Source organism: Amblyomma maculatum, chromosome 10 (assembly GCF_055883805.1).
Source record: "Amblyomma maculatum isolate TAMU_Amacu chromosome 10, ASM5588380v1, whole genome shotgun sequence".
Classification (NCBI taxonomy): Eukaryota; Metazoa; Arthropoda; class Arachnida; order Ixodida; family Ixodidae; genus Amblyomma; species Amblyomma maculatum.
Window position 1 is genome coordinate 117,947,194 of NC_139353.1, and position 72,089 is coordinate 118,019,282.

General features: G+C 46.6%; 1 pseudogene; it reads right to left on the bottom strand.

The window, feature by feature from the left end:
• Positions 1 to 27,005: 27,005 nt before the first annotated feature.
• LOC146177317 (uncharacterized) lies at positions 27,006 to 34,175 on the bottom strand (annotated as a pseudogene).
• Positions 34,176 to 72,089: the final 37,914 nt, after the last annotated feature.

Below are 72,089 nucleotides of genomic sequence, written 5' to 3' on the forward strand. Positions count from 1 at the left end.
GGGAGCGCTTTTATTGATCTTGGATTATGTTTCCAGCAAATATGCACGGGAACGAATAGTAACCGTATGTCCAAGAACTGCGACTCGTCGTTGGATGGTAGGCCTGAACCGCAAAGTCTAAAGACCTTCAAAATGTCATCCATGCGCGTTGCCAAACCACTACGGTCTGTAAACCTCATGGTCGTATGGTGTAGTCCCAACAGTTTCTTCTCGAGATCCTTATCCGCGTACATAGGAAATATTTCACTGACGACCTGGGCAACACTGGATCCGATACAAACTCCTGCTTTCTGCGAATACATTTGCCCTGCCAACCCGCGATAGTCGAACATAGGTAAAACCGGAGCAGTTCTAAGAAACTTTCAACTGTCAGAGCACACATCACGACAAAAGCCTGCTCGTCGTTGTCTTCTGTAATTTTCACACGTTCCAACACTGTCATGCGGTAGGCTGTAATACAAATCATTGACGTCTACGCTGAAGGCTACATGGCTTCCAGGTTTGCGATCCCTCAGGAAAGACGCAAGCGCAGCTGAATTTTGAATCCTAATCTCACTCTGTTTCTGACAACGCCTGTCATCCCTGAACTTTAACGACCGTTTAAGGATTCTTAATTCGTATGGTCTATAGCATTACCTGTGGTTCTGGAGGCTCCGGACGCTGCGCTGCTTGTGCCATCGAGAAGTAATCATACTTTATTCGGTGAACACGACCTCTCTCCAGTCGTCCACTGTCCTATCTGTACTGCGCGAAAGCAAGCTGATCCTGCTTCTGCGTCGCGATCAGTTGCGGTTTTTGGGCCGCAGTCGATGCAGCTGTGAAGCCCTGCTGCATTCATACGTCAATCATTTTTCTGTAACGCAGCTGCAAATCAAGGGCTTCCTTGATCTGGGCGCATTTAAAAGGGAGTGAACCACGCGGCGGCGATTATAAGCTGGTGGACCGCCTCTGGCATCGACCTTGGGTGGCCAGGAATTTGGGAGTCTGCGTTTCGCCCATGGGCATCCCAGTACAAATGAAAAATGTGACGAATACCCGTCATTGACGCCCTTGTCAACCTGCGGATCTCCCTTATTTACATTCCCTGTACGGAGAGATAAGTAATCTGCCTCCTGCCTTCCGGGGTCCAAGGTGGCATCTGGAAAACTCGCGCAAAACCAGTCTTTCTGATGTACACGTCTTGATCAAAACGTTTATACACTGTTTGGAAAGACAGTTCACATGGGCGTACATTTGACGACCATTTGTGCCGTTGTGGATTATCACAATCGGATCAGATGAATGCCAGCCAAATGCGCATTGCGACAGCCTTGTTTCTGGAAAAGCACCGTCCGAAACATGCAAGTTTTCAGACTGGAATGACGTTGTTGTCCACAGTTCGTAAGTCTGGCATACTCTTCGAAAAGCAGTAAATCATTTACTAGGAGCCGTATTCCATAGCTTCCATTTTTTGGCTGAGCGTAAGCATGACTGCAGCATATGACGAATGGCGCGAGCTGCCTGTGACAGAAATTGCAAGATAGCGGGCCCGACCGCGGAAGATAATCACCGGCAGTTGCCACGCGGACCGTATATGCCAGTAGCTGCTTCATGCGAGCAATGCTCGGATGTGATCGGTCGTGTATGCGCGGTCGGCTCGCTTCCCGCAGACGTTTAAAATCCGCGGCCGCGTCAGTGATCGGTGAGAAATCATCAAATGGTTACGAAATCAAATTTGTGAAATCGAACATTATGGGATGCGTGACGTGATTTCAAGACAAATGCTTATCTTGGCCCTTTGCGAAAGCACTTTCCGAAGTCGTGGAAGCAAAAAGCAGAAGCAAAATAGAGACCAACACCGTGTTTACAAAAAAATGGGGTATTCACGGCCCCGCAGCCGACTGGGGGTGAAAAGTAGGGTTAGCGTCCATAGGAATACATGGAACCGAAAGATTTCAAAGCAGTTTTCTCACTTCACAGTGCACCTGTGATGTCGCTATTCGGTGCAGAGCAAACTTGAACATCCCAGAACAGAACGTAAATCTATGAAATCTCATTACCGAGATGAAATATTTTTAAAATACCGCGAAGCGTATGGGAGTGCGAGTTGAGAGGGCGACCCATATAAACACACTTAAACAGAACTTACAGCAATGTTCTTTTCGTTTCGCAGAGCACCAGAGGTGGTGGCCAGCCGTAAAATGTTGGCCAGCGCTTCGAAGGCAGTCTATCTTTAAAACTCCCCAAATAATCTGTGTTGTGAATCCGCACACCCCCAAAAGGCTCACTGCAAGCTGGGCGACGATAGTGAATCGGGCAGCTTTTTTTTTTTGGTTACAATCTGATATGTTGCAGCATGGGGTAAATTAGCTTAACTGTAGCTGAACTGATAAATCCTAACTGAATTACATGTAAAGAGTAGTTGTCAAACTCCGTGCGAGAATATGGACAGAACAAGAATTGCGCATTGCAGCAGACGACTGCGCAGCCGGCAATACTCACCGCGGCCGCCTCCAGCTCCGGAGCGTCTGCTAGCGCCGACGCCGGTGGTGAATATTCGTCTGCAAATGCGCACAGTCAATTTATCGTACGGTGAAGAGTCCCGTAGATCGTCAGACTTACGCTACTTGCAAGTGAATGTAGTGTGCGCGGTAGCAGTGTAAGACTATGTGACAAGCTGGTTGGAATCGGTTGAACAGCGCTACAATTGGAAGCTGTACTGGGAACGAATTACAAAGGGTTCACAGTGACACTCACAATCTTCCTATTCGCAAGCGACAAAACGGCGGGACTGGCCTTTCTACACGTCATCGACGTCTACTTTTTACGCCCTGAACACACTTGACGTGTTGGCGTCGACTACGGGTTAATTGTGAGCGGGGGTTGGGCGCGGTGCGAGCCGCTCACAATTCGTTTGTGAGCGCTCACAAAGTTGCAATGGATGCCATCCTTTATGAAGCGGCCGGCGTGGTTGTGAGGCGGTCGAGGTAGACGCGGCGGCGTCGACGCGAACAACGCCGGAGGGTGTACGAAGACTACCTTGACTTAGCCGACGAGGTGTTCCTACGAATGTTCCGTCTCAAAAAGGAGAAAGTGCCGTGGCTGTGCGACGAACTCGCTGATGAACTGAGAAGTGTGCGGCCTGGTGCGCTGTCAGTGCGGCGGCGAGTAGTGTGTGCACTGCGGTTTTTCGCCACGGGAGGCTACCAAGCCGCCGTTGGCAATGAGCCGTACATCGGCCTCACGCAGCCGACGGTGAGCAAGTGTGTGTGACGGGTGGCGGAGGCTGTGTGTAAGGTTGGTGCACAAAGGAATTGGGTGCGGTTCCCTGTATGCAAGGTGGAGAAGGCGGCGGCGAAGGAAGCCTTCCTTCGCCACAGCAGCATCCCCGGCGTCGTCGGCTGTGTCGACGGCACGCTCATTGCCATCAGAGCGCCCATGGGCAATGCTGCACACAAAGCCGCTTTCTGTAGCCACAAGGGGCACTACGCCCTTAACACCATGACAGTGAGCACACTTTTCTTGACCGCACTTCTCGGGTAGTGTGCACCCCGATAGTAGAAGTTAACGAGGAGTACGATTCTGTTGTACCTGTTTGAAATCTGTGACGCCAACATGAGGATCACCGCAGTAGACCCCGCTGCCCGGTATCGTGCCACGACGCCTTATCGTGGCGCGACTCCTCGTTTCATGAAGAGGTCGAAGCAGGCCTGCTGCGTGACGGCGAGTTTCTCTTGCGTAAGCAGTAAAGCAATATGTCGGTCGTCGGGCGATGCATTGGGCAATGTGAAAAGTAGCTCACTTCTGGTAAGCTATAATAAGCAAATACATGTTAAATTAAGAGCAGCGTGTCTCACGTGCATCGACGTCTTTGGATTGCTTCTATTGCAGTTGAAACACAGGACATACTACATTGTAGAAATGCATGGTATGTCTAGTTTAAGAGAAAACTGTAGAAAACGTTTGTGTGGTACTTGGTTTCAGTAGGAAAGTGCCGCATCGCTTACAACAAATTAAAGTTGCAAGGTTGGCCTTGATGCGGTGTTTGCCTAAATATGGCATTCGTGAATTGTCTGCATAACTATGGATGTCATGTTTGGCAATTCCTCAGAGTGGGGTACTTCGTGTGAATCTTGAGTTGTATAGTGCAGCGTAGTACGGGACTGTTGTGGGCGAAGGGTGTACTTAACTGCATGCCATATTTCAATATGCAGGAGACAGCGGCTACCCGTTGTAGCCATGGTTGCTCATTCGAGTTCCAGGGCATCCGAGTCCGAGCTTTTGCGAGGGGCTATACAACGCGGCACACGGCTCCATGCGGTCGGTGTTAGAGCGTTGCATAGGCGTGCTTAAAAGCCGCTTCCGGTGCCGGCAAAGATACCGGGCGCTCCATTAGAGAGATTTAGCTTACCGGAGACGTATGACTTCTCCCGGAGAGGTACAGACGTAGACGTATCGGACGCCTACTGCGCATGCGTGAAAATTGATGTAGACGTATTCGGCTGACAGCGGGCAAAACACGTTTTAGCTGTACGTATCGCCCATACGTAAAACGTATCGCTAGACGTACATGCAGATGATGATGATGGCTATCCAATAAAAAAAAAGATAGAAGCTATTTGTAATAAATAATTCAAATAATGTCACATGCAGATCTCCCGAAGTCATCATGTTGACGTGTTAGCTGTGTTTCGAATAATTATTAATTTGAGCTCCCTTTTAACCACTTTGCCACCTGCAGCAAGCCTGAACAATTCAAGCCTAGTTGCATTAAATCCGTTTCTTTTGGTGCTCGGATGGAGGAAGGAAACAACTGCTCGTGTTTGCTGGTGTTCGGTCGTGTGCTAGAATTTGCTCCTGTTATCGGTGCAACCTGCCCACGTTACGTTACATCATGCCGACAGCATTCTTCACCCTTCACGTCAGGCAGCTGTTAAGCACCCTATCATGGGATGAAATTGAAGACATGCATAGATTTCAACGGGAGCGCGATATTCCGAAGCCTCGAAGGAACTTACGTGAGCGTGGTACCCTTCAACATCGGCGCCAACAACAACACAGTGTTCAACAGGAATTCTAGAAAGATAATTTCGGAGAGCTGCAGTTAGCCCTCCTAATTCCAAATGAGGTCATCAGTGCGCAGCGTGTCAGGGTCTCCGACTCCAAGGCACCTTGGCACAGCTCGATTTTTACTTCGGTCATCTACTCTACGATATGACAAGTGGCTTGATCTGCAAGCTCTTCAGCGATTCTCCGAGGTAAGTAGCGCATGGTGTGGTGGCTGTGGTGGCTTGACGGTTACAAGCCAAATCATTGATAGCAGTGCTTTCTGTGTCAAATAAATATGCTCGCCGAAACATGTAAAGCAAAGCTGACTGGCTGTGGCGTTTCAGTAGTCATCTTTGAATGCGAATTAGCGCTAATCCTGAGGTTCAGAGCTTGTCAAAACAGTCTAACACTTGTGCGACCGCTTATAGCGCTTTCAAATTAAAAAAAAAAGGGCAGGAGCGAATTTAAAGCCATCAATTCCTTGTGAGAAGCGGGGCGGGATGTCGTATCATCCCGCGTGCACACTGCTACGCACTCTCGCGCTACTCATTGCACATCATCGCCATTAGCTTCCATGTGTGCACCAACGCTACCAAGCCTTCTACTCGATATAATTACGTCAAAACCCTACCATTTTGTCGTCGAAAGGCACCAGCGCTCATGCTCCTAGGGATGATGGCATGGGGCCAATGCTCTCTGGCGCGTAACGGCGTTGTTTCGTTTCTAGCAGGCGAGCAGTTTTGGCTACTGTAAAACATAATATACATTAACGATTGCAGTTGACTCGTGCCCAGTCACCGAACGTCTGCTGTAATCATTCAGTTTTTTTTTTACGTCAATTAACTTAGGCACACTTGTGCAAAGGCATATTATATATATATATATATATATATATATATATATATATATACCCCTGTTCTCGAACTCGGTTGTAGAGCTTTGGGAAGGTGCTCTCTTGTCGACATCGGATTTAGTGAAACTGCTTAACGTCCCGAATGCAACCAGTGCTATGCTGTTTTTCGATCTTGCCTACTAGCACAGCATAAGGTCATCAACATTAGCACTAGCACACCTACAAGTCAATATTTTTTTAAATTAAATTAGGGAAGTCCACGGAAAAGCAAACTGAGAAATACGCAAAAGGTTGTTATCAACACAAGTTATTTTTTAATTTACTTCATGCGTTAGAAATACTCAACACAGAAATTCCATAAAATTTTATGCAACAATTTAAACAATGTAAGCAATTTTGGATTTGGCCCTCATCGATATGAAAATCTATATTTGACCCTACTTTGACTGAATGAAATTTTTTTCAGAGTCATTTCTAGTCTCTTTGTGAAAATAATTACTGTAAATGATCATACTGTGAATACAGCTGATGAAGAGTTGTAATATTCATTGTCACACAATCAGCAGCACTGATTTGCTCTAAAGTGAGCAAATAAATGCTAAGTGGGCTTCTGATTCAAGCAAAATGTGAGGCTATTTTCTATTGATAGAAATTAGTTGGAATGTGTGTAATGAAGAGCTATATTAATTCAGTGCACCATTGTATTGCCGGGGAATGGTAGATGCACATAGGATGCAAAGCGACAAGACAGCGGCAAATATTGTTGTTTCTTGCCAGTTTCGGCTATTTGCTTATGTTGCTAAATGCAGAAAGCCGCTGCCAACAGGCTAAACTGAATGCAGTCTTTTATAAGTTATTTTGCTAGCTTTATGCACGAACTGCTTCGTCTGCTGCAGGCCTATGTTCCCAGTGTTTTTATCTTCTGACTTCAGATTTTCCTGTGATCTCTTCGTATCCTAGACAGTGATAAGGAAGTAGCTATGGAGAAGCAATAATTGAATTTACACTCGCAGTAGTCCACCCTATCATGCTAAAGCTGAGAAAGAAGGCTGTAAAAAATAAAATAGATTTGGCTCTTTTCCGTCTGCACATCAGCAGAATCTGGGTCATTTTTGATTTGGCACATGATTTCTGTGCAATTCCTGGTCTTTATTTACATCCTTACTGTCTCAAACCGTTCGCCAAAGTGGGAATTATATATGATCTTTCAATTACAAAAAAAAGAAAGAAAATAACCTAGTGTAGGTTTCTGAATTTCGCTTGCTCTGTAAAAAAAAAAAAAACCAAGTGTCGATGATAGTGTTGAAAAAATCCGGGAGCACTGCGGAATCTACACTGCAGAAATGTGAAAATCTAAGCGTTACTGGTGCACACGGTGCATCACGTTTGCTCTCATCATTATGAATTAAACGCACCGTCATTATCATTGCTAATGTCATCACTGCTAATTCCAACTTCATTGTCATCGCTACTATCATCCTTACAGTAGACAAGGAGAATTTTGATGTGTGTTTCATGATCCCGAGCGTTGCACAGTTGGCTAAAGCGCTCGGATGGGGATGCGAGGGATAGAGGTTCTGCTCCCAGCGGAAACAGGATTTTAATTTTTTCTGATGGCATCATCATGACGTCATTTGATTGACAGCTATAGTGTGACCAAACAAACGAATGCCGACAGTATGAGCCATTAAAGATTTTCACCTTAAAATTGATGGGCCTTTACGAGGTAACGCTAAGGAACTTTTCCAAAAGCAATGCAATAAGTATTATGCTACGGCACAGTAAAGAAGGTGCACACTGAAAGATTATTTTCTCATGACCACTTTATAGAGACTCTATAAGCGATCGTTGCTTGCAGCCGCTTCAATTTTTCCTCCTCAGGCGGTGCATGCAAAGAAAGACCCCCGTGCTCAACTGCTGGGGTTTCATCATGGCACAGCAGGGCAAACTTGTCGACCGTCTGTGGCTCAGAAGGTGGACTTCTTTGGGCACAAGTGGAGCCTGTGCAGAAATATCAGGCACTAATGTGTACCAATGCCATAGTCTGAGTGGGCCATTTAAAGGCAAGCGTCACGATGCAGGTTAGCCTGTTCAGTCATGTCTTCATTTCAGTAACTAGCTGTAATATGTTTTTCATATTGCCGCGTGCCTCTCTGAAAAGAGGACAAAGAACAGAGGACAAAGAGGACGAAACTGAGTGTAGCGCGTGGAACTGTTCCGATCAGTGATCGCTGCCTTGTACTCGTTACATTTTCTGGTGGAGCAGCCGGGTATGATTTCCCTTTTTGCTGAGTGCAACCCCTCAAGGGCAACCGAGAGCCACCACGGATTTGACACCGGTCCATCGCAGTTGCAGCCACCGCCTTCGAGGTCAGTCGCCAGAGTTCGGGCCTCTTTCCTGCACGCCTGTGGTCAACATGCATAGATCTAACACGAACATTGCTGCTAACGGAGAGTCTTCACCCCAGTTCGTCGGCCTCCAGTCTCGAACGCCACCGTCCTTCCATGGCGAGCTTTATGAGGACGCTGAAGACTGGCTGGACCAATTCGAACGGGTCGCCAATTACAACGGCTGGGATGAGCAAAGGAAGCTCTATAATGTCAACTTTGCTCTCGAAGATTCAGCGCGGACGTGGTTCGTGAACCACGAAACGACACTATCAAGATGGGACCTCTTTCGTCGCCAGCTGTTGGCGACCTACACCGCCAACGACCGAAGAGAGCGTGCGGAGACGGCGCTGAAATCTCGTATCCAAGCCCAAACGAGAGCATTTGAATGTTCTACGAGGACATGATCCGCCTTTTTAGGCGTTCTGATCCAAATATGTCAGAGGAGAAGTGCGCCACCTAATGCGCGGGGTGAAGCAAGAACTATTTGCTGGGCTTGTGCGCAATCCACCTGGCACGGCATCAGAGTTTCCAGCGGAGGCGACCACGATAGAACAAACACTTCGACACAGGGCTCAGCACTATAACCGTAACGTGTCCGCCATGTCACCGGTCGTCTACGGTTCCGGCTTCAACGGTTCTGATGATGCCTTAAGGGAGCTTATTCGATCTGTGGCCAGAAAAGAGCTGAGACATATTCAGCTACAGGGTCTAACGTCGTCGTCGAGGACTCTCCGAGAAACTACTTCGCCGTTACTTTGGGCCGTACGAGGTCATTCGGCGTCTTAGTAACGTGACGTACGAAGTTGTTGCTCGGAGCCAACGACCTTCAACACAGCGGCGCTCAAGTGCTGAAACTGTTCATGTAGTGCGGATGAAACCGTATTATGAGAGGCAGTGATCTTTTGCGCGTGTGTAGCTTTGTGTTCCCTGCTTCTCCTGTGTGCATAATCTGAGGACATTCCCAGCGTCGAGTCGCCGCTTTCGAAGAGGGGGGGGTAATGCCGCGTGCCTCTCTGAAAAGAGGACAAAGAAGAACAGAGGACAAAGAGGACGAAACTGAGTGTAGCGCGTGGAACTGTTCCGATCAGTGATCGCTGCCTTGTACTCGTTACAATATTCTGGGGAGTGCATTTCCAAATTAAAGCCTAACATCTCTGCTGCGAAAATTCCACAAGTACTTTTATATTTTTTGAGTTGGTTTTTGGGAAAGGGTGCTCAATGACCCACCTCATGAAAAAAGCATTTCATCTGTAAAGAAACGTGGCACTTAAGTATGTGATGCAATATTGTGTTAGCATGTGGCATTTTATGAATTTGTAGGAAAAAATTGTATCTAAAAACTTGCAACTGTAATTACATCTCATTATACAAAAAGAATAGAGGCACCTGTGTAGACCCGCATTGGTTATACTTTTAATTCTTGCTATCTTTTAGGGATCCTCAAGGAGACGGTGCACTTTGAGAACCTGCAGAAGATCCCCATGGGTCATAAATATGGGATCTATAGTGATGCAGCCTACCCCCGATGGCCCCTACTCTACAAGCTGTTTGGAGGTGCCGTACTGCAGCCTCATCATGTTGCCTTCAACAAGGAAATGAGCAGTGTTAGGAAAGCTGTAGAGGGGGGGTTTGGCAGCGTAGCACGGGATTTTGCTTTTATTGACTACTTCAAGAACCAAACTTTGAGATGGTAACAGGTAGGGCGCATGTATAAAGTTGCGCAATGAACTGCCGAACATCTTTGTACAGCTGTCATGTGTCTATCTACTTTGTCTTGCGTCTGCATCAGTGGTCAGTACCTTGTGCCTTTTCAGACATAAATGTCGGCCTACGCCCTGCGGTAAAAAATTTGGAACATTTTTTTAGGCTGCCTTTCTCAGTAAAATATGGACAAGCATGGCAAGCAGTGACCTTCATAGTTGAGGCATTTGTCAACAGTCACAGAATTCATCTCTGTATTCCCTACAGCAATAATTGCAGCATGCAGTGGTGCATATCTTGTAAATAGGGTAAGTGCACTAGGAAACTTGGACATCAGAAACAAGTGGACAGGAGGCTTGTAGACTCACAACTGGATTTTACTAAGCAAAGATGACCCATATAAAGTGCACAAAACCGCATGCTCAATGCTATACTTTTGTTTGCTGTATATAGGTCCTCTTTCGGTTAGTAAAATACAGTTGTTAGCCTGTGTACGTCCATGTCCACTTCTGTTTCTGTTGTCCGTGTTTTCTAGAACAGTTACTCCATTTCCAAGATGAGCTTCACTGCATGCAACAATGCTACCCAAAGATTTATGCTGTTCATTTGTTGACGCTGTTATGCCGAGATGCAGCTTTATGAATTTTTTTTTAAATGCAAAATGCAGCAATATTTATCTCAATTGATTGCAGCAGTGCATGACTACTTTCTCGTTGTTCTCGTCTCACAGTGTTCAACATGACATGGTGTGTACGTGGTGGCGTTTAGGGTGGCGTGTGATAGTGTTCGTGTTCAGATGCAGAGGTTTTTGCCTTAGTGTTGTGTACAGCGATATGACAGCTTCGGTTTGCCATCTCGCTACTTGGCAAACTGAAAGGACGCGATGACTGTTTCGGCGTTGTCTCCCATGCTCCTTTGATTGCGTGACCGTCTACCGGTAGACACCTGACAGCTGTGCTCCGGTCCAACAGCTTCACTTGTTCCCAACGCTGACTTCGAACTGTTAGTGGCACAAGATGCTTGTGACCGCAAATATGCACTAGACTTCCAGCCTGAACGCTGTACTTGAGTTGTGCCGCGTGGGCCGTCTCTAGTGTTTCGCCCGAACGATTCTGTGTGCATTTGTGTATTGTCTAGATTAAGGAAAGGTGGCATCTGAGTTATAAAAGTGTCTGTATGTGTGAAGTGCCATCTGCTTTGGCGAACGAGGCGGCGAACCACCACAGCTTGTCTTCGTCAGGCCGTCTGACGGCTTCAGTGAGAACCTGTGCTACCAGATGCAAAACGTTATGATGACATTTTATGGTTTTTCACTTCATGCCACTAATTCACAGCTCATGTATTCATTGATCGAATTTACTGCTAGAGTCATTATTCAGAGTTTTCTGTACACTACTGAATTAATTGTACTCTCATTGAGTTGTCATGTTGACATCATGCCCGAGACGCTTTGCATTGTAGCCCCATCCAGTAATGCAGCCAGAGCTCGAGTTTTGCCAACGTTGGCATCAACGAATGCCACACATGCCCTCTCCCTCTGTTTCCGCACTCTTTTTTTTTTCATAAACTAAAGTCGCCTTTGAATTTCCTAGATTTTAACCCTGCAAAACTGTGTCTAGTCAGGCCAAAGCTATCACGCATATCTTTCTTTTCTTTTTTTTTGCAGCTGTGGGTTTCATGGACCCTGAAAATCACTTCGTGAGCCCTTATTTGAGAAACACTGACCTATGATATGCTTTTAGCAATTACCACTATGTGACGGGACATTTTGAATTTCTTTTGGTGAAGTGATGACCACAGGCCACTAACAGTGTTTTCAATGTTGTAGCTGAGGCTCACTTTTTTTTCGAGTCATTGCATCTGTTTACAATTCTAACAATGCAAATATTTGTTAAAACAGGAAATTAGGATTAGTGTAATGCCCTTCGCAGATAATTTTGGACCTGTATTTGCGAAAATGTCTTAGCTACTTATGCACCATAATATGCAAGAACAGAAACACACCGACAGCATTTGTGTTGCAAAAATGTATTTGTGATTTATTCGGCAAAGTGAACATGGTCGAGAGAGTTTTGGAGAAAATAAACTGGTGCTATCTGCAATGTGATATAGTGCCAACATATATAACTTTCATTCTTTCATCAGCACAATTAGCATCTTACTGATTGCCAAGATTTCACCAGCTGATCTTCACATGTCCATTTTCACACGGTGCAGTGTTCGTCACCATGTGCTGCATAAAACATCCGTATTGTATTCTTCTACCTTCCTGGAATGAAAAGGTGCAGTGTTCAAAGAAATTACTGTAAAATTAAAGCTGTTATGAGAAAGCTGGAGGTTGTTTAATATTGCTCTCCAACTGGCATTGCAGTGAATAACTACGCACATGATTATTCATGAAATGTCTGGGCATATGGCATACCGCTATACCATGGCACAGAAGTGCAAAAGTCTTCTCTTGTGAATGCACCTATCGGGGGTGGAATTGCCGCTCCATTTGCTCCATTCTGCTCCCAAACTGCTTTTCCTGCTCTATCCTGCTCCAAAATGCAATATTGCGCCAAAACTGCTCCAAACTGGCTGTTTTAATGTTCTACCATCAAATTTAGTGCAACACGCAAACAACGTCTTTGCACCAGTGGCAAAGATATAACGCATCTAGCACTGGGCTTAATACAAACGAAATTTTTGTAAGGGAAGGAATTATGTGGCATAATAAATATTTGTTTGCAAGTAAATTGAATATGAGTCACTGGCAATTGGAGATAATTGCAAAAAAAATGCACTGTGCATGTGACGTAGCACCTCCTCTCAGCCTTTTGAATCGTCTGTGGAGAGAGAAGCAAGAGCAGCAAGCGAAGCAGATAGGCGCAAACTACCGTGAGTCGTTCGGAAGGAAACTTGTCCGACTGGAAAAACTACATGAGTTATTCTAATGGCTGTGGTGTAAGAACAAGCAGGCACTTATCGAGCCTCTTTTTCAGTAACAAGCTTGTCGAGCCTACGGTAGACAAAATCATACATGAATCGTTATGGGTTGGTACTCCAAAGATGTCACTCACGAGGAAGCGTCTCAATAGTTAGAAAGCCGTACAGGGCCTATGGCCAAGGTTTAAAAAATGAGCCCCAGCATTGCTCAAGCAAAGAATGATAGAACTATTGGAAGGAGGTAGTGAAGTAAAAATGCTGAAGGATGAAAAGGCTACCCTTCAGTGCAATCTAAATTTCCTGAAGGCACTACTGACCACTGCTCAGGAATTTATCAGCACAGACACAGGATCAAAAAGGGATATGCACAAGATAGAGAGCAGAAATGTCATGCCCATTAATCTGAGCTCCAAATTAGTGGCATTGCTTGTGTGCATTGAAGTGGTAAACTCGACATTTGAATCTGTCAAGTCAGAATAGGCAAATGCGTTAGGTCACAAGGTCACACTAGGTGTTCAGTTATAAAGCACACCAGCAAGCATTTTGTTTGCTGCTAGTCTGTTCCAAGTTGTTGGCCGTTGTCGTGTCAGAAATGAGTGCGAAGTTGGAGAGGTATTGAACTTGCACAAAAAGGAAGAGCTCATCGTTTTCTGTCAGAAAGAGAAAAACAGTTACTACAATTATCAGAGGCATTTGACCTTAGGAACCTCCTCCAAAACATAATTCAAATGCTCCAAAACTCTTCTCTCATTGCTTCAAAGCTGCTCCAAAACTCTTGTCTCGCTGCTCCCAAAGCTGCTCCAAAATGCTTGAGCCTGCTTCCACCGCTGACCTATGTATCAGACCCATTGATGACTGTCTTTAGTGGTAATGGCACATACCCACGGCGGGGATGGTATATAGCAAGTACAAAAGGTTCATGGACAAGCAATTGGGTATTTTGATAATCACCAATCTTAAACTAGAATTTCATGAAAAAAAAAGAAAGGAAAAGAAAAGGCAGTGAATTCTCAATGTAGCAATCTACCTTGTGTGATTATATAGTTGTGAACAGAATTGCACACAGGTTGTAGGGTGTATCCCTTGGCACTTTCGCTGAAGGAGAGGAGAATAAACACAAATAGCATGCCTGAGCAATCACCATTTGAACGATCTAACAGTCACTAACAGTGTTTCACAAGGAAGCCTGCTTTGGCCACTGTTGTTTAAAGTGTTCATCAAAGACATTGACCACATCGACATGTCCATTACATTTGTCGTACATATATAGGGTGGATCTGGTACATATGATATGGGCGTGTCCAGAAATCTAAAATATAAATCGAGAGACAAAAAATAATTTTGGGAAACTACTGTCGAGCTCACGCCCTGAAACTCTGCTAGGTCTAAACTGACTAGCTGACGTCGCCCATGTCCAAGGACTCCAGGCCGTCATCTCTGCATATAAGTTGACACCTATCTTGCGCCTGTTAGATATTTATTAGTTTTGCCGCCACCACATGCAGATGACTGTTCTATTATGACCGGCACAGATGCAGACACGTTGACAAAGCAAAGCAAAGCCTTCCTGTTAACATTATTGTTGTGGTTTCAATCAAACAAACTGAATATAAATTGTTCAAAGACAACGCTAATTATTTTCTCAGGAAAAAAAATTTTTTAATCGTGCTGTCAGCAATGAGAGCCGGAACATTACATTTGTAAGCTAAGTGTCACGTTCAACAGCAATCTATACTGGGACTTGCCTGTTGCTGGCATATGCAAAAGATTTTCTATGGTATTTGATGTTATTTTATGTCAGTGAACGCTCCTTCTGATGCACATTGAAAACAAATTGAATCATTTTTTCACATCAACCAATGCATTAAGACCACAGTAGAGGGTGGAGTAAACAAAATTATAATTTTGCCATCTTTTTCTTGAGGATAAATAAAATTCACCAAATGGGTAATTGCGGTAGAAATGTCTCTATAAAATATTACTTCTGAGCTTTTGCGTTGATTATGCACATGCACAGCAGCATGCTGCAATGACCTAAGAGCTGGAAATGCATCACGCGTCCAGGCAAACATCACACAAAAGTGTGAAGCCGCAAAAAGAAAAAGCACGTGGGAACTTCCTACGCTTTGCCCGATGATGAATACATTCTGGAGAGGGGTGCCTGAGGTCACACCGCACAGTAAGATACGGTGGCTGTTTGGAAGAAGGGACATGGCCATAAAACCATTAAAGTGATCCATTAGGAGTTGAGTTCTACAGATGCTGTTTTGATCCGCTGTATGTGACATCAGACATGCCCTGTGTTTTTTCTGGCAGACAGACTCCTTGTTCGACATTGCAACGCTATCGAAGTGAAAAAGGAAGTTTCTATGTCTCCTCGCCTGCTACCAAGGTATGACTGCAGGAAAATTGCTTACCAATACTGTTTGATTAACTGGCTGATTGACCCGGAGAGATGTGCCGTGTTTTATAGGCCAAAGTTCTGTGAGAGGGCTGGATTGATTGTTTAAAGGGTTCTTGGGGAGTAAAAAAAAAAAACGACACTGGCCCTGGGCAAGAGGCTCAATAGTCTATCATTGCAATGAACTTGCTTTTGACCTATTGCTGTTAAGACCTTTGAAATATGCACATAAGTCTGCAGAAGTGCAATCAAATTTCATTGTTTTTGTTCTCCCATCTTCGAAACGTCATTCTTCTCTCAAACCGAAGACTCAGTCATGCCACCAAATGGAGTGTAGGTTCGAAACAGTGAGACAAGCATAACAATACACAAAGCATTGCGATGGTCTCGTGAGTGTGCACCATGAACATGAAAATTTGTGAATAATTTGTTTTCCTACTCATTGATTTCATTTATCGCTGCTTTCATGACCATTGCAGTTTGTATAATGCACTGTTGCTGCTGCTAGTCCGTGCATAGTTTTGGCATGAATGCAAAAGATAACTAGGTTCTAGTGCAGTTGTACTAAGCAGTCTTAAGTTTTAAACTATATAAGTTGTTAAGGCATTGAGATAAATAAAACTTTTTACAAATTGGTGCTGCTCAAAATAACGTAAATATGTCCTCACCCCTCAGGGGCACTGACTGCAGGCTTGGTGTTGACGGCAGCGGCTTCACACTGTGCAGACTTGTGGCTGTGCCATGGAAGCAGGCAAACAAATGAAAGAAATAATTATTTCTGCAGCCATGAGATCTTGGGCTGTTTTCCGGTGCATAACAACATGCACGAGCTTACTTTAGCACTCAGGCTACACCTTGTACACAGCAGTAAGAGAATCAAGACTGAACATTGCAGTGCTTTGTAAATAGCTGTAACATGTTCAACAAGAACATTGAAGAAAGTAATGTAAGAAGTGTTGTCGCTTGCTATTCTGGGAGTTGTCATGATTGCTTTCATCATCATGAGTCTCTCTGGGCACCATGTCATTCAGGCACTTGCTGGCTCATTTTCGTCTGAAAGGGAGTAACCATATGAAACACAGATGATTGGTAATTAACTTGCCAACATAATACAGGATCTAATTGTGCAGCAGAAAGTTGCGCCAGGACACTAGAAAAGTGCCACGACGCAGACACTGTTGCCTTCATTCAATGCAATGGTCCTTAACAAGGATCCTTTTTTAATATTCACGTGTTTTTATAACACAATGAGCAAACCAGTTCAACATCTGCGACTTGTAAATGCTAATAGGACTTCCAGTGCCTGAATGTTTTATCCAACAGCATAAAATATTGGCGCACTTCATTTCATGTGCTGACACAGGGACACAAGTTCATAAGCTTGGAGCAAAAAAAAAATTACATGACCTCTTGCAATATTTGGCTTTGGCACTGCATTCAGCATGTGCTGTTAGCTAATGGTGCCAGACAATTCTTTGAGAAGATAAAGTAAATCTTCTTGCAAACAATTTTCATTTATTGTGGCTCCTGGTGGCTGTGCACATTTACATGCACATGTAAACAAAAGCAGTTACACGACGTGTATTATATTATGCAACTAGAGCCATGCTTAGCAAAAATGCTAAAACATCATGTATCTAATTCGCACAACGTAAGTGGCTTTTTGCTTTGCGCTGCTATTCCCCAGCAATCGACTAGGCGGTGTTCAGACGGGCGGGCCGTATGTATCGTGGGAAAGCATCATCCACCACCACTCCTACTCGGAGCGCACGCGATCGGCAGGCGCCGAGTCACTGCCATTCCGAGCTACTCGAAAGTGCCGTCTTCGTCACATATGATAACTAATTGTTCCGCTCGGACAGTCCGCTGTCCAGTCCGATCGTCTGAACAGAGAAGGTAGTGGGTAGTGACTTACCAGAATCATTGTTTTTTTATTCTAACGCTGGATGGCTTGCAAAGGTCTTTGCGAACGCCTTCATTGCACAGCGGAGCGAGCACTCGTTCGCCGTCGGCGGATCCCTAGAAATTGTTGCAACTTCTTTCGACGGCGCCTTCTCCCTGCGCTGTACAGTGTATGTAAGTACAGGATGGTGGCGATCTCGAGCTACTTGCTGGTCGTGCGCCGCGCTGAAACGCTTGCGCATGATGTTTTCTTGGCACGGCCGGGGCAAGGGTGTTACAGCATTTGATGACGCCAATGTGAAAACGGGAGAACTATGTGGCCCGTTGCGCACAGCAGCACTCTACACGCACTCGTAGCACCATACCATCGGCGCTTGGCTTAGCTTGGTGGCTTGGCTCCATGGCTGCTGAAATCTCGTGAGATCTCGCGAGATTACGGCAAGCTGGACGTCACGCGGCATACGTCTCCGGAGTACGTCTCCAGCGCCTGTACGTATCGGCAGTTTTCACGCATGCGCAGTAGGCGTCCGATACGTCTACGTCTGTACGCCTCCGGGAGACGTCATACGTCTCTGGTAAGCTAAATCTCTCTATTATAAGCCAGACCGTGCAACGTACATCATTGTAGCGTGTGCCGCGCTGCAAAACCTGTGCTTGGATTGCCCCGTGACCTTGAACGAGGAGGAGGTAGCTGGCTCGGACGACAACGGTCCACCTCTACGTGCAGGCCACTTGGTCGCGGCATGCATACCTGCAAGGTAAAGCCATGCGCAGTCGTGTTGTGAGCTTGTTCGCGAGAACACCTCGTCAAAGACTTGCACACCTGCGCACAGTACGTCAACAACTGCGGCGCCATTTGCAGCGTAGCAGCCGGCCATGATCACCTCCTGTAGCCGGCCATTTCGTCGTGAACTTTGCCTCAACCTCGTGTGTATGCAAGGAAGCCTGCTGTGGCGAAGAAGCACACGCCCACACCAGCTGCTGCTTTACTGGCAGTGCACGCGCCTAAACACCTCCCATTTTATCGGCGAGTTCGTTGTACAGTCGGTGGATTTCCTCATTCTCGAGACGAAACATCCGTCGAAACACATTGTCGGGCCAGTCAAAGTGGCCTTCGTACATCCTGCTTCGGTGTTACCGTGGCGGTGGAAACCGTATCAATGTGAACAGTATGTGTGTGCGATGGAATGACAGGATGAATAAATGAACAAATCACAAGGAGGCAGCAACTGCTTGTAATGCATGGTTGACATGCATCTTTATTTAGCTGCATTTCATACATCTGAATACGCGGCAGTAAAACAAATTGTTTACAGTAGCATTGCCAGCAAATCCTGTAAACTATAACTAAATTGTACACAAAGGGTACTGCACAGACACAGATAAGATATTAAAAACAGCTCTCATTATTACAACCCGTAATGTTAGTCAACCGTTTCTACATATTTCAGATTGAGAGGAGCGAATGAAAAAGGGATACCGAAAAATGACGACAATGCCGCACTACTTACTTGTTCGTTACACTTCTAAAGCAGAACAAGAAGCATTGCACATGAAAATGTGCAACGCAGAGCTTAGAGTTTGCAAATTAAATGGATATTATTACAAAAGCATTCCCCGCGGGTGGCGTCATTACATTGTGTGGACGTTATCAGAGCACGCCCTCATAAGCGACACTTTTCCAAACAAAATTGTGCAAGAAAACATTTCCCACCAACCAAAACCACATCATTTCTTGCCGAAACCGAGCGCGGCAGGTACTCGTCGTGTATTGTGGAACTGGCGTTCCAACTGTGTATCACACTATGGTCACCTCCTGTATTTATGTGGGGCTTGAGCATCACATTTTGCTCTACATTCCGCGTTACTCAACGTTGCCATGTAAGAAAGTACACGAGGACATGTAGTTCTCTTGGCTCTACCACATGACTGCCTGCACGGCTCATACCACTGATATGCTTTTGTTACAACAAAATAGTTTTTCTCCACACTCCTACCGGAAAACATATGGAAAGCGAAGAAGTAAAAATGAAAAGAAAATGATCACATAAAAAAACAATTCTTGCACATTACTGCACTTCGCAACACTTCAGTGGTCACTGGAATATGTGCATTCTAAGCAAGCTCGCGTGATATACATCACCGGTTGTACATACTTGAGAAGGAGCGGCACACATTCAAGAATAAAAAGACTAGAGGACACAAGGACACTTATCACAGTTGAGCACACTCCAGGACCAGGTAAGCTGAGGTGCATAAAGCAATAGGATGACCTGAAACTGTGTACAATTGCTACGCTAACCAGTGGCCACAGTTCTGCGCACCTGCAAAACTGTATCATGCACAGAGTGCAAGCCTTGCTTGATGCCGAACATTGTAACAAATCGAGGATAAGGCTCCACAAGTGTATACATAGTATGCAGTGTGAGGTTTACAACTCACAGCGACTAACATGATTTTAAAATTGCCACCGTTGTACAAATCTTCGTAAATATCACCGACGCAGCGAGGTTACATGTGCATAGGTTTTATCAATCAAACGAAAAGCAAACAACCAAGAAGATTTGTTGCTAACATGAAACGCGCATTGCAATAAACGCAAAGAGCACTACAGATAAAGCCCCACCGCAATGATTCAGAAATAAGGAGCGCTCGACTACTAAACCCAAAGACGCAACAATTCCGGGCTGTGATGGCTGCTTTTCGATGTAGGTAAAATCAAGACGCTCATTCAGTGTGTGATGTCAGTGAACACGTCAAGAATCCAGCCGGTGCAAATTTACAGAGCCCTACACTACAGTGACCTACACAGTCTGAGTCGCTTTGAGATGTTAAACAGCACAAAGCAAATTATAAAAGTGTAATCAAAAGTTTGAGCACCTGGGAAAAGGATGAAAACTTACAAAAAGTTCATATAAATGTTTCTGCACCTGGAAGATGGTAGCAAATGTAAAAGATACTGAACAAAACAATTTGCGACTGGCAGGTAATGTACATAAAAAAGCAAATATGTATTGCTTAAAAAAATTACGAAGATGTTGAAGGTAGCTGCAGCTGATTGCGAAGAAGCAGGTTGACTGCCCCCAAGAGCTGCACAAGCAGTTCATGGAATCGGGAAGAGTCAGCCCTGGCTTCGCAACTAGCTGTCGCCAACTGCCGCATGGTAGCCTCAATTCCGCACAGGGCTTCGCACGGTTCGGCCCTAGCTTCAGCCGCAACTTGATGTTCCTGCATATATATAAAAGAATGCTGAAGTGAAAACCAGACCTGCCAAGTCTCGCATAAAAATATTTTAGCTTTTATTTATAAAGACAGGTGCTGTGTCATCATCGTTAACCTGATTGTGCCCATCACATTGCAAAGGCTCCTTACATATCCTTCCAAATAACGCTGACCCTGGTTACGGTCTTGTTACATTATCAGTTCAGTTCAGTCGTTCAGTCGTGTCCGACTCTTCGTGACCCTATAGACCATGACACGCCACGCTTTCCGGTCTCTCACTATCTTCCTAACATCACATAACTTCATCTGCAGCGCCTCGAGGATGCCATCTAACCATCGCGTTCGATGCCTACCCCTTCTCCGGCGACCCTCAACCTTTCCCAACATCAAATCTTTCTCCAGCGACTCCTCTCTTCTCATCAGATGACCAAAGTATCTGAGCTTTAACTTTAGAATTTGACCCTCCAATGAGCAGTCAGGGTTTATGCTCGACAATTTCGACTGATTTGATCTTCTGGCAGTCCAAGGAACTCTCAAGAGTCTCCGCCAGCACCACAATTCAAACGCGTCAATTCTTCGGCGGTCAGCCTTCTTCACAGTCCAACTCTCGCATCCATACATCACAACTGGAAAGACCATAGCACGAGTTATACGGATCTTGGTTGAGAGACGAATGTCTCTGCTGTTTACAAAGCGGTCAAGGCTAACCATGGCTCTCTTTCCCAGAAGCAGGCGTCTCCTAATTTCATGGCAGCAGTCTCCTTCCGGGGTAATCTTGGAGCCCAAGGAGAGAAAATCTGTCACAGCTTCCACTTCTTGTCCCTTGATGCTCCAGGACTTGATAGGGCAAGACGCCATGATCTTTGTCTCTTTAATGTTCAGTTTAGCTATGTTCTTTTTCATTGCTTGCCATGCTATCCTTAATTTAAGTCCATCATTGTTTGTTAGTATCCATGCTTATCTCCCTTATGTTTATGCCGATATCATGCTTGAGCTATACGAGCAACCAACCATACATGACATTATAGCGCAGACCAAATGCGGTCCATTGCAATATATAATTGTATGCAATTCCCCTCCGTGATACAGATCTGTGGTCACTACCTGTTTCAAAAACATTTATTTTTTTATCATTTCCACAAGCTCGCAACACATTTATAATTTCAGTACCTTAATGATGCTATTAGCCATTCCTTAGTCTTCTGCATAATAAAAATTACGAACAATTTGCTTTCCCTGCCTAGGTCAATATTCATCCATTGCAATGAATCCCCCGATATGCTTAGCAAGGCAGTGTCATCTCAGAGAAACAGACTACAGAGCTCTTCTCTATTTACTCATATTCCTACCAGTTCAAAGCCTCAGAATTGGACAAGCAGTGAATGGTACTTCACAAGTCATGCCTGCTTGCAAACATACTTTCTTACGGGGATGTTTAAGCTTCCTTCATGGAGGACAATGCTCGCTTCGGGCAGTGAGGTGTAATGAGATCACTTCTCTCAAGAGACTGTTGTACAGAGGTGAAGTATGCAAGACAATCAATATAAGTACATGCACATTTCATACGTAATGCCCTACTATATGAATTATTGGTATGCACTGGTTGTACTATCGGGGAGAGAAGTGCCCAGGACACGGCTCCACCGGCCGGAGAGTGATGAACTGCATCGTAGCGCAATCTAGCAGCAGTTCACCTGGTTCGAGATCAAGGAGGAGCGCATACGCGCCCTAGCTAGCGCGTAAGCATGTACTGACGATGCCTTCACGCAAGTTACTCTTCAGCCATGAGTCTTCCCCCAGATGCCGCAATATGGGTATCGCTGTGCTCGTGTGCTAGACGTGCTGCTGCGCTAGAATGACAAGGCACTAGTCATATGTCTTTTGCCATTTGGACGCAATATGCTCTTGAATAAACGTGCATTGAATGGCACAAAAACAACTTGGCATGCTCAGCATAGGTATAGAAAGTACCGTGGCTTTGGTTTATTACCTGGAAAATTTTCCCTCTACAGCAACGACTTGTTGCAGTCTGCGAGGCATTGACTCGTAAAGGCGGATTATGCATTCGGGATGATCAAGCAGCTTTTCCCACTCTTGCTGCATTGCAATCCACGATCCATCTGTGTGGAGCCAATGAGGGGTTTCGACAGCTAGTTCCTTTTAAGGGGACCCCAAAAGTTTTCAAATGGGTTCATGCCGTCGCCATTGGGTGGCCACTCCAGCACGGGTATGCGGTGACTTTTAAGCGTTGCGCTCACATTTCAGGCAGTGTACACTGGGCTGCGATCTTGCTAAAGCAGGTAGCACCCGTCCGGAAACGGACCGTCAAGAACATACCACACAAGTGTGGTTTTTATGATCTCGGAGTAGGCGGCTGCATCGAAGTGACCACTTATTCTTACGAGTGGCCCCACTCCTTCCTTGCTTATGGCTCCCCAAACAGCTACAGCACAGCGCCCACTGAATAGGACACTCTAGGTGTACTCTGGGAAAGTACCTGCACGAAGGATAAGAGAACGGTGCAAAGAGAGCAGTCCGTTGTACTAATTGGTGGACATTCGTCCTGCAGGAAGTTGGTTACCGTGCCACAAAGGAGTTACTTCTTTGTTCGTCCAGGTAGAAAGAAAGGAAGAAGATGGTTTGCACGGTATGAAGAAGAACTGAACAAGGGTAAATGGGGTACGCCTCAGTTCGTAGATGAGCCAACGTTTCGACAAGCGGACTTGTCTTCGTCTGGGCATAGCAATCATCACTGGCAGGGGTTTACATACAGTTTTTCTTCCGAAGAAGAAAAGCTGGGGAGGGGAAAGTGGGTGCAAAAAAAGTAGGTGTGAGCAGTGGGGAGGAGAGGATGGGTGAGACGAAAGTGGGTCATGAAGTGAAAGAAAAAAAAGAGAAAAAAAAATCTGCAGTATGTATTTATCAGCGTAGAACCAGGGATTCTGTGTAATGCAAATGAAGTAAAAGCGCCAGTACCAGGAAAAACTACAATACTGGGTCGGTGATTAGTCACGTGTATTTCAGCGCGTAACCCCCGTTTTGAAAAACCAAATTAGGAAAACTGGGCAAAGTCCGAGTTTTTGTTTTGGCGGGTTATTATTAGCTAATATTTTTATTGATCTGAGGGCGTAAGTATGATTGATCGTCTTTTTGTGCGTATACTGAAGCATAGTTATACAGTAACAGTTACGGTGCCAATTTTGCGTGCGAATGAATCTAAAGCGAGTTTGTGTAGGGAATGAATAGAATAAAGCTTCACAAATACTAAAGGAACTGAGAAAGTTCCACAATGCTTCCGGTACCATGAAATGCAGAGAAAGCTTTTCCGTTCTTTTTGACAGTAATTCAAATGACTGGAAATCATACCTGCAATTCATGGGACGCCAAACGCGCCGCTTCTGGTCCCACCTTGTCAAAAAGATAGAGTCATCATTAAAGACGACCTCGGACCTGTCGGCAGAACTCCATTGTTCATGCGTACGAGCGAAGTGAAGCCTCGCCTGTCGCTGTGATTCCCTGAAGATGGGCTTCTGGACAGCGACATAGTTGTTTAGCCCTCACTCATGCAGTATCCTTTTGATGGTCTTGCAAGAGATATTCAAGGATCGCTTCTTCCTCATGCTTTTGGCGCACATAAATGGATAGGCGACTGCGTCACCTACTATGAGAAGATCTGTCTCGCCGTCAGTTGCCCTTGACCGTCCAGAAAGAGGAGCGTTGGTACGTCGCCGCTGCTCATCACGGAACGCCTTTATAATACGTGGCACTGCCCACTTCGAATGGCCAGTGAGCCGAGTGATATCTCTTTGACACGATCACAGCGTTGCCCATATTGCGGCATCTGGCGGAAGACTCCAGGGTGAAGAGCAACTGCGTGAAGGCACCGTCAGTACATGCTTACGTGCTTGCTAGGGCGCTCATGCGCTTCTCCTTGATCTCGGACCAGGTGAACTGTCACTGGCTGGCGCAACAATGGGGTTTTCGCGCTCCAGCCGGTGAAGCCTGGGCACTTATGTCCCCGATAGTACGTGCTTGACTGTTATCAGTGATGAGCATCTGAAGCGCGGCCAGCACCTGCTGCAGAAAGTATGTATCCCGCTGGGTCCTGGCGTCGGTGAGGGAAGCTGATCTCTCCGCTTCCCTCAGCAGGTGATCCAGTATTTCGGCATCAGCAGGGCTCGGTTGCGGAGAGGCCGCAACGGTAGGCTGCTCCTTAGCTAACATAGAGGAAAGTGCACTTATCACGAAATGCAATCAGCAAACTGTTTGTTGAAGTATCTTGGATAATTAGTGAACTGCGTAGGGACATTAGCAACACACAGACACAATTAGTGAAGAAACAATAGTACAATTCTTATAGAACGTTCATTGTGGTAATTAACTGAATCATGTGGACACAACACTAATCCTACAGCAAGAGAATAAACTGGAACACGGTGCAAATGCTAGGGATGAAAAGTTTCATAGCCAGTGTAAACTGCTTGTCGCTATACTGTCCCTCTTTGAAATGTTTTCTGTTCTTTTTGCACATTGCAAAAAGGGCGAAGCGGAGCACAGGTGATCGAATGTACACTCACGGGTCGCGCCGCGGGCACTCGCCTGCAGCTCCTCCTCCTGTTCCTCACTAAAGGGCCTTCCTACGGAATCGCTCGTCAGGCTATACTCTGGGTGAAATTATTTCATAGGACATGACTACTTAGTTGACTGCAATAAGTATGCATTACAGCAGGATTATACGTGAAATACAATGTAAAGCGAACCATCACGGCTATAACTTGGCAAGAAAAGGGAACGTACACAAGTACAGGCTGCAGTGTCAGAGAGCATTCCTTCACCTTACAAATAAAACCATAAACGAACATAAAAAAGTGTACAAGTTTTAAGACACAATTCGCCTGGTTAAATGGTCTACCTACCCGCTGCTGAGCTCGCCTTCGGTTCAATGCCGCTTGGCCCGTGAACTGCTGCTCCTGCTCGTCCGGGCTGCTGTAACAGGCCAGCTTGCTCTAGCGGGCCAAGCTGGGGCACAGAGACACAGCGCAGGGCGCTCATTATAGATCTCTGCATTATTTGCATAAAGGAATATTTTCAACTGCTTACAACGTGACCACAGTTTATAAATGACAATGTGTGCCCACCTCCTGGTGGGTCCTCGGGAAAACTTCTATGGGCCCCACGCCTGTCGCGCTGGCTGCCCCAACCAGAGCGACAACCCGTCCAGACATCCCGGACAGCTCGCCACCACCAGTGTCCCTGCGACAGAATAAAAAGTTACATGAATACTTTTGCACTATACGGTCGCAAATAGCCGAAAGCAGATAACAAAGCGAGTCGTAAGCAAAGACAAGAACGAGTGCATCTTCGACCCGTAATTTACGTTTCCTAAGGGCTGTCGATGACACCGTGGTTTTGACTTGATATTTTAATGTGGAAGTGGACGATGACGAATATTGACGATGACGATGGACGAATATTAGATTATATACCTCGTGCAAAGAGCAGATTTTATAGTATTTCGAGTTTTGAGCATGCATTTCCCACAATAAATTTCACATGTGGAACCTAAGTTATATTAGTGCGAACATGGAACTCATAACTGACAGACCTCCTACACTATCTGACTGTCGGAAAGTGTTTGGTTTGGTTTGTGGGGTTTAACGTTCCGAAGCGACTAAATCTATCTCTCTCTCTCGCTCAGTGCCTCTTTTCGTGCTAATTAGACACTGTTTAGAACCACGATGTACGTACAAAGGCTACCGGCCTCGAACATTAGAGGATGCATACTGGCACAGCTGAGAACAGTAGATGAAAATTTCGGTAGCCATACCTCGTGTCTTCGCCTTGCTTCCATGGCTCGTCGTTGGCGGTGCGCTCATAGATTTCGAATCAGTCTTCCCGCCAAAAGCTGCTAGAGGAATATGCCTTTAATTTTGCCACAGGTTTGCCCCCTTCTTTCGCTGACTACAGCTACCTACAGCAGAATTCAGACTTACCTCGTTTAGCACAGTCGGCCTTAGTCCTCGCCATAGTTCTCAACGTCAGCGATGTGGTAGTCAGGCGTAAAGTGGCGCGAAATTCTGTGACTGCGAAAAGAGACTGTTCTATGTTCTACCTTAGGGAAGGGATTCTGATTCTACCGTGCAAACCACGTGACCTTGCAACTTCCTTTTTTTTGTTTTTTGAGCGCGCAGCGCCATCTCGTGTACTAACATTGTACTATAGGTTTTGGCTAGGCCGTGAGAGGTGAGAGGAAGGCGCGGAGGCGACGCTTCCCGAGAAGAGGAGAGTTGAGCTCTGGTTATAAGAGCCTTCGAGAGGTGGCGCGCGAAACTAGAGGGGAATGGTGTTACTGTGTATGGTGGTGGTGGAAACGCTTATTGGTCAATTGAAGTTTGGGAGCCACAGAGCGGCCCCGCTACATGGTCGGCGTCCCTAGTCCGGGACACCGCATGACGAGGCCCCGTCTCGCGCCCGTTTCACCAGAGCCCGTTGAGACTCCAGTGTGCAGCAGTTGAGAAGGGCAGTCTCCCATGCCTCCCGGGAAGGGGTAGGGGAGAGGTGAGGATTTCGAGCACATGGTCACACCATGTGGAAGACATCAAGTCTCTCCACAGTGCGGGCATCGCCTATCCATGTTAGGATCATAATGCTTTAAGATTGCAAGACAGAGTAGAGGGCCTGTTTGCAGGCGCCTTAATATTCGTTCCTCCGCCTTACTCGGCCCCTTTGCAGGAGCCGGGAAAAGGCGGTGGTTGCCGCTATAATACTTTATGATTTCTTTGAACCGCAGAAGCGGCTGGTGTGTCTCCGAGTCAGAAGAGCTTTGATGAGGATCTCGGTGAGTAAGCGCTCGGGCAGCCGCGTCAGCAGTTTCGTTACCTAGTAAGCCCTGGTGGCCAGAAGCCCAAATTATTTTGTTTGAACTTTGAGCTGTGGCAGTCCGCCTCAGAATTCGACTCGCTAAGGGTGATATCTCCCCTTCTAAGTAATGAACACACGCTTTTCGGGAGTCCGTTATGATCATCCTTGAATTCGGATCCGCGGCAGCAAGCGCTATCGCTACTTCCTCGGCTCGCGCTAATTTTGTGCTCGGAAGGAGGGTCCATCAACGTTCATTTCCCGGTGAACAACAGCGGCCGTGTAAAATCTCGTTGGCGACGGTCCTGCTATGTCTACATAATATACACCGGGTCTGGAGCCGTACCGCCCCTCAAGCGCCCGAGCCCGCGCTTGTCGTCTGCTTTCGTGCGTGTCGGCGTCCATGTTACGGGGTAGCGGAGGTACCCAGAGGATATCGCGACACAGATCGAGAATACGTCCCGACTCCTCTGGAGTGCAATAATGTTGGATACGTAAGCGGCTAAGCAGGCGGCGCCCGGGTGCCGTCTGCATGAGCCGCGTATGGGCCTCCTGCAGCTCCTGGTAGGAGTTGAGCCCCCCCAACGCATTGAGTTTTTGTGAAGAACATGTGATAATTTGATAAAAGAAGAAAGAAAACCACGTTTGGAGAAAGAAGAGGAGGAAAACGTGGATGTTGGCTCGAGGAGCGCGAGGCACGAGCAGGAGAGAACAGGCGAGCAGCGGAGCCGATCGGCTGTCCAAGGAGCTCGGAGCGGTGCGTCTTCTGCCAGGCCTGACCCGGGTATCCAGACCCGGGGCCTGCCGGCCGTATCCGGTCCTGTTCTCCTGTTGTCCACGAAGCTCGGAACGGTGGTCGGGTCCGGGAGTGCCACAGCGCCAGCTCTTCACCGGCACGAGTGTTCGGCGCCGTGCTGGGCCCAGGCACGTCGGGCAGGCCTGACGCATCGGCCGTGGAAAGGCAACCCGAGGCCTCTTGCCTCTACTAGGGCCCCGTCCGGTGGCCTAGCCTTCCTCTGGGCTTACCGAGGCCTTACTGCACCGACCCTGCAAAACTCTGACCACCCGGAGCGTCTGCACCGGCTTCTCTACCCAACGAACTGGTGACTGTAGACAATTTAGTGTTTAGTCTTCGTCCTACTTGCTTGTCCTACTCTCATCCCGTCCAGGTGTATACATAAAATTATTCGTCGTCAGATTGGTCGGTCTCGTCATCTATTTAGATTGCTGTCTCTGAATAAGCCACAGAACAAGGTGGCCAGAAGATTTAAAGAAAAGAACCTCACAATTTTGGCGTCCACGGCACGACCAGGCCGGACAAGCAGCATTTTCCCGCGGCTAGAGATTGGAGAAAAATGAGTGCACCAGAGTTGCTCGCGGAAGGGAACGTATAGGTTTGCAGGGAGTCGAGTTGCGCGAGTGGGTGGAGAAAGAATTGCAAAAGTCAAGGGAAGACAAAGCTGCAGAACGCGAAGCGAAAGCTGCAGAACATGAAAGAGCGAAGCAGCGCTTGGAGCAAGGAAAACCAGAATTTGCAGCTACGAATACGACTTGCGGAATTGGGAGAAAACGCCCCTAGTTTTGGAAGCGCTGAGCACGGTACCGTACCAGCTCCGTCTTTCCTAATTAGTCCTCATGCATCGATTCCACTGTTTAACGTCGAAAGGGGCGATTTGGACGCGTATTTGAAGCATTTTGAACATGTCGCCATTGGCCAGGGGTGGCAGAAAGAGAAGTGGGCCACGGCTTTGAGTCTGTGCCTCGGCGAAGAAGCTCTCAGAGTCTTTGGACGACTCTCTCCTGAGGACTCAGTCAATAACGATGTAGCGAAACTTGCGTTACCCAGGTAGCACGAAGTGGGCTATGAAGGGCGGGCCCCGGTGGGCCCGATGTAGGCAATGCAGGACAGCCCCAGTGGGCTCAATGTGGGTGCTGCGAGAGGGGCCGACGTAGGCCCGAAGCGGGCTGTCGACAAAGCCCCAATGGGCCCCACTAGGGGCCGATGCAGGCAGCCCTTGAGGGGCTGCCCACATTTTTCCGGCATTGTTAAAACGGCACATCCCGCCAACTCCCCGCGATGGTCCTACTTTGGACCGATTTGGGCAGTCGCTTTGGAGGAACATTTTTTTTTTTAATTTCAGTTAGCCCCTCAGAAAATGACATAAGACCAATGCGGGTTCTATAGCGCTTGCCGCTCTTGCGCGTGCCCACATTATTCTCATAGGGGTCCGACGCAGGAAATTGATGGAAAGCCCTAGTGCAAGTTTTCCCAATCAATATTTATGCACATAATTAAGTAATTGTTTTATACATGTCTGCACTTTCTAAACAGCCACAATCATAAATTTTACAATAATTCATAACATTCATCTAGCCGAAATGACTTCATGTACATCTTGTTCAGGCTATGGAGATGTGTGTTCTGAACAGCAATATTGTGCTAGGAGTTGCAGGCTGTCCAAAGCAACCACATAAGAGGCAACAGTTAGCAATTAGTTTGTTTTAGTATTTGTAGCGCAATTTTGATGAGCGCGAGAACTAAAGCCATGTAAATTTCTAATCGACTAAACATGGCAACAACTGTGACACAAATTATCTATAATAGTAATTTAGGGCAACATCTAATGCAAATAAAGGTTGGAAGCAATGATTAAGCAATTGCACGCATGCCTTCTAGCCACATTACGGCCGATGTGGGACCTACAGCGGTTTTGTGTGGGCAGCCCAGATTGGGCTGGGTGTTGATTTTGAAACTAAAGCACACTTGCTGTTGCGTGTGCCTTCAAGTTCCCCACAAGGGACCAATTTTGGTATCATGCGGGCCCTCCCGCCTTCCAGCCCCATTACGGCCCATGTGGGATATAAAGCAGTTTTATGTGGGCAGCCCCAATTGGGCTGGACGTTGTTTTTGAACCTAGAGCCCACCTGCTGTTGTACGGGCCTTCAAAGTCCCCACAAAGGACCGATTTTGGTACCATGCGGGCACGCCTTCCTTCCAGCCCCGTTACAATCTATGGGGGACCTAAAGCGGTTTAGCTAAGGCAGCCTCATTTGGGATTCACGAAGGCTTGCCCAATTGAGCCCTTATTCATATTTCACCTGCCCTCAAGCAACCTACAAGGGGCCGATTGGGGCAGCATGCGGGTATGTCCGTTTTCTTGCCCCACTACGGCCGATGTTGGTCCCACAAAGATTTAATGGGGGCGGCCTCATTTTGGATCTATGAGGGCTTTCCCATAAAAAGCCCACATTTAGCTTGGATTGCCCTCAAATATCCGGCAAGGGACCCTTGTGGTCTGGATGCAGGAATGTGCTCTGCATTAGCCCAAGAAACGCCGCTATGGGACCCATGCAGGAGGAGAAGGGGCAAGCCCAAATGGGGCTTGCCCACTTTTGCCCCATCGGAGACCGATGCAGGTTTTATTATGGTTGCCCCAGCCCCACTTGCCTACATCGGACCTACTGGGCCCCACATTCTGTGCTACCTGGGTACTTCGGAGGTTCCGGTTCACGGCTGAGGGCTACAGAGAGAAGTTTCGTGGAAGCAAGCCGCAAGATGGTGAGACAGCTTCCCAGTACACCACAAGGCTGTTAAGTTTTTTTAACCGCTGGGTTGAGATGCGAGGACAAGGTCGCATGTTTGAAGTGGTTCGGGACATGATAGTGGCTGAGCAGGTTTTAAACAGCTGTCACAATCGTTTAGTTCTCTTCTTGCGAGAACGTGATTGTAAAACGGTGGAAGAGATTCACTTTCTTGAGGCTCAGCGACAGAATAACCTCGCGGTTTTTAAAGATAGAGCTGAGCAGAATTTTGCGAAACCGCAGGACGCAGCCCCATATTGCACATTATGTCGCAAATCTGGGCATAAAACCCAGTTGTGTCCATACGGAAATTCAAACGACCGGGAGACGTCTGCTTGCTGCACGTCCCCTCGAGATTCCCGCCCTGGTCGTCAGCTGGGAAGAACATACCTAGATGTTCGAAGGGACGATTCGGCTCTTAGTCCATTTCAGATTATTAACAACATGCCAGTGGATCATGGAGAAGTGTTCGGACGAGTAGTGTTGGTGCTGCGCGACACTCGTTCTAATAGCATCGTGGTGCGTCAGGCTCTGGTGCCCGAGGCTGCATAAAGCGGTGAACGAGCATCTTTACGTTTAGCAGATGGTTCTGACATCGAAGCGCCTCAGGCGGAGGTTATTATCAAGTCGCCATGCTTCACAGGCAAAGCTATTGCTAGGTGCCTGCCGACGCCATTATATGACGTAATTATCGGCAACGTTCCGGTAGCAAGCGCCCCATTCGCCGACGCTCCAACAGTCTTGACGGGCCAGAGAAGCATACCTGCCAGTGATGATGGGTCCAGTGCTTCTTTCCAGATTCTGGCGGCGAAAGTTTCAGGGACTGGTTTGGATGCCACTCAAACCGTACTCCACTTATCTCGGTCTGTTTTTCGCAACAAGAAGAGGACGCCAGCTTAGACGTGTGTCGTCGCAAGCTTAGGAAAACCTATCACGGAAAGGGCAGACGGCCTACACCTTCCATCTAGTTGACGGCATTTTGTACCGAACCTATCAACTTTGTCCAGGAAAACCAATTGAACAAGCGGTCGTTCCGAAGGTTTTGCGCCGTCAGGTCCTCGTGCAGGCACATGGGAGTGCACTTGTCAGTCACCAGGGTGTCAGAAAAACTACCGCAAGAGTGCTTGATGACTTTTTCTGGCCAGGGGTGCAAGCTGACATTAAGCGGTTTGTGAGGTCGTGCGAGGCATGTCAGAGGACTGTCCCGAAAGGAAACCTGAGGAACGCTCCATTAGGACGCATGTCCATTAACACAAAAATCTACGAAGAGCGCCAGCCAGTGAATGGCCTACAAGCTTCATCCTTCGTAGTTCTTTATAACGTCGAGTCGAAAACTTTGTTGTCAACGTTCAGTGAAGAACTTTGGTCCTAGAGTGGACTGGGGGACCGAGACTCGATACAGAATAGTGAACTGGTGAATCGAGAATGATACGGGAGACAATGTTAATCTCTGTGCTGTCTTCCAACGCTGTTGGAGATATATCGTCTTACAGCACATTTCATACAAAGCTTCTGGAGGTGTCGTCGTGCTGTTCATAGTATGTTTCTAGTTGATTTCTTCTGACAAGTGTTGAGTGTTAATGTTACTTTTATTAGTACGAATGTTTTTTTTTTATTTTGTTTGCGCGAGTGACTCAGACTCTCAGCAGACAATAGCGATGGTGTGGCCACTCTGTGGGGTGTGCAGTGATGGGAGCAGCAGTGTTGTGATGTGCGGTCTTCCGAAAGAGTGCATCAATGTCATGGCCCCAAGTTTTTTCCCCCCCCAAAAAAAAACCTCTCAAAGGGGGGGCATATTTGTGAAGAACATGTGATAATTTGATAAAATACGAAGAAAGAAAACCATGTTTGGAGAAAGAAGAAGAGGAAAACGTGAAGGTTGGCTCGAGGAGCGCGAGGCACGAGCAGGAGAGAACAGGCAAGCAGCGGAGCCGATCGGCTGTCCAAGGAGCTCGGAGCGGTGCGTCTTCTGCCAGGCCTGACCCGGGTATCCAGACCCGGGGCCTGCCGGCCGTATCCGGTCCTGTTCTCCTGTTGTCCACGAAGCTCGGAACGGTGGTCGAGTCCGGGAGTGCCACAGCGCCAGCTCTTCACTGGCACGAGCGTTCGGCACCGTGCTGGGCCCAGGCATGTCGGGGAGGCCTGACGCATCGGCCGTGGAAAGGCAACCCGAGGCTTCTTGCCTCTACTGGGCCCCGTCCGTGGCCTAGCCTTCCTCTGGGCTTACCGAGGCCTTACTGCACCGACCCTGCAAAACTCTGACCACCCGGAGCGTCTGCACCGGCTTCTCCACTCAACGAACTGGTGACTGTAGACAATTTAGTGTTTAGTCTTCGTCCTACTTGCTTGTCCTACTCTCGTCCCGTCCAGGTGTATACATAAAATTATTCGCCGTTACATTGGTCGGTCTGGTCATCTATTTAGATTGCTGTCACTGAATAAGCCGCAGAACAAGGTGGCGAGAAGATTTAAAGAAAAGAACCTCACAGTTTTGCATTAGAGGCAGCCACCGGGAGATCCAGGGCTCGCTTAGTTGCCTTGCGGATGATGGCGTCTATTCGCTCATCGTGTTGCTTAGTAATGCGAAGGTATGACAGGGCGTAGAGGATCCGGCTAGTCACGAAATCATGGACGAGCCGAAGCGCGTCCCTGCCCAGCAGACCGCCCCGCTTGTTGGAGACGCCGTGAATCGTGCGCCCTATCTGTTCGCCTGCCTTCTTGAGTTTTGCAATTGTGGAGTCCGGTCTGAGCCTGTGGTGTATGAACAGGCCCAGAATCCGGAGCTCCTCCACCTCTCTAATAGGACCTGCCTACAAAGAGATGTGTATTGCTGTGTTGTCCTTTGGGTTCGTTCTAACATGCAGAAGCTCTGATTTGGCTGGATCACATTGGAGCCCACAGTCGATAGCATACGCATCGACTATGGAAGCGGTCCGCTGAAGGCGCTCCTCCATTTCCCCAAGGCTCCCGTCGGTGGTCCAGATAGTAATGACATCTGCATATAATGCATGTTGAATTCATTCTACCCGTTCCCTGTTGGCTTGGGAGGCGCATCATAGCTATGATGAACAGACGTTGTGATAGTACCGCTCCCTGAGGGGTTCCCCGTGTTCCCATGACGTAAGGGCCATACTCCTTGTACTCAATCTGAAGAAAGGCCTGGCGTTTAGAGAGGAAATCTTTTACATACGCGTAGGCCCTAGCTCCGCAATTGGTTGAGCTCAAGTTGGCCAGGATGCTACTGTGTTGAACATCGTCAAAAGCCCCCTTCAGATCAAGGGCGAGGATGGCCTTGTCATTACGTTGCATAGCTGTGGGTTGTATTACGTCTCTGTGTAGCTGGAGGAGGACGTCCTGCGCGTACATGTGCGGGCGAAACCTGAACATGGCTGCTGCAAAGAAGCACTTGGCCTCCAGGTATGGAGAGTGACAGTGATTGCAATATATCATGTTCACACAGTATAGGGGAATGTTTCAGTATGTTTACAATCCACTCATAACGCACGCATATACTGTCTTCGAATTGTAAGAGCGTGTAGCGCGGGCCGTTTTCGAAGTGACAGAATGAAACGCTCTCAGCGTGCAGTTTCACGACAGACAGAAGAGCGCGCAGGCAGAGAGAGAGAGAGAGGGAGGATCTCAAAGGGCAAAGCAGCCAGGGTTTTGTTGATACTGTTGATCCTGTGACTTGAGCGGCGCATATGCGCGGAGTGTCTTGAGTTACCGAGCACAATGTGGTCACCGCGGCGCCGTCATGGTGCAATGGGCATCGCTTCCTCATCGCGTCATCTAAAAATTATAGGAGTTCGTCTACGAAGCTTGGCAGAGAGGCACTTATACACACCCCTTGAAAAGGGCATTGTCCTGGCCGGAATGCACACCTGCAAGAAACGCGCGGTATTTTTCTGGCAATGGGTGATTCTGCGCTGTAGCCTGTTTCTGCCCTCAGAACGGATGTGGTCGCAGTAGTGAGCAGGTTCTCGGTGCACAGAGAATGGTCATTCGGTTGTGAAAGTAACTACAACCTTTCTGCTTCCGCCGCGATTTCTGCGGAATCGATGACTTGGGGACACATGCTCATCTCCTACATATGGGATGAGCATCTCGGTCAGGAACTAATGCTCTTCTAAGTCCAGAGCGATCCACCCTGCGAGTGGACGAGCATGAACTCTCCAGGAGACTCATTTGTGTCGGGTGGTTGCCGTTGCAAACGACAATTATCAAGCTTCCTACGAAGTGCATCTGATTGTGTACACCGAAGGAACAAAATCCGAATGCTTTGGCTAGTACGAAGGTGAGCCTGTAAAGAAAAAAGTCGTGTGCGTCGTGCACGAGTGTCAAGTGCGTAATATGCTCCGAGCGGTAAAAAAACAGATACTACAGGCATGTATGCATTTAAAGGAAATATGCATCATGAAAGTACCTACTGGAGTTTGAACCCAGCCTGTAAAGCACCAGTGATAGCTGCAATGGGGATTTCTTAGGTGCGTGTTTGCTTTAGTTGTGCCGGGCCTTGATGGTGATGTATTTTGTAGCTCAGATGTCACAGGCGGCTGTGTACGCTAGGCCGATATATTTAGCATGTTGTATCGTGACTGCCACCTGACTAACAAGAAAATAATACGGGGGTTGTTGTAATACACTGCCGTTCGCGAGCCTCATGACCAGCTCAACCACTCGGCTCGTGAACGGCGGTGCATCACAATTCAAACGCCCAGGCTATTACTGGTGGGTTACACACTTGGTCAAAACTCCAGTAGATACTTTTCATCATGCACATTTCCTTTAGATGAATACATACCGGTAACGAAGTGTTTTTCTCACAGTTTAGAGTATGCAGGCGGTTGGTAAATTCGGCCATTCACATCTTGACTTTTGGTGGCCCTAATTCAAGCTTCACGTCGTTGTTGGTCGCGGATCGCCGAACGAAACCTGAAAAACCGCGTCTTGCATCCCGGCAGGCCGAGAGAGTGGCAATCGTACGCGGCAGATATGGTTGGCATCGTTCTGTCAAGCCTATGACGGTCACCGTCCCAACCGGTGCCGCCAAACCCCGTGCAGGGGGGGCGCCAAGAAGCGCCGTCGACGCCGTCTAATGTGTTTCCATCGGTCGTCGCTACGACGTCGCGCATGCGCAGAAAACTCGCGCAAAAGGCGGATTGTGAGCGTGGGTTGTGGGCGACGTCAGCAGCTCACAACTCGTATGTGAGCGCTCACAAAGGCGAAATGGCGGTGATCTATGTGGTGGCCGGCGTTCTGGTGAGGCGTTAGCGGCGGCGAACAGACGCGATCATCGGCGAAGGACGGTGTAAGAAGACTGTTTTATGTGCCGGGCGAGATGTTTCGACGCATGTTGCTACTCGAGAATGATATAGTACAGTGACTGTGCGATGCGATGAACTGAAATAGGTGTGTGCGGCCGGGTGCGCTGTCAGTGCGGCGGCAGATAATGTGTGCACTGCGCTTTTTCCGAACTGCTGGTGGCTTCCAAGCCGCTACTGGCAACGAGGCGAACATCGGAATCGCGCAGCCGACAGTTCGAAACCATTGGTAGCGTGCAGCTAGGGCGGCGGCAAAGAAAGGCTTCCTTTGTCTCGGCAACATACCCGGCGTCCTCTGCTTTGTCGACGGCACACCGGGCGTCTACGAGTAGCCTTGGATTGTCCCAGTTTTCAGATATGAGATGCCAACATCATTTGGGCTATGAACCTCCCTATCTGGGATCTTGACAGGACGCTTTCTTCTGGCGACATTCTCGGCTGCACACAGGCATGACACAGGTCGAGGCAGGCCTTCTGCGAGATGTCGAATTCACGAGAGTGAGCCGCGCTGCTCTTTGCAAAATCAGTTATGGTAGGCTCCACATGCCTCACATGTATTACTTTTCTTACGCTTTTATAAAAGCTGAAGCATAAAACACGTACTGCATTGCTGAAATGCCTACGGAAGATACGAAGATGGGAATGTGCGTGTTTGATGTCTGTATTGAGCAGGAATGGGGCATCATTTATACCCATATCAAGTGCAAATGCTGTCCTTACAGCAGTCTTGCTGAAACATTCAATCATTCGTTGTCTGCATACCCATGAATGCAATCGTTAGCATAACCTGGCAATGAGCTACTGATGCGACTGTTCCATTTTGTCAGTAAGGCTGTTAGTTTATGAGGCTATTGAGGTCGACAACGACGAAGAATTTGCTTAACAGTGTGCCGTGTTCGGTTATGATTGTGAGAGGGGTACCTGCTGGAGACATGGCTGCCAGTGCCATGGAATCGCGGTCCGGACTCTCAATAACGGTTATAGAACAAGGCATACACCTCCACAAGGTTAATGGTAAATAACTGCATCGGCGTGCTGAAGAGCTGCTTCCAGTGCTCGCAATAATACTACAGTATTTCCCGCTCAATTTAATCCAAACGCCAGACTATTTAATCATAGCGCCATAGAATTTATTCTAGGCGCCACAGAAAATAATCCAAGCGCCAAAACATTTAATCCTGCCGCCACTGATTTTAATCTGTGCCCACTCCAACAGTTCCTGGACAGCCAAGGCCATTAAATCTATTTCGTCAACCCTATAATCATGCGTATCGAATAATTGGGCTTTCTGAGCGTATTAATATGAATAATGTTGTCAAGCGATTTTGGTGGGTCATGTGACAGTGTAATGTGATTTGGTGTGACATGCGCGATAATGCGCCCATTTTTCAACTGTATTATCACGGGTATCGAATGAAAGGGCTTTTCGAGCTTAATAACGCTGTTATTGCAGAAAAAAGATTTTGCTGAGTTACATGACAGTGTAACATGATTTCTCTTACATGCGCGATAGTTTGCTTGTTTTTAACCCTATAATCATGGGTATCAAATGATCGGACTTTCTGAGCGTATTAAGATTAATAAGGTGTAAAACGATTTTGAGGAGTCATATGACAGTGTAACGTGATTTGGTGTGACATGCGCGATATGCGCCCATTTTTCAACTGTATCATCATGGGTGTTAAATGAAAGGGCTTTTCGAGCTTAATAACGCGAATATGGCAGTAAAACCATTTTGCTGAGTTACATGACACTGTAACATGATTTCTCTGGACATGCGCGATAATTTTCTTGTTTTTAACCCTATAATCATGGGTATCAAATGATCGAGCTCTCTGAGCCTATTAAGATGAATAAGGTTGTAAAGCGATTTTGATGAGCCATGTGACAGTGTAACGTGATTTGGTGTGACATGCGCGATAATGCACCACTTTTTCAACAGTATCATCACGGGTATCAAATGAAAGGGCTTTTCGAGCTTAATAAAGCTGTTATTGCAGTAAAACGATTTTGCTGAATTACATGACAGTGTAACATGATTTCTCTGGACATGCGCGATAATTTTTTTCAACCCTATAATCATGGGTATCAAATGATCGGGCTTTCTGAGCGTATTGAGATGAATGTTAGTAAAGCGATTTTGATGATTCACGTGACAGTGTAACGTGATGCGTGATATTTTTAGGTTTTGGCACCCTATAGTCATGTGTTCCTAATGATTCAGATTTTTTAGAGTAATGAGGCGAATGTTTCAGTAATGAAGTTTCAGTAATTTCAGCCACGAAGCATTTAACCCAATGGTATCCGAAATTCTTTCCATGTTTGGCCAATGTATTCCTGCGGTTTTGACGCAAGAAACGCCGCATGAATGCTCAATTAGGTTTTTGGACTTGCGACTGCATTTCTCTAACGAGCAGACCTGCTGGTCCTATCAGCCCAGGGGTGAGAAACCTCTCCTGCCTTTTATGCCTGCCCATACTAAACTCGTTAAGAGAGGCATAGTAAGACTTTGTTTTCAAAATGCGCTTCAGAAGTCCTGTGAACATCATTTCCAGGATAGTTTTAGCAACCAGGTCTAGCGCCTGTCAGCCACCGGATATCCCCTGAACGTTCTGGTGTCCGTGGCCGGTTCCGCGGGCAAGAAACGAGGACGACATCACGCACAGGCGGCGTCCAACAGGGAGCACAGAAGTGTGGTCGTAATGCCCTACATTCATGACGTCAGCCACCGCCTCAGAAAAGTCGCGAAACGTTCAGGGGTTGACGTCGCCTTTTCAGCGCCTAATAAGTTTTCGCCCTTTGCCCGAAGGTAAACAAACCTCTGATCGCCCGTGGATGTGGGATGATTCATTCGGAACAACTCGTCCCCTGTAAAACCGGCGTCGTCTACTCCCTGCCCGTATCCTGTGAGAAGAGATACATTGGCCTGACAGGCAGCTGTCTCAACATTAGGCTTCAAGAGCACAGGAAAAACGCAAACAGCATTGCAATTTCCGGGCATCTCGCCATGCACTGCAAAAAGTGTAAACATAGCGATGATGATCCGGACAAAACCTGCTACCCACATTTCAATCGCTGCACAATTCTTGCTAAAGGACGGGATAGGATATCCAGGGAAATCGCAGAAGCGTTCGAAATCCATAGCGAAAATAAGCAATGTGTGAGTGCACCCTCCCTGTGCTTGTTGCAAAAAGAATTGGAATTTCTCAGTTGCAGGGTAAATGTTTAATCCTTTTCATTAATGCCCCTCTCCGCTATTTTGTTAATCACTTTGTGCCACGATTTTAGTTCCGAGTTTTTTACCGTTATATTTTAATGCTTTTACTTACCATTTTGGCTATGTATATATCTGTTTTTACCGGTTTTACTTCCCGTCCCGGCTTCTTACACCGTGGTTTTATCGCTTTTAAGTTTTTCGGCCTTTCACCTTTTTTTACCCTTTTTTATTGTTTTTATCGTTTTTATTCTTGGACGTGACTACACTGTTTCGGTGATTGTGCAGGATCGCATTTGCCCCCCCCCCCCCCTCTTTGTACCTTATATATGTGTCCTGCTTCGGAATAAAAGTTCAGTTGTTAGTCAGCGCCTGTGCCTTTGTCTCCGTTCCTTCGTGTTTCGTCCCGTTCCTTGCGCTGTTTAATTTTATTAGTTTCAGTAATATAGCTTTGCTGAGTTACGAGGTCCTGTAGCGTGATATGGTGTAACATCCGCGATTGTTTCCCTCATTTTGAACCGTACAATCACAGGTATCAAATGAGTCGGTGCTTTGAGAGCAGAAAGATGAGTACTGGAATGAATAAATATTGCTGAAATATGAGACATTTAGACTTGACACAATTGATATCCCATTAAATAAACACTTTTTGCAACCCTATCACCACCAGTATCAAATGATGAATAGTCTTTTATAGCACGCCAAGGCAAATACTGCAGTAATACCCTTTTTCTGAGTGATTTGGCACAGTTACGCGGTTTGTTTTTAGATAAGCGGTAATACATCACATTCTCAATGTTATCATGATGTTTGCCAGAATCATCCACTGAGTGCAGCAAAACTATTTTGCAGTAAAGCTTTTCTGCTGAGTCATGAGACGATGTTGGGTAAATTGGTTTGACATGCGCGATAATACGCTTTTTGCATCCCTATTGCGCTTGGTGTCGAATAAATCGGCATAAAGGCTAAAACTACAGCAAAATAATTTTGATAAATTATTGTACGAAGCTACGTCATTCGCTTGGACATACCCGATAATATGCTAATTTTTCATATATTTGTTAGGGGCATAAGTTTACTCGGCTTTTTGAGTGTTTAGCCGAATGCAGTGAAATAATTTCTGATTTTTCTCAATTTGCCTATTTTTGCTTGACATGCGGTAAATGGCCCTTTTATTGCCTTTTCATGATGTTAAAGTAGATCGACTTTATCAGCGTAAGAATGCTACCAATGGAATGCGTTTTAGGACTGTGATGATATTGCCAAATTAATCGGTTATTGTTATTTATAAAAGAAGTCAATGGTTCTGCAGCCGTTATTAGTATAATAGCCGATCACATTCGGGCTTGAACCTAGCAACGAGAGCTGGAAAAGGAGAGAAAGACAAGCAAGGCAAAAATAGGATTATATTTATGGTAGGAAAAGCAAATAAACATACTTCCAGGACTGCCTGCACAATTACACTACAATAGGTCACTGACTCCCGCCTTGAGACTATCAAATTTAATAATAATATAAGCGAAAAGAGTAATACCATTTCAGCATCATTTTTACATATACGAAAATGCTCTGGGTGAACACGTCGGAGCTGCTACAGATAACTGACTTAGAAAATGTTATACTATAAATACGTTTCTCTCGACATGTAGTGGATGTTGTGAAAAGAAAAAAAAAATAGTTTTCCTGCTATGCGCGGCCTTATTTTTTTGGACACCTGCTACCATAGCGACATCTTGAGAGGATTTGGCTTTTGCTTATTTAGGCGTTCTCTAAGTGCAAGAAGTTCAGTGCTATTGACCGCAGCTGCCTTGAACATTCGAAGGCAGTAGTCTAATACTGCCAAACTGTGTAATACAATCGAATAAAAACAGAGAGTGTGATGTGTTGTAAGATAAGCCAGGCAACTAAGAGGGCGTACTATTGTCAAAGGAATCCCTCTGATGGCTCCTTCGCTAGGTGTTCTATTTTCTCAGCGTATCACGAACTTGCGGAGCCGATACTATGTAGACCGCGATAACTGATGAGTGTGAGGGGATACAACCATGTAGGTAGTTTCCTATATGCACGTCAAGGATTCAGGATAACTGAAAGCTATTTCTTTTACATATATTGTCACTGCAGCTTGCCGCAATGCCGCTTAATCTGTTTACAACCTTGGCCATACAAGCAATTTCTGAGAGGTAAAACGGTCTTGTCTTACGATGCCATAATCCCGAAATCTCGCGTTCTCTAATACGCCATTGAGAAACATTATATTTAAACGGGCCAGGAAATCGGCACTGCTAATGACGTAGCGAATGACATATCTTCGTACAATAATTTAGCAAAATTATTTTGCTGCAGTTTTAGCCTTTTATGCCGATTTATTCGACACCAAGCGCAATAGGGATGCAAAAAGCGTATTATCGCGCATGTCAAACCAATTTACCCAACATCGTCTCATGACTCAGCAGAAAAGCTTTACTGCAAAATAATTTTGCTGCACTAAGTGGATAATTCTCGGAAACATCATGATAACATTGAGATTGCGGTGTATTACCGCGTATTGAAATTCAACAAGGTTGATGACTGGGCACGTTGGTAAGGGTTCATACTTAACCAGCCAAAAGACGAGACACAGCCTTGTCCTGTCCCCTCTTTGCTGTGTCTCGTCTTTTGGCTGGTTAAGTATGAACCCATATTACCGCGTATCTAAAAACAAACCGCGTAACTGTGCCAAATCACTCAGAAAAAGGGTATTACTGCAATATTTGCGTTGGCGTGCTATAAAAGACTATTCATCATTTAATACCGGTCCTGATAGGGTTGAAAAAAGTGTTTATTTAATGGAATGTCAACGGTGTCAATCGAAATGTCTGATATTTCAGCAATATTTATTCATTTCAGTACTCATCTTTCTGCTCTCAAAGCACCGACTCATTTGATATCTGTGATTGTACGGTTCAAAATGAGGGAAACTATCGCGGATGTCACACGATATCACGCTACATGACCTCGTAACTCACCAAACCTATATTACTGAAACATTCGCCTCATTACTGTCAAAAACCTGAATCATTTGGAACACATGACTATAGGGTGCCCAAAGCTAAAAATATCACGTATCACGTTACACTGTCTCATGACTCATCAAAATCTCTTTACAACCTTATTCATCTTAATATGCTCAGAAAGCCCGATCATTTGATACCCATGATTATAAGGTTAAAGAAACAGCAAATTATCGCGCATGTCAAGAGAAATCATGTTATACTGTTATGTAACTCGGCAAAATCGTTTTGCTGCAATATTCGCCTTATCAAGCTCGAAAAGCCCTTTTATTTGATACCCGTGATGATACTGTTGAAAAATGGACGGATTATCGCGCATGTCACACCAAATCACGTTACACTGTCACATGACTCCTCAAAATCGCTTTACAACCTTATTAATCTTAATACGCTCAGAAAGTCCGATCATTTCATACCCATGATTGTAAGGTTAAAGAAAAAGCAAATTATCGCGCATGTCAAGAGAAATCATGTGACACTGTCATGTAACTCAGCAAAATCGTTTTACTGCTATATTCGCGTTATTAAGCTCGAAAATAGCTTTCATTTGATACCCGTGATGATACTGTTGAAAAAGGGATGCATTATCGTGCATGACACACCAAATCACGTTACACTGTCTCATGACTCATCAAAATCTCTTTACAACCTTATTCATCTTAATATGCTCAGAAAGCCCGATCATTTGATACCCATGATTATAAGGTTAAAGAAACAGCAAATTATCGCGCATGTCAAGAGAAATCATGTTATACTGTTATGTAACTCGGCAAAATCGTTTTGCTGCAATATTCGCCTTATCAAGCTCGAAAAGCCCTTTTATTTGATACCCGTGATGATACTGTTGAAAAATGGACGGATTATCGCGCATGTCACACCAAATCACGTTACACTGTCACATGACTCCTCAAAATCTCTTTACAACCTTATTCATCTTAATATGCTCAGAAAGCCCGATCATTTGATACCCATGATTATAAGGTTAAAGAAACAGCAAATTATCGCGCATGTCAAGAGAAATCATGTTATACTGTTATGTAACTCGGCAAAATGGTTTTGCTGCAATATTCGCGTTATTAAGCTCGAAAATAGCTTTCATTTGATACCCGTGATGATACTGTTGAAAAAGGGATGCATTATCGTGCATGACACACCAAATCACGTTACACTGTCACATGACTCATCGAAATCGCTTTACGACCGTATTAATCTTAATACGCTCAGAAAGCCCGATCATTTGATACCCATGGTTATAAGATTAAAGAAAAAGCAAATTATCGCGCATGTCAAGAGAAATCATGTGACACTGTCATGTAACTCAGCAAAATCGTTTTACTGCTATATTCGCCTTATTAAGCTCGAAAAGCCCTTTCATTTGACACCCATGATGATACAGTTGAAAAATGGGCGCATTATCGCGCATGTCACACCAAATCACATTACACTGTCACATGACCCACCAGAATAGCCTGACAGCATTATTCATATTAATATGCTCAGAAAGCCCAATTATTTTATACGCGTGGTTATAGGGTTAATGAAATATATTTAATGGTCTTCGCTGTCTAGGAACTGTTGGAGTGAGACCAGATTAAAATCAGTGGCGGCAGGATTAAATGTTTTGGCGCTTGGATTATTTTCAGTGGCGCCTAGATTAAATTCTATGGCGCTATGATTAAATAGTCTGGCGTTCGGATTAAATTGAGCGGGAAATACTGTAGACGTCTACCAGCCAGAGCGCGTAGCATTTGCCGTGTTGCATCACTTCTTTGGATGTCTTCCTGCGTGCCTGCAGACAAGGAGGGTGTTGCTGGCTCGGACAAGAAAGGGTCACGTCTGTGTACCGGCTACTTGGAAGTGGGATCACTATTGCCATGCATATCTCTAGGGAAAAGCCATACAGAATCATGCTGTGAGCTTGCTCCACAGAACCTGCCACCAGAGGCTGGCACAGCTGCTCATGGTGCGGCAACCGCTTCGGCGTCAATCCCAGCACAGCAATCGGCCTTGATATACCACACATAGCTGACCAACTAATCACAGGCCGCGTCACAAGTGCAGCGTCTTCATGTTAAATGTCTGTGCCAGAAATCTGTTGTGATAGAGATTCATCTTCTGGAATCATGGGTTAAAGTACCTCATCTGTGAAGTCAAATTTGTCTTAGTAAACCCTCTTCACTATTTCTTAAAGTGCTTCACAACGATGCAGCAATTGTGATGCCAACGTGTCACGGAAGCTTGTGACACGTTCTCGTGATCTCGTGATCTGTGTATCTGTGATCTGTGTATCGTGTGATTTCGTGTATCCACTGTGCACCTTGATTTTCCTGCATCATTTCACACGCTTGAATATGCAGCAGCGAAACCAACTGCCTGCAATAGCATCGGCAATTATTTGCACGTGCTGCTCATTTTGTTACACAGAGGGGACATAAAATATATTTTAGAGCCTGTAAGCTGGCACAGTACTCATGGTAGGTCTGACACATTTCAGAAGCAAGAATTGAAAGTATTGTGCGCAAACCTGTGACAAAGAGGCAAGACACAAAAGAATAGTTGCTTAATAATTACAGGCTTGCATAGTAGTTGTCATAAGGTTGGCACATTTCAGAAGCAGGAAACCAAGTATGGCACTTAACAGTGCAGAAACGTGACACAAGTAGTGCTATGTACAATGTTTGCATAGGGTAGTCTCCATTAGTGAGCCTTTCAGGACTACAGGCCTGTATATACTTTTAAGACGCATAGAAAGCATTTGCTTATTACTAAACAGTGTAAAGCTGAAAAATTGAACGCATAACATTGGGAGTTTTAGTGCTCACAGTGACTGTGGCATAAGAATAAAATCCTATAGGTATACAAACTGGTGCAAAAACATTACATATGCATCAAGCAAATGGTGTGTGCACAAGGTCTCCCTCAAAAGCACATCATCACAGTCAGGGAGAACAAAGAAAAAATACAGAACACACTACAATGAATGCTATATCGGAAGTTTTGTCATGGTGGCACTGCAGTGAATGAATGCTTCGTGTTCAGTCCCAATAGGGATGGAAGCATTCCCATGATCAGGTTCTTGCCTAAACTATCCAGCTAAATACACACAGAGGATCATGCAACCACGGAGCTTCATTTTGGCCTACACTACATGCTACACAGTCGTCTTGTATTTCCTAAATAGAAAAAAATTGTACCACAGAGCCTGCACGTATCACTTTCAGCACTTTTCTGATCGATACTGGTCGGTGCCGACGGAAAACACCTCCACGAGTTGTCTTTCTTCATTTTCATGTCAAGTGCTCCATGAAATTTTATCGCTGCAGGCCCTGAACTTCGACTGCATTTTATTAGATTAGGCACCCGCGCGGTACTTCGATTTAGCACCTTCTCGGAGAATCAGCTGTTTGCTTGCATGCCGCCATATGCAAGCCATGACGCCGCACCCTCGCTGCAACTAAAAGTACCTAATAGCAAGCATAATTACAAAACTAAGAACGCTTTACTTGAGTTTAATGTTATTCAATATTAAAAACCGTACCTTGCCAAAATAAACATTTGTATATTGCATATTAATTGCGTCGTTTCACAAAAAATTAGGAGGCGCTCTCTGCTCCGTTTTGTGCCACACTGGCAATAGTGTTTGCCGAGGATTCGCAACTAGCGGCGCAGAGGCATTCAATGTCACTGGCAATTGGACGGTTTCATACTTCGTCACTATTGACCTCTCAATGCTACGTCACGGCTCCATAATTTTGATGTCACGCTCACAAAGCAGACATCAATGTTAGAAAGTCAGTGTTTTCCGGATGGACCAGCATGTCCGTAAGAGTCCCCGTGGCAGCATTAAGACGTAAGGATTACGTAGCAAAGACGAAAAGTAAGGACCTGGTGAAGCGTCGAGCGACAGAAGTGCAAAGAGAGACTGAATTACAAATCAGACAGATAGAAGCCGAGTTGGAAATTAGAAAGATCGAGGCAGAATTCAGAAAGCATGAACTGAATACCTGAAAAGCGATAGCTGAGGCAGAAGCTCGAAAGGCTCAAGCTGGAGTTAGGTTATTAGAAATAAGACAAATGCCTCGTGGACTCCAAATCGAAACATGTAAAGTTGAAGAGACTAATGCGAACCCGAAACAGGGGCCCAGACCAGTGCTTGCAGACAGCATATCAGTTAGCGCAGCAGCCTCCGCGTCGGACGCTACGGCGAGCGCATTAAGCGGAGACAACCTTCGCCGAAACAGCGAAGCTGTCGGCGTGCGTGGCGCGGCGCGTTGCTATAGCGTTGCCAACTAGCGAAGTAAATAACGCCAAAACAGATGCGGAAGGGTTAGCAAGACAAGTGCCCGCTTGCGCTCACATTACCGAGAGTCTCAGCGTTCCTTCAGGTGCGCCAGAAGTCGCCCAGCAGCAAAAATTAGAAATAAAACTTCCTGTAGAAACACTTAGCGTAGAGCGTAAAGCTGCGGGGTGTTTGCAAACTGATCCCGAACCGCTATATGCAACAAATGCGGTCGGAACAGTGGCACCGGACGCGATCGCAAAGAACAAAGCACCACAGCTGATATTCAGTGACCGCGGTTGAGAGCGATGCGATCGCCGAGATCCGCGATCATGCGTTGGCCGTAGTAGATAGTTTGCTGGATAGCAGCCTCAGTTGCGGTGGAGAATTCCAATTTCGGGCCAACAATAGACGTGGAATTAGCCCCTGCTCGCAATTGTAAACCCGAAACATTCCACGATGCAGCGTGCACTCTTCTCGAGGATTAGCTTGCAGTGGGTAGCATAAGTGAAAATCCAAGAGTGTCACACGATATGACCCCCCCCTGGCTGTGAAGAACAGGACGAAAAGCAACCGCTAGGCAAACCGGAGTGAGGCACGTTGCGCCGGTGGGGGAGAGCATTCCCGCTTGCCTGTGCATGAGTCTGTGCGCTCGAGAGCATACAATGAACACATGTCTGACTTCACCATCGCGACCGGTGATGCGTGCAGAACTTCAGTTACTGATACCTGCTGCAAAAGTGTTGCACGCTGTGCAGTGACTGTGCAAAAGAAAAGTGCCGAATGTCATTTGTGCCACCCAAGGACTGCGAGCAGAAAGTGTGCATGTAGACTGTGTTCTTTGTTTGGTTTGTGGGGTTTTAACTTCGCCAAGGGACTCAGGCTATGGGGGATTGCCGTAGTGGAGGACTCCGGAACTTTCGACCACCTGGGGCTCTTTAACGTGCACTGACAACGCACAGCACACGGGCGGCTTGCCTTTTGCCTCCACCTAAAAGCGGCCGCCGAAGCCGGGATTCGATCGCGCGACCTTGGGAACAGTAGTCGAGCTCCGTAACTACTGAGTAACCTCGGCGTGGAGACTCTGTACTAGTGTGTACTCCCTCACAATGGAGCCGCGAATATATTTGTAGCATAGTGTATGTCTGTTTTCTTGTGTATCATTTTCCATACTATGTATATCTGCATGTAATGCTACATTTGTCTACCTATATATTGAATCTTTGCTCGTGTATTCTTTTTTTTTTTTTTGCTTTTTTATAATGTACACGTGGGCTGATGTATCTTACGTTTTGTCTTTTCCTGGTTGCTGTCGTGCAGCAAACTGTGACAGAATTGTATGTTTTGTTATTGTATGAAGCAAAATAAATGTTCAATTCACAGAGCTCTTGGCGCCTTTCCTGCAGTACTGTTGTTTTGCAAAGGCATTGACGCAGCGCGTTGATAGCCAGTCAGCAGTAATTGTGACCTAATTTTATATTTCATTGCTGAAAATAAATAGAAAAATGATACCATGCCGTACAGAATAGAAATAATGTGCCAACGGAGTGCGGCAGTACGGCAAGCGCTTGCTAGAATTCAAACTGAACGCCATGGCGCACCACGTTACATCATTCAAACTGCGCGCCTTCAACCGAAAGCGGATGTGCGTCAAGTATGAGTCGCTTTGTGCGCTACAGTAAATTGGGCCGCTGGGCCCTATGGAAGTGTCCGCTCTTTACCCTATCCCTTTCTCTATGCGCTGGTTATTTAGGAGCGCGCCGCCCAGCCTTCGGCGGTTCGTTTCTAGTCGACAAAGACAGCCTAGCAGGCAGGCCCCGACTGAGAAATTGTAAAACGAGCTATGCTCATAGAGAAAGAGATTGGTAAAGAGCGGACACTCGGCCAAAACTGACCCCAGGAAATGACGCGCGACTTGTTGCGCTGCCGCCGATTGATGGATGGCGGCACCAGCGCGGACATGCGCGGACACGCGCGCGACGGCACTCACTGCAACCGTGGCCCGCCGGAGCAGACGACAGTGTTGTCGAAGGGAGCGAACGGTTGTCTGCTCGTGCCTCACCGCGCCTGTGCGGTACAGACCGCATATTTTTATCTCTCATGGGCTGCTGCGCGGAACGACTGAGGTTTGGAATGACGTCAAGGAGAGCAACGTTTTGTGCTGAACTACGCTGCATTTGAAGCAGTTTATCATGAGCACTCCGGCCAGTGCCAATTAAGTTTCGCAGCTCGTGAACAGGCGCGCCGGCTCTTCGGGCACAGAAAAGTTCAGGCGCAGCTCGTGATGCTCCGGCAGTTTCCAACCGCGGCGAGGTTTAATATTTTGTGTTCCTGTGAAACTGAGCTGCATTTCGAACAGTATCTCAGCAAGCTGGACAATGTGGCATCTGAAGGCACCAAGGCACGCCGTTGCGCCAACATGACGTATTAGCCGGCCGGTGCTGCCAGGCCTGACGCGGTTTGCGAACGGCTAGTTTTCCTAAGTGTCGCTTTTAACAGGGCGACGCTAAGGGGAGAAATGTTGCATTCTTGACATTCTTGTCAAACTGTGCAGTATTTCAGGCAGTTTAGCTCAGTACGGCGGTGACTGCGCTTCACAAAGTCGCGCTAAGGGCAAGCTAGCAGTCATGACAAGGCATGCTGGCCGCGATGACGTGGCGGGGGGCGGTTTTGCCAACAGCTGGTTTTGCGTGGTGTCGCGTTTAACAGGGCAACCGCAAGGTAAGAAATGTTTCAATCTTGTCAAGCTGCGAGGCATTTCAGGCAGTTTAGCTCAGCACAGCGGTCTGTGCTTCACAAAGTCTGGTATGAAGGGCAAGCCAACATGGCGTGCTCACCGGCCGCGCTGGAGCCAGGCCGCGGTTTTGCGAACAGCTAGTTTTGCGTGGTATCGCGTTGCATTTAAAGGGACAACGTTAAAGTGAGATGTTTTACTATGCTGCAAGCTTCATTGCTTCAGCTGTTCAATGATTTTGAAGAATATTGTTAGTTTAGTGGCTGTTATTTCACTCACTGTAAAAATGCATTTTCAGATTGGTTCGGTTGGCCTGCATTTCCTGACCTCTACGTTGGAAGAGTAACTTTTGTATCAATTTTACGAATGACAGCTTTTCTGTTCTGGACCATAACGGCTACTCACCAAGTCTTCAGTACGCACCCTCATGCTTAGATGCGCGCGCGGTGCAGTGCTCTTACATTTCATTGCAACCTTCCGCATCATGTTCATTCCTTTTCCAACAGCACTGCATGGACCCACGGACTGCAGCCGAAGCACGGCAGATGCGACGAGTGAACGGTGTGGCCTTCCCCCAAGTGTTAGTACTCCTCTCTGCCCTGAACAATACAAGTTAGCTTTGTTAAGGTATTTGCGACTGGGACAGTGTAGTTTATGTATAATACCTGTTTTGTTACGTATCACTTACCATAATTCGGAAATCAACGTTATGCTCTTTTTTTTTGTCTCCACCTAAGTGCTTTTTCTCGTCTTGTGTATTTTTATTTTTCTTTACTGTGCACATCGTCTAATGTGTGCCAAGTTTTAATGCCTCCGCCTACATCTGTATTAATGCTATATATGCAGCAAAATGTTCATTTTACAAAGCACTTGGCATCTTTAGTGCAATACTGTTTTCAAAGGCTGTCATGCAGCTGAGTTGATTGTCAGTTTAGAGCATTGGGAATCTGTTCCCTGTTATGCATGCCGAAAATAATTACAAACTCCAGCAGACCATTTAAAACCAAAATAATACGCCAAAAGGGCAGGATGCAGCGCATGCTAGCATTTAGATCGCGCACCTTCACCAAGGCCGGAAGTAGTTGCCGTCGGCCGCTTGGTGCGGTACAGTAAAATGAGCCGCTGGGCCCTATGGGAGTGTCCGCTCTTTACCAATCTCTTTCGCTATGCCATGCGCTCATTTTGCAGTTAGTCGTTTGGTATGTCCGTATGTAAAATGGATCACCTCTCTGCGTCGTGTAAATAAGTTTTTGTATCTTGTGTTTGTGTAGGATAAAGTTAATTTTCGTTTTCTTCCTGCAAGTTCGTTGTCGTACGTCTCAATGAGTGTGGGTGTAATCTGCACGTCGCCTGCCGAATTGTCGATCACCTTGGAGAGGTGCGGAAGATTCGAACAACACAAAGAACGTGAAGTAAATTCGGAGTCAATCTCCCATTCCCCAATATGTGTTGCATCGAGCATGCAGGCCCAGCCAAATGCAACCTCAGGCATTTTGGTTGGCTATTTTGAGAGTATTTCCCACTGAGGCAGATGGTCTCTGCCTGTCCTTAATCACACTGTGCACACCAAGAGGATGCCTCCTTCACCGCGTTCAGTGACAGTGGTGCTGAAGAAAGAGTCCACGCTGTTCTGCTTCAAGCTGTGTCCATCCCATGGTGAAGAAGTGTGAGACATTCCGGCTATGTACAGTAGCGTGTGGCACATTTGTTGAAATCGCGTTATCGAACTGCGGAAATTGCGCGGCAAACTTTGACCACGTTGTGACCTTCAATCACACCGGCCCTACACATCATGACCAATTACTGCCCCCTGTTCCCCAGCCACAACCTTCACTTAAGTAGCCAGCTTGAAATTTCAGCATCAGTGTGAGTGGGTGCCCGAAAAAGCGCCAACTCGTGCCTCTGCTTTCAAGTGGGAGGGTGACATTAGAAGCAGCCTGCCATGACGCTTGGATTCGCGCTACTGCTATACCACAGGCAGGAGCTACCAACGCGGGTCGCTTCTTTCATCTGGGAGGGTGATACTAGAATTAGCTAGAAAGAACCCTTTGCATTCGCATTATCCCTAGGATGTTGCAAGTACCTCCATACGGATTGGTTAAAGCAGGACTTTGTATGTGGGCTGCTAGCCTAAGCTGTCGCGTCTACTCTTAAAGGCTGAGCTTAAGCGTCTCTAATAATGTGGTCCCTAATAATGTTACGTAATAAGGGAATAGTGTAGCAAGCGCAAGAATCTCCCGCTTCCATCCAGGTTTCTAAACAACGGGTTATATTTTGTGCCTGGCACTGAAACGTACGAAATGCTGGCTCTGTGTTGGTTATAACAACTGCGCGAAGGCAACGGGACAAGAAGGCACGAATACACAAACACAAAGCGCAGTTCTGTTTTGTTATAACCATGAACCGACTAGCCCAACATCACATCTGTCTCTGTTGGTGCTGCTTCCAGGATTGATTTCTGCACTGTCAACAACAAAACAGCTTTTGTATTCAGCATTCAGCTTCAGAAGATCATATTGCTATGAATCAAATGCATCATGACTTCCTGGACGAAATGCGTGTGTGTGTGTGTGTGTGTGTGTGTGTGGCGCGTGCCTGCTGGTGGAGTGCATGGTGGCAGCCTCTGCCTTCACACCCTTATGTGCTCTTTGGCTTGTGTGGTTTGTGCTTACATACGCTATAAAAACCTTCTGGCCTTTAACAATGTCTTCATCTGTCCACATTATTTCTAGAACATTGTTTATGCCATGTGTGTTCAATTTCGACCACCACTCATCATCAACCATTGAAGCACACCTTGCCTTTCTGGTTGTCATCATCTCTGCACGCAATGAGGTGTGCAGTCTTTCTTTACAGTGAAGTTGCATATTGTTACATGCTTAGTACGCACAGGGGGGTTTATTTAAAGAAGGATTTATGGAAATGGGATCGCGACTACAAACGTCCTTCTGACCCTCGTTGTCCTTCTTCCTCTACCGATCGCCTGACCGTTCGTTTTCTTCCGCCGATGTGCTATGGTGCGTGACATTTCCCTCCGCGCAGATGAAGCCCTTAGGGCGACTTAAATAGATCATCTGGAATGAAACCGTTGATGCGGACGACATGCACGACCTGAGACTAGCGTGATCGTCGACAACTTGCAGTTAGGCGTACTATAACGTAGTGCGCCACTGATGCACTCTAACACTACAAACTGTCCAGTGTATTGGGACAGCAGTTTCTGAAACATTCCACGCATACGTTGAGGTGTCCACAACCACACAACGTCACCAAGAACGTAAGAAACTTGTTGATGTCGCGCGTCGTAGCGGTTCTTAGAACGCTCTTGCATAGATAACATTCGAACACGGGCAAGCCTGCAAGCTTCTTCAGCTCTTCAGAGAGTGTTAGCAAGAGAAGGTTCTTCAGGTATGAAAAATGGCACTATGCTGTCGAGGCCACAGCGAGGCGAGCGAGCATAGGGAAGGTAGAGGGGCTGTAGCCTGTGGTCTCATGTTGCGCTAAGTTGTATGCATGAGTAATAAACGGTAGAACGCCATCCTAGTCCTTATGATTTGCAGCGACGTACATAGCCAACATGGTGGTAAGCGTCCGATTAGTGCGCTCTACCACACGGTCCGTTTGGGTATGGTAAGGTGTGGAGTGGCGAAAACTGAAGGCGCTGAGGCTAACTTCTTCGACAATGTCCGCTGTGAATTGGCGTCCACGGTCACTAATGATGCCTGAAGGAGGGCCATGCCGAAGAATGACGAATCTAAGAGATGAGATACTTCAGACGCAGTAGCGGATGGTATCGCGGCTGTCTCACAGTAGCGGGTTAAATATTCTACGCACAAATAATCCATCGGTTTCCTTTAAAAGAGCGTGGGAAAGGTCCAAGAAGGTCAATGTCAACTTGCTAAAATGGGGCTGTTGGAGGTGTGACTGGTTGCAGTTTTCCCGGTGGACTTGAAGTCGGCAGCTGAAAACGCTGGCATTGCACACCTGGCTTCATATCGCTCGATCGTTGAACGCATCTTCGGCCAGTACAACCGCTGCTGTGTCCGGTGAAGTGTTCGGGCCACTCCTAAGTGACCAGACTGGGTGTCATCATGTATCATTTCTAAAACTGATGCGTAGGCTTTCTGGAACGACAAGAAGCATGCGTGCTCCCCAGAGGCGAAGTTCTTTTTGTAAAGCACTCCTTCGCGAATGCTAAATGTGTTCTTCATAGGATCGTTGGCAGAATCAGAGAGGTTATCTTCGGTCTTTGTGTTGCTCGGTTCTGTAAACTCGGAAAGTGGAGCCAAATATCCATCGAAGTAGTCTGCGTCGTCATCAGTCGTTTGTAGCGGCAAACGCGAATGACAATCAGCATCTGAGTGTTTATGGCCGCTTTTATGCACCACAGTAAAATTAAACTCATGTAGGCGTAAAGCCCATCGAGCGAGCCGCCCACATAAATCACGAAGACTAACAAGCCAGCAAAGTCAATGGTGGTCGGTCGCGACGGTGAAAGTATTCCCATACAGATAGGAGTGGAAGCGCGGTATAGCGAAAACAACGGCGAGACATTCTTTTCTCAGTAACCGTGTAATTTATTTCGCTTTAACTCAACGAGCGACTGGCACATACTATGACGTGCTGATCACGGTCGTGGCGTTGTATAAGTACAGCGCCGATGCCGATACCCCTTGTGTCAGTGTGTACTTCCATTGGAGCTGATGGCGTAGGATGGGGCCAGAGGTAAAAAAAAAAATGAGATGACGGAAAGCTGCGTCACATTCGCTGGTCCAATTGAATGGTGCATCTTTATGCAGCAGACACGTCAGTGGGTAAGCGATATCTGCAAACCTTGGTATGAAGCGTCAAAAGTACGGGCATAGACATAAAAAGCTCTGCAGCATTTTTACTGATTGGGGTTCCTTAAAACGTTTGGCAGCCTCAATTTTCTTTGGATCTGGTCGAATACCTTCTTTGTTAACTAAGTGACCAAGAACAGTGTTTCACAATCCCCAAAATTACACATCTTTGAATTCAGGTCAAGTCCAGCTCGTTCCATGCAATCAAGCACAAATCCAGACGAATGTTGTGCTGGCAAAATGTTCTGCCAAAAATTACGTCTTCCAAATGCCATAAACAAATTTCCCACTTTAGTCCAACCAGGATTGCATCCATGAACCGCTCGGATGTGGCAGGCGCCTTACATAATCCAAAAGGCATAACATTGATTTCATAGAGACCGTCTGTTGTTACGAATGCCGTTTTTTGTTTGTCTGCAATGTGCATGGGAATTTGCCAGCAGCCTGATCTCAAGTCAGTCGAAGAAAAATAGGTCAGTGAGTGCAGACAGTCTATTGCGTCATCAACACGTGGATTTGGGTAGACATCTTTATTCGTTGCTCTATTTAAGTGACGGTAGTCAACACAATACCTCCCTGTGCCATCTTTCTTCCTAACAAGGGTGACTGGAGCTGCCCAAGGACTAGACGATTCTTGAATAATTCCACGCTTTAGTATCTCTACCTTGATCATCGGTTACCTTAAGTTCAGCTGCAGAGACTCGATAGGGCTTCTGGCATATCGGAGGTGCGGGCCCGGTGTTGATCGTGGGATGAATACGACTGGTAGGCAGCGGTGTTGAGTCGTGCTTGGCAAAGCCGAACACTGTCACGTGCTTCAGAAGCACTTCCTTTAGAATGTGATGATCGGATGCCGAAAGAGCCTTGTTAATCATTGCCTGAACATCGGTCTCCAAAACTGGTTGCACGTGCCGCTCTGTGACAGAGCTGTTCAACGCCGCGACGGGACCTGAGACGCCTTCCTCGAAACGGGCGAGTTTTAGTCATTGAGGCAACACAGCTGGCTGTTCAGAGTGGACTGTCCACAGCTCAGTGCGGCCTCTAGTCACGGGAACGACGCAACGAGGCACGAGGATATTCTTAGAGCTGGTGAGTGTTGGTTCTACTACAGCTTCAAACGATTCACGTTGATTGCGGATAGAGAAAACCCGCACGAATGATGCTGATAAAGCTGGTAAAATTGTGTCTTCTTCCACCGCAAATGCTCCAAACTCAGGTGTCGAATCATCTACAAGAGGTGAAAGTAGTGAAGAATTCAAATCATTCTCTCCCGTGCGACAGTCTAAAGTTGCGCCACACTTTGCGCAAGTTGCGCCACCACCGACAATCAATCTCCAGAATCGCATCATGCGTTGACCGAGGCAGCACTGCGAATTCTGCTCTAAATTTCAGACAACCAATAGCAATATCTGAAGCACACACACACTGGAACCAAAGATTCACCACCGACACCACGGAATAATACTGCACGGTCACCACTCAACATTATTTTCCTACCTAAACGGTTCTTAAAACTCAAACTCATAACAGATACTGTAGCTCCAGTGTCCACAAGAGCCATTGTTCTCACATCATCAATAAACACTTCCAATTTGTTTTTTAGCATGAACACGGGTAGAGGTATGGACGTCATTAACTCGCCGGCAGCCTCACCTCCATCGGCCGCGCCTCCTAGTTTCCCGGAGGCGGAGTGGAAAAGCGGCGTCGCGGAGAAAGTGACCGCCGCTGGCGCTGGGGTGGCGTCGTCACACTGCGATCAGATGCAAGGTGATGAACTCCGCAAATGAGACGAATGGTATGTGCCCCAAGCGAACATATTCGAAGATCGCTGCTGTTCGGTGTGCAGTCATCCGTAACTGTTCGCCGGGGGTCAGTACTCTTGAGCAGGGAAGCGGCGGCGGCAATATCTAGCGATGTGCCCTGCAACGCCACACCTTTAACACATAGGTTGAGGGCGACAGCGAATAGCATAAGAGTCCTGACTAACAAAGATGTGAAGTTGGTTGCAGCCAGGCTCTCGCTACTGACGAACCACGTCTCTAGGTTAAGCGGTGCTCCTTCCTTTCGGCTGATGGACATAACTTTGGGCAGAGTTGTTACGATCGTCTATATCCGAAGCGCCGCTAGGTTGTACCCACGGAGTGAAAATTGTGGCGACATCTGCCTGAGGTGCACTACTGTGCCGCAGATATTCTTCACGGCAGATGGTGTCCCTGGACCTGGACAGTTCCTCACGCACAATTTCCCGCATTATATCAGCCATTGGAAGTGGAGAACACGCTTCAACACTGGCTACAGAGGGTACCTTGGCCAGTCTTCCGAATTTAGGGGTGCTTAGATGCAGCTTGAGAGCTTCAAATCTTCCGCAGTGTTTTATAACGTCGGCGGTGGTGTTCAGGTTTTGTTTGCTAATCAGGAAATTGTAAACATGTTCCGCTGTTCCAATATATGGCGGAATTTATCTTCGTGCATGCTGGAATTCACAAGCTTGCATAGCTTTAAAATAGCCTCGATGTATGCAGTGCAAGTTACTCCAGGTACTTGCACCCGGTGATACAGGGTCTGTTCTGCACGCTTCGTCTTGACAGTTTCATCCCCAAAATTTTTCTTTATTTCACTTGTAAAGCTAGGCCATGTAGTTAGTGAATCATCATGATTGTATAACCAGTCGAAGGCAGTCGCACCAAGGAAGAACACCACATTAGCCAGTTTAGTAGCCGCGTTCCAGTGATTGTGTTTGCTCATCCTTTCCTAGTGTTTGGGCCACTCGTCAACGTATTCCTCAGATTTTCCAAAACAGAGTCAGGGGCTCTGGGTAGTGTGACAATATAATAGGGGGGAAGCGTGTCCAGATGATGGGAAGCATTACTATGCTAGTTTCATGCTATCAGTATATTGTGACGTATTGTTGCTGGTTTATTTGCTAAAGTTTACTCCTTATTTCTTTCTCAAGACATTTTTCACATCATGGACTAACCTGTGCTATTGCAGTAACCCTTCTATATGCTTAAGAAATTGGTGGTTTTTTAATCATTTTTTATTACAGATACTCTTTGTGGCATGCCATCTCAAATCAAAAGAGGAGTATGCACGATCAAGCATGACATATTGTTTCCTATATGGCAGAGTAATCTTGTACCCAATAGAGAACACAGTATTTGCCAGAAACCATTTATGATCAGATTAAAAGCTTTATTGCCACTATGAAAGCGCAGCCGTTACAGTTCTTTCGCAACGTGTGATGCCTAATACCTACCAGCTTAACAGGATGCTTTTTTCTTGTTGGAATTAGCTATTGTGACAGTTTTCTACCGGCTAATGTGAACATGTTGCCATCGTGCATTGCAATACTAGCAGAAGCATAGCATTGCAGTTTTAGGCTGTAATCCAAGCTAGTGGTCCAGCAATACAGTTTGTAATCCAAGCTAGTGGTCCAGCAATACAGTTTGCCTGTGTCATATTTTGTAGCTTGTGTCACTGCCAATCACGTAATGTAGAGAAGTTCTCAAAATTTTTCGTAATTAAAAAACGTTTTACATAGCTGTATTCAAGAGCCTCACCTATGATGTGCCTCCTACACGACCGTTATGAACAACGTGTCCTTTTTACTACTGGGAACAGATTTTCCCGGGACACCAGAAAGAAAATGATGGCTTACAGGCGGCACATTGTTTGGCGATCTCTTGATTTCACTGCCTGATATGTCACAGCATCAGAGTTCGACTTTCCGATTGTTAATTCTGGTCTCTGAATACCAGTTCGCAACAGACCTATCGGCTTCGATACTTGATAATGCGTCCTGGAAACTCCTGTCAGCAGTAGTACCTTACAAAAGAAATGTGTTACCGTGTTGCCATTGAATTAAAGTTTTAATGAATTCTTGGATAGCACTGTTTATTCAGCTTGCTGTGCAGTGACAGCATGACCTTGAAAAGATCTATATCCTTGTCCAAGAACTGCCCTCTGTGCCCTTGCTGCTTGGTGACTGCGCTATTCTGCAATTTTTCAGCATGCTTTTATTTTTTCACTGAACGTAATTCTTGGCTCCACCTATAGAATCCTAACTTCCTGTACAGAGGTGTTGTATATGTTTTGCCCCAATGGTGCATGCGTTTTGTATTCATGTCAATGACATACACCTCCCCCCTCCCTTTATGGCGCAGTAGTGCAGGCATTCAGTTCATGAATAAAATCAAAGGGTACGCCTCCAAATGAACATGTCTGCTTTACATCACGCTTTATACTCAAGCTGCCTCCAAATATATCCTTTGTGAGCATACACGTCCATCTTTTGAAAACAGCGGAGCAGTAGTAAAAGGTTGATGGTTACCTCACTGCCTTTCTGCTTCCTTGATTCCGATTCTCATCAGTGACTGGTTGGGATTGGAGCTCGGCCACAGGCGTACATGCATCGATGTACAACCATGTACAGGAGCCCATGTACAGCCTATCCACAGACGCAAGAGGAGGGATTTGTCCCTCCAGGGAGGTTTGTATGATAGCTGTTGGAGATGTTCTCCAGTGGCAATACGGCGGCCAGGATGGAACGACCTTACATTACAGCCTTTCTCAAGAGGGGTCTTGAGAAGTCAAAAGGTGTGGAATCCTCATGACTGGGGTAAAATTGTCAAGCGTCGCTTTGGCCAGGGCATCTGCTTTCGCATCACCCCGTACTCCAGTATATCCTGGTACCCAATGCAGGGCCAGTTGATACCCTTAGTTCTGAATGGTAGGAGCTGGGCTCGGAGAACGTGCACCGAGGTTGATGCCATGATGCATCTCAGACAAAGATCGACGGCATGGCTGCGCCTTGAGGACCGTCTCCTGTCACACTTGAATTGTGTCTCTAACATGTGTAGCTTCGAACTTTAGTGTTTGAAAGAAACAAAAAAACAGTAACATGGATGCTTTTCATAAATGCGAAGTCCACTTCGCCTTGTTGCTGCCTGCCCTACAAAGGGCAAAACAGATTTTTAACACTAAACTTAATAGCAATCGTTTGTGTGCTTTACGCAGTAAATAAAGCTCACATAGCCCTCTTAATAACAGTACATATGCATGTGATGAAGTGCAGTGAAACTTAATTGATTTGAGCTTGTTTTATTGATGGGCATTTGCAGAATAATTTGGGAAGTGTGAAAAATAGAAAATCTACGAAACAATTTACGCAAAGGGAACATTGTTCCACTCCTTCGTGCACAGCTCAACAGTACATGTAGGAAGAGATGGAGGTAGTAAAAGGAGGAAGAGGAAAGATCACCCGTCAAGGATGTGAGATTATGTTGAGCTTTCTAGGGTTCCTCAGCATGCACTGACGTGCATCACACGGGCAAATTTTGTAGTTTGCGTCATCGAAACGTGGTCATCATGGAAACGTTTGAACTTCTGCCCTCAACCTCAGCAGCCAAAGTTATCTTTTCTTTTAGTAGCCCCTGTGACCTATAATAGTGGCCCACTTGGTCGCTCTCAAAACTGCATGAATATATATGCATAAGACTTGCCTCATGGGTCCCCGTCATTTTCATGGGATGCCTGGCTTGGCTTGTGCAGAGTGCTCTGCCTCAAGGCCAGCATGAGCTGCTCGATGGTGTTGACCTGGCGCTCTAGCAGACTTCGCATCTGTTTTTTTTTAAATAGCAGTCTTTCTTAAGTATACTATACTTGAAGAAGCATTGGACAAGTATTGTTTAATAATTTGCCTCTGTTAAGCCGGTCCTGAGGAGCGCCAGGTCTGATCTTATGCCACTGAGGTGCTGGTCCTGAGCTTCTGCCAGACGCCTAAGGTTTTCGGTGAGAGAGGCAATGGCATAGTGCCTCCGTTGCACGTTTCCAATGTGCCCTTGTTGATGGCGGGTGGGAGGTGCATGTGGCCGCTTGCATGGACCATACTATCAACATGGAAGCTAGGCTGCATGGCGGGTCGTGGTAGAGATCGTGATGATGGCGATGGCTTTGGCTGTGATGGTGGTAATGACACACCTGGCCGGGGCTCTTTGCCTGTATAGGTGCAGTTTGAGTGTGTTTTAGTGTCTTTCCCTATGCTGAAATTGCAAGACCCTCTATTTTGGAGCAGGTGCTAAAGTTCTGTTGAAGTCCTTCTGCTGTATCCCTCGTTCAACTGCGACTGCTGGTGCACTCAGATATCCCACATAGAAATGTGAGCACAAAACCGTCTGGCCGTAAATTGCTAGCTGATGCGTCTCCCTGAAGAATACAAGTTTATTCAGTGCAAGATGGCAGTCACAGTAGTGAACGCATGCAGAGGTATTTAAGAACACATTCCTTGCAAGAGTGTTTAAATTTAGAATTTCACTTTGACTTCAAACCGTCGGCCACATTAGGCTTAGGAAGCTTCTAGGCGCTGGTATATGCCACGAACCAGATACCAGGCAGTAGTCGTGACCTGCCAGCAGGTGAATCAACTGTGGTGGCGGGCTTGCTCCCTGAAAGTACAAAAGAAAACATTCACACCTTCGTTTTCGCTATATTTCAGTTTCAACACAGTCTTTGCTTTCTATGTAGGCTTCCAAAGATATGTATCATGTAGAAATCAGATTTCAATGAGGGTGTACCATACATGTAACACGAGATTCATTCCTTTCAGCAATGCAATTGCAAAACAGCCTAGCCCTTTTAGTTCCCACCCCAGTAGCAGGCCAAACTGGCAGTGGGAAGGGGTTGACATGAAAAATCTTAGTTGGGTTTCTCACTGATGGTGTTGCAGACGATCCTGTTGGCGCATGCCAAACACTGCAGGGGAACTGCAACAAAACAGTGCAGTCCTTGCAAATGATACCCAGAATCCTGGCATCCTCGTGCTCAGGACTGCGCCTGGATCAAGTAGCCCCCCACCTGTGGCCCCTTATGAATATCAATCATGCTCGCTCGTATGCCGAGGTTCAAGTGCACCATCAGCGATTTCATTAAAGGGCCTGTTTAAATAACATAATCAGTGTGATATGACTCTCAGATATGACAGAAAAAGGGATGATTATAGGTGTAAGAAGCCAGACTACTCGAAAAAAAACACCTAAACAAGTTTCCCCCCTTCATGGATCACTGCCTCGTCGTGGCGGAGGGGCTTGCGAAACTCGATGAAGTCGTGAGCTCTGCTGTGTAGGGCCACCCAAGGTAGACAGGTCACGGCAGAGAGTTCTCACAAAATGTGGTTCACTGGAGGAGGTAATGGCAACCCACTCCAGTATTTCCTGCCAAGAAAACCCTATGGGCAGTCACAATACCGTTAACGATATGGCGCCGGAAGATGAGCCCGCCAGGTTGGAATGCGTCCCACATGTTACTGGGGATGAACAAAGGTCGATTCCTAGTAGCTCCAAGACGAATGAAGCGGCTGGGCTAAAGCCAAAAGCACGCTCAGTTGTTGACGAGTCGGGAAGCGACCGGAAAGTCCGATGTTGCAAGGAGATATATCACACAGCAACATGGAATGTAAGATCTATGACGCACGGTAAACTGGATGTCGTCGAGCGAGAAATGGACAGATTGAACATTGATATCTTGGGTATCAGCCAGCTCAAGTGGACCGGAATGGGAGAATTTAACTCTGGCGACCATTATGTCTTTTATTCTGGGCACGAATCCAAGAGAAGGAATGGGGTCGCTCTCATAGTAAACAGAAGAATGGGGAAAGCAGTGATAGGGTACAACCCCAAAAACGACCGAATGATTTCACTTCGGATCGAAGGTCACCCTTTCAACATAACAGTTATCCAAGTCTATGCACAGACCACTACTGCTGAAGAAGCTGACGTTAAAATATTTTATGCGGACCTACAATGCCTTTTAGACCGCACCCCATCATCAGACGTCGTTTTTCTCAAAGGAGACTGGAATGCTAAGGTCGGGAGTGAAGAAATATCCGGAATTATAGGCAAGTTCGGTCTTGGCGAGCCAAATGAAGTTGGGCAGAGGCTAGTAGAGTTTTGTCAAGAAAACAACCTGACATAGCGAATACTCATTTTCAAGAGCACAAGAGGCGCCTGTACACATGGACTTCACCGGACGGTCTGTACAGAAATCAGATCGATTATATTCTTTGCCAACAGAGATGGAGAAGCGTTATACAAGCAGTAGAAGCAAGGCCCGGGGCCGATTGTGGCATCGATCATCAGCTTCTTGTTGCCAAAATTAAGCTTCGATTGAGGAGAACGCAGAAAACTAGAAGGCTTTTCAGGCATGATCTGGATCAAATTCCATTAGAGTATGCTGTGGAAGTGAGGAATCGATTTCAAGAATTAGATCTAGAAGACAGAGAGCCCGAAGAGATGTGGACTGATGTTCGTGATGTAATACAAGAAGTTGCTACTAATGTAGTTCCGAAGCAAAAGAAATGCAAGTAAGCAAACTGGTTATCTGAAGAGGCTTTGCAAATAGCTGAGGAAAGGAGGATGGCAAAAGTTATGGGGGAAAGAGAAAGACACAAGGTTCTCAATGCGGAGTTTCAGAAAATAGCAAGGAGAGATTAGAATGCCTTCCTGAACATACAGTGCTAAGCAGTTGAAGACAACAGCCAATTAAGGAACACAAAAGCTCTGTATAAGACAATCTAAGAAATCAAAGGAAGCTTCTGTGCTAAGCTAGGCGTGATAAAGGACAAACGAGGCAAGGACCTCAATGAAATCTCAGAGATAAAGAAGAGGTGGCAGGAATACACAGAAGAACTGTACAAGAAGGACCCGAATGTGCAAACCTAACATAAGACGGTTGTGATTACTGATCTCGAGCCGGGCATCCTTAAGTTGAATGGGCCTTAGCCAACCTTGCTAAGAACAAAGCTAGCGGAATTGATGGCATCCCAGCTGAGTTGCTTCAAAACCTCACCCATGACGCTGTTAATATTCTGCATACATTATGTAAGAAGATTTGGACAACCCTGCAGTGGCCACAGGATTGGAGGAGGTCAGTTTACATCCCCATTCCAAAGAAAGACAGTGCCAAAGATTGTTAAAACTACCGCACGCTCGCGCTAATTTCGCATGCTAGCAAGGTGATGTTGAAACTCCTCCAAGGTAGGCTGCAGCAGTATGTGGATCGGGAACTTCCGGACGTGCAAGCTGGTTTTCGCAAGGGCAGAGGAACTACAGACCAAATTGCCAACCTTCGCTGGATCATGGAAAAAGGAAGAAATCCATCTACTTCTGCTTTATTGATTATGCGAAAGCGTTTGAGTTCGCAGATCACAGCAGATTGTGGCAAGCTCTTCAAGAGATGGGAGTTCCAACTCACCTCATCTGTCTCCTCAGGAATCTGTATGAAGGACAAGAGGCCACAGTCAGAACTGGGCATGGTCTTACTGATTGGTTTCCGATTGAGAATGGAGTGAGGCAAGGCTGCATACTGTCGGCCTGCCTATTTAACCTATATGCAGATTGCATCATGAGGAAGGCCGGTCTGGACGAGCCTTCAGCTGGAGTGAAGATTGCTGGAAAACGTATCAACAACCTCAGATACGCGCATGATACCACTTTAATGGCAGAAAGTGAAGTGGAACTCAAGAGACTTCTGATGCGCGTACAAGAAGAGAGTGAGAAGTTTGGGCTTAAACTGAACATTAAAAAGACAAAGATCATGGCGTCTTGCCCTATCAAGTCCTGGAGCATCAAGGGACAAGAAGTGGAAGCTGTGACAGATTTTCTCTTCTTGGGCTCCAAGATTACCTCGGAAGGGGACTGCAGCCATGAAATTAGGAGACGCCTGCTTCTGTGAAAGAGAGCAATGGTTAGCCTTGACCGCCTAGTAAAGAGCAGAGACATTCGTCTGCCAACCAAGATCCGTATAACTCGTGCTATGGCCTTTCCAGTTGTGATGTATGGATGCGAGAGTTGGACTGTGAAAAAGGCTGACCGCCGAAGAATTGACGCGCTTGAATTGTGGTGCTGGCGAAAACTCTGGAGAGTTCCTTGGACTGCCAGAAGATCAAATCAGTCGTTATTGTGGACCATAAGCCCTGACTGCCCATTGGAGGGTCAAATTCTAAAGTTAAAGCTCAGCTACTTTGGTCATCTGATGAGAAGAGAGGAGTCGCTGGAGAAAGATTTCATGTTGGGAAAGGTTGAGGGTCACCGGAGAAAGGGTAGGCAGCGAACGGGATGGTTAGATGGCATCCTCGAGGCACTGCAGATGAAGTTATGTGATGTTAGGAAGGTAGTGAGAGACCGGAAAGCGTGGCGTGACATGGTCCATAGGGTCACGAAGAGTCGGATACGACTGAGCTGAACTGAAAAGTTTCCAGTCTGGGGTTTCCATGGCCCAATTGTTTTGTTGTTATGGCTCTTAAAATGCACTTCCTCTCTGAAGCTATGTACTATATCGCTAGCTGTTCAGATGCGCCGTCGCGTCTAGATTGATGCGCGGGAGGGGTGCACCGACCTTTGCACATTTGCGCCTGACTGACCCAGACACATGACCAGATACTAAAGACCGGACACGTGTAGCTGGAAACTTAATGATACTCTGCCCTGTTGCGAGAGAACGCTCACCTGTACTAAACAGCTGCCTGCGAACCCCTCATTCGCGATTGCCTCACCCGCTGCTGCCAGAAGCGCTTCCACCCTTCTGGGGAGCGCTTTGCAGGCCACAGGCCGTTTAATTCTGCTGCCAGCTTCATCCAAACGCGCTGGAACATTATGGTAACCACGGCTTCGCTGGCCCCTTGGGCTAAGCCACGATGCCATAAAATTAATTAAAGCGTCCAGCTGCAGAGCGCTGCTAGGCGGCGTATCAGGGCCGCGCTGCTGGGTCCAAGCCGTGCTGCTTCGCTGAAGATCCATGAGGCTTCAGCTGCTCCGTAGTACACGACAACGTAACCACGTGGTTGCGACTACAACAGCGACACTTGGGTTTCTCAACAACCGAAAATAGAATTCTCTACTTTAAAAACATTTATTTTGTTGTTTGCATATATTTTACCCTGAATGACTTGTTGAACATAAAACCACTTCTTTATTTCACACAGCGGCCGTACACGGACCATATATTTGTTTCACAGTTCAAGCGCTTTGTTCATTAATTGGCCCACGAAAGCGCTGTATAAAAGCGACGACATAATGGGTGCATTCACTCTCTTTTTCTTTGACTAAGAAACGCCCCGCACTGCACGATGATTGTCGTTTTTTAGGCCGCGCTTAGAAGACCAGGATGTCACGTGTTGTCGTAGAACCTCTTAATTAATGTACAGTCAGTCATAAAAGCATTCTCTTCAAATACAAGGACACGACTTTGTGCTCATCAAGTGGTTTAGTGAAAAATCAAAACCAAAGAAAAGATTTGTGCAATCCGCGGCATCTGCCACCACGTTTGAAGCTGTGGCGTTAGAAACACTAAGGGGAGGAATAAGTAGATACTGATAGAAAATTAAAAAAAGGGGAGCAGGGCGCTGCGCACTTTGACTCGGTCATGGCACTTTGTGGGGTTCAGTCTCCAAGGGAAACTACTGCACTACCATAAGTGCGCTTGTTCATGAATATGGCGAACGCAATTTTCAAATATTATTAGCGCCTTACAGGCTATTCAATATGTAGTAGTATTTTCCATTAACCACCCGTTGGCGCTATGCCCATTGCAAAATGCATTGAAGCTACGCAGTTCCCCGAGCCAACCTTTATAGAAAGATTGATAGGAGCTCGTTTTTTCGTATTTGGCGCCAGTAGTAGGAGACGCCGGCATTCGTTTTTTTTTTTATTGGCTTTCTTCGCACCCTCCCCGGAACTTTTTAACCTGATTTTGAGCTTACGTCAGCTGACGTGACAATTTGGACAAAATGGCGAAATGCCGACACTAGTACCCCAGTAGACGCCTTTGCCGCCCGGAATGCCCGCGGGTTTTGAACTTGTTCTTGCACGGACTCGTATCTATAGCAACCAACCAAATGTGCGAAATACCTTCCGTACTAAGCAGAATGTTAATTTGGGCTTCATGGTAAGCATTCATAATTGTAAAACAGCGCGAACAACGCTGGACAAGAATGAGAAAGACACGAAGCGAGCGCTGACTCTCAATAAGTATTTAATGCCATCATTTGGTGCTTATAAAGAAAAGACACAACGCACAGCCTACGTCACACTGAAATCGATAAAAACAACAAAAGGCATAGCCACGTGCGATACTCAAAGGCCACCAAGGAAAGCTATCTATTTGTCATTTACAGCGCCAGATGGTTTGCTGATACATTTTGAGTCTTGGTTGATATGGAAACATTCCATTATTTCCCAGGTTGTTTGATCGCAGTGCTTGTAAAGTATATCTGTGCTCCGCTACAAGGCGGTGCATATTTCCTTATTTTTCATTGCTTCACACTTCTTGCAGTGGCTTACCAGCTAAGAAAGCTCCTTGTTAATGTTTAGATTATTTTGGGCTAAAGCACCCTTTTATTTATGCAATGTCTCGTCTGTCCAAAGTACCGGGCTCCGCAGGAGAGTTTAATTCTGCAAACAACCCCTTTGCGACCGGCGACGAAATTTTCCCTGTGCGCGATGCCACACTCGTTGCTTTTGTCCAACCGTTCCCCCTTCTTTTGGATTGCCGGACATAATTGTTTTAGTTTGATGCATGCTGATATAGCTACATTAACTTCGTACCGACCTGCCACATTTTTCTGCCCATGGGTAATTCGATGCAGGTATGGCAGAACAGCAACCTTTTTTCTTCTTTCCTCTCGATGGTCAGGCGTTTGCTGAGTATTCTGCTGTTTCACCCACTTGAGCAAACAAGTGCAGGCCTCTGTAACCGTAAACATTGTGTGCCCGGCAAGCCTTATCCTGGGGCGTTGTGAACGAAAACTATCACTGACACCGTGTTGGTAAAATTTTGTCAAACATTCCCGTCGCCAAGAGCATACAATACCATTTTTAACAATTTTTGAATGACCTGAGTGGGAACTAGGGAGCGCTTTTATTGATCTTGGATTATATTTCCAGAAAATATGCCCGGGAACGAATTGTAACCGTATGTCCAAGACCTGCAACTCGTCTTTGCATGGTAGGCCTGAACCGCAAAGTCTAAAGACCTTCAAAATGTCATCCATGCGCGTTGCCAAACCACTACGGTCTGTAAACCTCATGGTCGTATGGTGTAATCCCAACAGTTTCTTCTCGAGATCCTTATCCGCGTACATAGGAAATATTTCACTGACGACCTGGGCGACACTGGATCCGATACAAACTCCTGCTTTCTGCGAATACATTTGCCCTGCCAACCCGCGATAGTCGAACATAGGTAAAACCGGAGCAGTTCTAAGAAACTTTCAACTGTCAGAGCACACTTCACGACAAAAGCCTGCTCGTCCTTGTCTTCTGGAATTTTCACACGTTCCAACACTATCATGCGGTAGGCTGTAATACAAATCATTGACGTCTACGCTGAAGGCTACATGGCTTCCAGGTTTGCGATCCCTCAGGAAAGACGCAAGCGCAGCTGAATTTTGAATCCTAATCTCACTCTGTTTGCAACGACGCCTGTCATCCCTGAACTTCAACGACCCTTTAGGGATTAATTCGTATGGTCTATAGCAATACCTGTGGTTCTGGAGCCTCCAAACGCCGCGCTGCTTGTGGAATTGAGAAGTAAACATACTTTATTCGGTGAACACGACCTCTCTCCAGTCGTCCACTGTCCTGTCTGTACTGCCATGCGAAAGCAAGCTTATCCTGCTTCTGCTTCGCGATCAGTTGCGGTTTTTGGGCCGCAGTCGATGCAGCTGTGAAGCCCTGCTGCATTCATCCGTGGATTATTGTTCTGTAAATCAGCTGCAAATCAAGGGCTTCCTTGATCTGGGCCGCACTTAAAAGCGAGTGAACCACGCGGCGGCGATTATAAGCTGGTGGACCTCCTCTGGCGTCGACCTTGGGTGGCCAGGAATTTGGGAGTCTGCGATTCGCCCATGGGCATCCCAGTACAAATGAAAAATGTGATGAATACCCGTCATTGACGCCCTTGCCACTCTGCGTATCTCCTTTATTTACATTCCCTGTACGAACAGGTAAGTAATCTGCCGCCTCCTGCCTTCCGGGGTCCACGGTGGCATCTGGAAAACTCGTGCAAAACCAGTCTTTCCGATGTACACGCCTTCATCAAAACGTTTATACACTGTTTGGGAAGACTGCTGACATGGGCGTGCATTTGACGACCATTTGTGCCGTTGTGGATAATCACAATTTGATCAGATGAATGCCAGCCAAATGCGCATTGCGATAGCCTTGTTCTTGGAAAAGCACCGGCCGAAACTTGTAACTTTTCAGACTGGAATGACGTTGTTGTCCACAGTTCGTAAATCTGGCATACTCTTCGAAAAGCAGTAAATCAGTATTGGCACAACCATTTGCTAGGAGCCGTATTCCATAGCTTCCATTTTTTAGCGTCAGCATCACCGCAGCATATGACGAATGGCGCGAGCTGCCAGTGACAGAACTTGCGAGACAGCGGGCCCGGCTGCCGAAGATAATCACCGGCAGTTGCCACGCGGACCGTATATGCCACTAGCTGCTTCATGCCAGCAATGCTCAGATGTGATCGGTCGTGTATGCGCGGTCGGCTCGCTACCCACAGACGCTTAAAATCCGCGGCCTCGTCAGTGATCGGTGAGAAATCATCAAATGGATACGAAATCAAATTTGTGAAATCGAACATTATGGGATGCAGGACGTGATTTCAAGACAAATGGCTAACTTGGCTCTGTGCGAAAGCACTACCCAAAATTGTGGAAGCAAAAAGACGAAGCAAAATATGGACCAACACCGTGTTTACAAACAAAGGGGGCACTGGGGGTAAAAAGTAGACTTAGCATCCATAGGAATACATGGATCCGAAAGATTCCAAGGCAGTTTTCTCCATTCACAGTGCACCTGTGATGTCGCTATTCGGTGCGGAGCACACATGAGCATCCCAGAACAGAACGTAAAAGTATGAAATCTCATTACAAAGGTAAAATTTTTAAAATGCCGCGAAACGTATGAGAGTGCGAGTTGAGAGGGCGACCAATAGAAACACACGTAAACAGGACTTACCGCAACGTTTTTCTCGTTTCGTAGAGCACCAGAATTGGTGGCCGGTCGGTAAATGTTGGCCAGCGCTTTGAAGAAGTGTGTGGCAGAGTATGGTGCGTCAGTTTGGAGGCAGTCTACTTTTCAAACTCCCTAAATAATCTGTGTTGTGAATCCGCTCGCTCCCAAAAGGCTCACTGCAAGCTGGGCGTCTATAGCGAATCGGACAGCTTTTTGTTAGTCTGATATGCTGCCGCATGGAGTAAATTCGCTTAATGCTGTCGCTAAAGTGATAAATCCTAGAGAGAATTACATTTAAAGAGTAGTTGTCAAACGCCATACGAAAATATGGACAAAATGAGAATCGCGCATTGCAGCAGATACGGCGCAGAAGGCAGTGCTCACCGCAGCCGCCTCCAGGGGCCGAATTACAGATGGCTCACACTCGCAATCACAATCGCACTCACAATCTTCCTATCGGCCAGCGGCAAAACGGCGGGAGTGGCTTTACTACACGTCATCGACGTCTGATTTTTACGTCATGAACACACTTCAAGTGATGACGTCGACTACGGGCAAATTGTAAGCGGGGGTTGTGAGCGACGCAAGCCGCTCACAATTCGTTTGTGAGCGCTCACAAAGTTAAAATTGACGCCATCCTCTATGCAGCGGCGGGCGTGGTTGTGAGGCGGTCGCGACGGCGTCGACGCGAACAACGACGAAGGAGGGTGTACGAAGACTCCTTTGACTTGGCCGACGAGGTATTTCGAGGAATGTTCCGCCTCGAGAAGGATAGAGCGCAGTGGCTATGCGACGAACTGCCTGATGAACTGAGAAATGCGCGGCCAGTGCGCTGTCAGTGCGGTGGCAGGTAGTGTGTGCACTGCGTTTTACCACGAGAGGCTACCAAGTCGCCGTTGGCAATAAAGCGTACATCGGCTTTGCGCAGCCGACGGTAAAGTGTGTGCGACGGGTGGCGGAGGCTATTTGTAAGGTTGGCGCACACAGGAATTGAGTGCGGTTCCCTGTATACAACGAGGGGTATGCGGCGGCGAAGGAAGCCTTCCTTCCCCACGGCAGCATCCCCGGCGTCGTCGGCTGTGTCGACAGCACGCTCATTGCCATCAGAGCGTGCTGTCTGACTGGAAATCATACCTGCAATTCATGGGACGCCAAACGCGCCGCTTCTGGTCCCACCTTGTCAAAAAGATAGAGTCATCTGTAAAGACGACCTCGGACCTGTCGGCAGAACTCCATTGTTCATGCGTACGAGCGAAGTGAAGCCTCGCCTGTCGCTGTGATTCCCTGAAGATGGGCTTCTGGACAGCGACATAGTTGTTTAGCCCTCACTCATGCAGTATCCTTTTGATGGTCTTGCAAGAGATATTCAAGGATCGCTTCTTCCTCATGCTTTTGGCGCACATAAATGGATCGGTGACTGCGGCACCTACTATGAGAAGATCTGTGTCACCGTCAGTTGCCCTTGACCGTCCAAAAAGGGGAGCGTTGGTACGTCGCCCCTGCTCATCACCGAACGCCTTTATAATACGTGGTACTGCCCACTTCGAACTGCCAGTGAGCCGAGCGATCTCTCTTTAAGGCACACCTTCAACAAAGTAGCGCGCAATCAATTTCCTCTCTTCAACTAGAATGGGAGGGGCCATCTCTGAGAAGCAGTGACTGTCTTGCAAAAGATTTCGCTGCCACTCTCTCTTGGCCGGCGCACATTTCGCAGGTTTAAATCATGCGCTATCAAATGCCGAAAAGGGTTTCAAAGGGGGCGTGTACCACTTCACCATTCCAGAAATCCACTTTTCGGTCGTCTGTGAAGACAGCCGCTGTTGGAAACAATAATAATAAAAACAGCTGGTCACTCAATGCACCTCTGTTCAAAAAATTATTGCTTCCTTTGGCAAACGACAGACAAGTGCCTCGTCATTCTATCGCAGCAGCACGTGTTGCACACAAACACAGCGATGCCCATATTGCGGCATTTGGCGGAAGACTCCTGGGTGAAGAGCAACTCGCGTGAAGGCGCAGTCAGTACACGTTTACGTGCTAGCTATTGCGCTCATGCGCTCCTGCTTGATCTCGGACCAGGTGATCTGCGACTAGCTGGGGCAACAATGCGGTTTTCGCGCTCCACCGTCGAAGCCGCGTCCTGCGCACTTATGTTATAAATATTACGTGCCTGCCTGTTCTTAGTGGTGACCGTCTGAAGTGCATGCAGTACCTGCTGCTGAAAGTATGTCTCCCGCTGGGTCCTGTCGTCGGTGAGGGAAGCTGATCGCTTGGCTTCCCTCAGCAGGTGATCCAGTATTTCGCCATCATCAGCAGGACTCCTGTGCGGTGGGGCCGCAACGGTAGGCAGTTCCTCAGCTAACATAGAGGAAAGTGCATCTTATCACGCAATGCAATCAGCAAACTGTTGCAATATCTTCGATAATTAGTGAACTGCGTAGGGACATTAGCAACACACAGACACAATTAGTGACGAAACAATAGTACAATTCTTATAGAACGTTCATTGTGGCAATTCACTGAACTATGTGGACACAACACTAATCCTACTGCAAGAGCAAAAACTAGAGCACGGTGCATATGCTAGGGATGAATAGTTTCATAGCCAGTGTAAACTGCTTGTCGCTATACGGTCCCTCTTTGAAATGTTTTCTTTCTTTTTGCACCTTGCAGAAAGGGTGAAGCAGGGCATAGGTAATCGAATGCACACTAACGGGTCGCGCCGCGGCACTCGCCTGCAGCTCCTCCTCCTGACAAAAGGCGTTTC